At 39.6% G+C, this 65,488-nt stretch overlaps 3 protein-coding genes across 3 annotated transcripts; all 3 read left to right on the forward strand.

The window, feature by feature from the left end:
* The first annotated feature begins 880 nt into the window (after positions 1-880).
* LOC131443338 (hydroperoxide isomerase ALOXE3-like) lies at positions 881-8,181 on the forward strand. The gene is made up of 14 exons (XM_058612871.1): positions 881-1,042; positions 2,305-2,512; positions 2,617-2,698; positions 2,783-2,905; positions 3,004-3,107; positions 3,968-4,140; positions 4,293-4,436; positions 4,525-4,728; positions 5,063-5,149; positions 5,294-5,460; positions 6,069-6,190; positions 6,310-6,410; positions 7,526-7,696; positions 7,795-8,181. Exons 1-14 carry the CDS (start codon positions 896-898, stop codon positions 7,972-7,974), a joined length of 2,013 nt encoding a protein of 670 aa, XP_058468854.1. The 5' UTR covers positions 881-895; the 3' UTR covers positions 7,975-8,181.
* An 8,294-nt stretch (positions 8,182-16,475) lies between these two features.
* Positions 16,476-23,483, forward strand: LOC131443337 (hydroperoxide isomerase ALOXE3-like). Its single transcript, XM_058612870.1, has 14 exons — positions 16,476-17,196; positions 18,755-18,962; positions 19,060-19,141; positions 19,226-19,348; positions 19,451-19,554; positions 20,412-20,584; positions 20,736-20,879; positions 20,968-21,171; positions 21,614-21,700; positions 21,807-21,973; positions 22,066-22,187; positions 22,312-22,412; positions 22,821-22,991; positions 23,097-23,483. The coding sequence occupies exons 1-14, from the start codon at positions 17,050-17,052 to the stop codon at positions 23,274-23,276; spliced, it is 2,013 nt and encodes a 670-aa protein (XP_058468853.1). The 5' UTR covers positions 16,476-17,049; the 3' UTR covers positions 23,277-23,483.
* Positions 23,484-26,607: 3,124 nt separating this feature from the next.
* On the forward strand, positions 26,608-32,072 carry epm2a (EPM2A glucan phosphatase, laforin). Its single transcript, XM_058612876.1, has 4 exons — positions 26,608-27,018; positions 27,601-27,775; positions 30,651-30,895; positions 31,484-32,072. The coding sequence occupies exons 1-4, from the start codon at positions 26,772-26,774 to the stop codon at positions 31,765-31,767; spliced, it is 951 nt and encodes a 316-aa protein (XP_058468859.1). The 5' UTR covers positions 26,608-26,771; the 3' UTR covers positions 31,768-32,072.
* The last annotated feature ends 33,416 nt before the right edge of the window (positions 32,073-65,488 follow it).

A 65,488-nucleotide genomic window follows, 5' to 3' on the forward strand; every position in this document is an offset into this window, starting at 1 on the left:
ACCCGCTTTCTGGAATACCCCTCTGTTCAACTGCTTGAGTACACAACTATTTAATCTTGAGGTCACACAGCCGCCCGAAGCATTAGCTTTTACAACAAGGTTTGTGCTATATACTGGAATAGGCCATACCTGTATAGACCTGTTCTGTAAACTGAATACATTCCATTGTATTTTGCAATCCACTTGGCAAGCTATTTTTGAAAGTTTAGGCTCATTTTCTCAAAGACTTCCCTTCAAACACAGTCCTTGTTTTTGCAACCAGCACAGTTGCCCCGTAGTAGCTATTCAATATATTTTTACTTTATGTTTGAGCTCAAAGAACAAATTACATTACATGTCATTTAGCAGACGCTTTTATCCAAAGAGACTTACAAGGGAATTGAATACAACCTGCCAGGGGTGGAGTTGAACTTGCGACCATGAAGTCTTTGGCACACAGGGTACCAGTCTTAAGCACTGAGCCACTTTGCAAAGAATATGAGTCTTTTTAAACAATAAAATACAATATTTTTGAACAATTAAATCCATTTTTTTTGCTTTGAAAAGCAAAAAAGTGTTGTTTGAAAATATTGACACAAATCTAATTCCATATGAAACAGGTTAGCAAGGTAAAGGAAAATTTACTGTTGTCTAAAAAACAAACAACAAAAAAACTATGCAGCATTTGTTGTAATTCGTAGAATAAATAAGATGTCAATTTCCCCACTGCGGGACAAATTGAATTGACTTTGAATTGACTTAGGACTTATCTTATCTTATTACATAAAATGAGAATAGGAGCAGATGGAATTAGGGGGAGGGCTTAAATGACTGGAGTCAAGTGACTAGGAAGGTTTTAAAAAGCAGAGTAGTTGAGACTTCAGAGCACAAAGAAGAAAATCCTGGACCTGTAGCCATGGCTGAGTACAAGATAGAAGTGTCAACAGGTGACATGCAAGATGCAGGAACATGGGATCATGTATTTCTGACCTTATTTGGAAATGAAGGACAGAGCGAGCGAACTGATTTGGACAACTTTGGCTGGGACTTCACGACTGGGACTGTAAGTTGACTTCACTTGTACATTGCACGTAGAGTGCAAATGCAGTTTAGGTTGTGCATACGTATGTTATGTACAGTGGTGTGAAAAAGTGTTTGCCCCCTTCCTGGTTTCTTATTTTTTAGCATGTCTGTCACACTTAAATGTTTCAGATCATCAAACAAATTTAAATATTAGTCAAAGACAACACAAGTAAACACATTGCGGTTTTTAAATGAAGGTTTTTATTATTAAGGGAGGGAAAAAAATCTAAACCTACATGGCCCTGTGTGAAAAACCATATCTGACTGTTCTGAAATGTGGTGTTCCTTTTACGCCAGATGTAGTGGGACACACCTTCCAAAAAGTTCAACTTTTGTCTCGTCAGTCCACAGAGTTTTATCCCAAAAGTCTTGGGGATCATCAAGATGTTTTTTGGCAAAATTGAGGCGAGCCTTAATGTTCTTGTTGCTCAACAGTGGTTTTCGTCTTGGAGTCTCTTTCTTATGGTGGAGTCATGAACACTGACCTTAACTGAGGCAAGTGAGGCCTGTAGTTCTTTAGATGTTGTTCTGGGTTCTTTTGTGACCTCTTAGATGAGTTGTCACTGTGCTATTGGGGTAATTGTTGTCGGCTGGCCACTCATGGGAAGGTTCTCCACTGTTCCATGTTTTCTCCATTTATGAATAATGGCCCTCACTGTGGTTCACTGGAGTCAGAAAGCTTTAGAAAGGTCTTTGTAACCTTTTTTCAGACCGATAAATGTCAATGACATTTGTTCCTGAATTTCTTTATATGGCATGATGTCTTCCTTTTTTTGGACTTCACTTTGTCTGACAGGTTCTATTTAAGTCGTCTCTTGATACAATAGGTCTGGCAGTAATCAGGCCTGGGTGTGGCAAGTGAAATTTTCCAAAAGATTTGACTAACCACAGTTACCTCATGATTGTGGGGCAATTACTTTTTCACATGGGGCCATGTAGGTTTGGATAGTTTTTTTCCCCATAATAAATAAAATCATCACTTAAAAACTGCATTTTGTGCTTACTTGGGTTATCTTTGTCGTATATTTAAATTTGTTTGATAATCTGAAACATTTAAGTGTGACAAACATGCAAAAAAAATAAGAAATCAGGAAGGGGGCAAACATTTTTTCACACCACTGTACGTTATGGTCAGATTTCAAACATTGATTTAAATTTAAAGTATTCGTACATTTAAATACAAAACCCTTTTCAAAGCACAGCATGCCGCACTTCCTTCAGTGTTAATATTTTCCCTTGCAGACAGGGACTTACACCATAAAAACCAGTTCATCTCTGGGGAGACTTCTGCTGGTCAAGGTGGAAAAGGATCCTTGCTTTTTGTTCTCAGAAGATGATGAGTGGTACTGCTCCACAATAGTGGCGACAACTCCAGAGGGAGAGGTCATTCTTTTCCCCTGTCACAGGTGGATCTCCAGGGGAGAAGATGTGGAGCTGAGGGGAGGGAGAGGTCTGAAAACTCCAAAACTTATTTATCATAGAACATTCAAAGTACCATTTTAAAATGTTTTTTTATTTGAAACTAAAAGTCTGACTCCTGTTTTTACCTTTTAGCAATGAAGGTGTTTGAGGATGACCATCCCCTGTGGATTGAACATCGAAAAAAAGAGCTGACATTTAAAAAGAGCTTGTACCAGTAAGTGTACAGGACAGTATGGGACTCTATCCGTATGTATTTCACAGTCGTTTGCTCATTGTTTTGTTTTTTTTGTTTCTTAAGATGGATGATTGTGAATGAAGGACTACCCCACAAAATCATTTTTGATGATGAATACAAGCTCCCAGCTGAAATCCGCTTTTCTAAATCCAGAACAGCTGAACGATCTGATACGAAGTTCAGAATGTGAGTCTTCTATAAGTATTGAAACTTGACACAAGCTGTGTCCATTAAAGTCACAAACCATTTGCTTTTCTTCTTTCCATTACCCTGTCCTAATTCAGGGGGATTGAATTAAAGCTTAAAGGGATGATTGGCTCAAAGGAAAAATGGGCAAGCATTGACGACATGAAAAATGTCTTCTGGGCCAAAAAGACGACAATATCAGGTATTGTTTCACGTTTGATTTCCGCTGCTTTGCTCTACACAGCAATGCTACTGCTATAGCCTCAAGCTAACAATGAGCATTGTATTTCTGTTTCTTGCATTTGTATATTTTATAATGCCTATTTTACATCCCTCTGAAGTACTTGTCTGCTCCCGATCTTGCTGCTGTAACAAGTGAATTTCCCCAGTGTGGGATCAATAAAGTCAAATCTAATCATTTTATGGGCTCTTATCAATTTACTGGACCAGTAGGTATTTCTGGTTAAACTGGCTGATCATTATAGTTGTAGCTGTTAGAATGATCATGCAGTTTGCACTTTTGGGAACCAGGAAAAAAACAACCTCATTATTATGTGCAGTACATATCTCAATGACTTAGCTGAGCTCCAAACTAACCAGTCATCACTCACACAGTAAGCGTTATTTGCAAAATATGACCAATTTATAACTTTAAATAAACAAAAACAATGCATTCAAGATGTGACACAGCCCACAGACTATAGTAATTGCAATCTTTGCCTAACTGGGGAAGTTAATGCATCACATTATGACAATGTATTTTCACATCTACACAAGAAGCGGAAGCAGGAGGACTAAGCAGTACGATGTTATCCGTCATATATTTTGATTATAAGAGTTTTTTTATTAATTATGGTAAATCTACATGCTCTGTCCTGAACACACACATATATATATACATATAAATATCGTATGACAATATTTTCAGTTCAGCAAGCGCTGCACAAAAGTATGATTTCTAGACTGCATTTCAGCACAATTTTTTATGAGCATGTTAACTTGACCTTGGTGGGTAAAAGGATTTTGAACATCACATTCAGGCATTTGCTTTCTTCCCTCTAGAGTACCTTGAAGAGCACTGGAAGGAGGATGACTTTTACGGATACCAGTTTCTAAACGGAAACAACCCCAACATGATTAAGCGCTGCTCGGAGCTTCCTGAAAACTTTCCAGTCACACAGGAGATGGTGAAGCCTTTTCTGGAAAAGGGAACCTCTCTGCAGGAGGAAATGAAGGTATTACAGAAGAATGGCTTTAAACCAGGGATATCTTTTGTTTTGGGAGATAATTTGTTGATTTACCATGTTTGTAATTTTATTATGGTTTATCTGCACCATTTATTACAAATCTGTGCTTTATCACGATGCCTTGATTCTGTACCTCATAGAAAGGCAACATATTCATCTTTGATGAGAAGAAGATGGACGGAATTCGCCCAAGAGATAATGATGGAGAACCTCTGCCTGTGACTGCTGGTCTCTGTTTGTTCTACATGAATCCAGAAAACAAACTGAAACCAATAGCAATTCAGGTATTTCACTGACACAATGAATCTGTCACCATATTTATTATTAGGATATGTAGGTGTGAGTGAAATCAACATTTTTCTTTATGTTCAGCTGCATCAAAAACCATCCGAGCAGAATCCCATCTTTCTGCCGAGTGACACAGAGACAGACTGGCTACTTGCTAAGATCTTTATCAGGAATGCAGATGTAATGGATCATGAGTCGACTCATCACCTCATGTGTACTCACTTTATGGCTGAGGTTTATGCTATTGCCACTCTTCGCTGCTTCCCTGTGATTCATCCACTCTACAAGGTATGACGACACAGCAGAGTTTTTGTCAGTGACTTCTCTCAAAGCCTTTTAAGCCTAAACATATGAATATAGTTGATTTTTAATTTATGTTTTGTTCAAGATCTTGTTGAACCTGTTACTTCCTAATCGGGCCATGATCTGTAAAGTTTTTATTTGCACATCCATATTATGTGTTGACATAAAGGACTTTTTTTCTATTTTCGGCGTCCCATTTTATTAATTAAGAACTTTTCAAATAATGATGTCTTCCTGTTAGGGATCAGCACGCGTACTGCCTGTTAAAATAAACAATGATATTTAGACATTTAACATTCTCCCCCTCTTGTCTGTTCAGCTGCTGATTCCACACTTCCGGGTCACTCTCTACTTAAACACAATAGGCCGAAAAGAGCTTTTTGGACCTGATGGGGCTCTAACTATGGTTGGGATTTTTTAACATACAGAATTATTTCTTTTCCATTTACATAAAACTAAATACAGGTTGTTTTTACTTTTTTTACAATGCAATTTTTACTCTTAGAGAAACCCATCTCATGATAAATATTTCTATGTTTCTGATTATTAGAGCTCACTTGGTTATGAGGGGATGATAGAGCTTATGAGAAGGACTCACTCTGAAACAACCTACAGCTCCCTCTGCCTGCCAGAAAACATCGCTGAACGGGGACTGGAGTCTGTCCCTGACTTCTACTACAGAGATGATGGACTGTCAGTGTGGAACATTATCAACAGGTTCACAAAATTATTTGAGCTGTTGATTTTAAAGCAGGATGCAGATCCTCGTACTGTATGTAGATATAGAATAGAATAGAATAGAAGCCTTTATTGTCATTGTTTACTAAGTAGGACTGACAAAGTCTCTATATCAGGTGAGCAGAGGCTCTGAGAGCACCAGCCATTGTGTACACACTTACAAAGTCCTCTATCTCTATCCTTTCTGGAGTCCCTGTTGTTGCCCTGTCAGTGTAGTGTGTTGAGGATCGCCGTGTGTGGTCACACAATAACTCCACATCGTCCATTTTGTGTGCAATGGACGTGGCATTGGGGAGGAAATGCAAGGGGACTTTGAGTTGCTGCCCAATGGCAAATTTGGCAGGACCGATGCACTTGGCATCACAATCAAGTGCTGAAAGCTACTGCAGAAGACAGAAGACAGTTGGGGCATCAGTAGCTGCAGACAAGCACACCACTCCATCCAGACAATCACCATTGAGAAGATGGGAGAAAAGCTGCCAACAGTTGCTGGAGCCAGGACTGTGGCAGAAAAACTAATGATGAGTTGAGGAGCACTAAACATGCATTAAACAATAAATTACCAAAACTGTTTGTGTGTTTATCAGATTTGTGAAGGCAGTGGTGGAGTTCTATTATCCCACAAACAGTGATGTCTGTAAAGACGCTGAGCTGCAGGAATGGATCAGTGAGATATTCACTCATGGCTTCTTGGGAAACAAAGCATCAGGTATTTAACCCACATTCTGACACAATGTGTTAACACAACCTGGATATAAAGCAACGCATATTATACACTGTAAAATATCTCAAAGCAAATATAACTGATCATTGTGGTGCTGCCAACAGGAATACCAGAATGCTTTCATTGTACAGAGGAAGTGATCAGATTCATCACCATGGTGATCTTCATATCTACAGCTCAACATGCTGCAGTCAATAATGGACAGGTGAGGCAAGAGTAAATAGGAGATCAAAGTTGCTTTCATTCTTCAAAGATAGAGGACATTTGACAGATCTGCAAATTTCTTCATCCCTTATTTTTTTTTCTTTTAATAATCGTCCTTAGCAAGGCCCGATCTCATATTGTAATTGGACAAGATTTTGGCCTACATAAACCTAATAAATGCATTAAAGCCCACTTCAGCTTTTTCTGCTGTGATTTTTCGTAAAGTGAGACAAGCAAATGTACAGAAACTGTGAAAACGAATTTCCCCAAGAGGGCAACTAACTAACTAACTAACTAACTAACTAACTAACCAAGTAATACCTAGAGTCAGTCAGAACTGAGGAAGCTTCCTGGATGAGAGGTGAAAGGTCTTGAACTGTTCTCAAGCAAGTGTAGCTGCCTACTGTATCTCTACTACCAGGGATGGTTTTAGGAAATTTGATGCCCTGGGCAAAGAACAACTTGGAGACAATTACTGACATCCGCAAATTCTCCAATTTGCAAGATTTTACGCAAAAGACTTAACACTCCTATAATCGTGGGTTAATCTCCAACTATTACCAGGGACATATCTAAAATGTCAATATTTAACAGAGGAGTCTGGTGTATTTAGCGACAGCACCGTTGATCGCGAGCGGCATCACAAACCCTGCCACTGTATTTCAGTCTAGTGACTGTGTCAGACAGAGTCTGTGCTCCGGTCATGGAGGAAGTACTGAACAAATACTTTTAATGAACTGATTCTGATTCTGACAATGATTCAGTGGCACTGAAAACAACTGCTTTGCATGTCACTGGTCACTCGTTTGTGTGTGTCGTGTGTAAAACAAAGTCATGGCAGTTTCATGCAGCCACACAGTGATGACTCGGCCCACATTACGTAGGTATTATGTAGTGTAAAACCAACCTAAACCATGGCGTGCCAAGGCGAGACGAGCTGGTACCATAGGTGGAAAAGGGGCTTTTGTGTGTTTGTGTGAAAGTCTCTGTGTGTGTGACAACGAGGCCTATGTGTACTACTGAAGATTCCTTTATGTTGAATATAAATTCAGTTAATTTCATTTATTTATTTTTTTTTAATGTAGCTACCACACTAAAACTTGTTTCATCATCTAGTTCGACTACTTCTCCTGGTTGCCAAATGGTCCAATGCTGCTGCACAAACCTCCTCCAACCACTAAGGGGCAGTCAAGCATGACGACGATTTTGGAGACCCTCCCAAATATTGGAGATACTGCCAAACTACTGGCGTTGTTGTGGTTACTTTCAAAAAGATACACTGACTTTGTAGGTTTGTGCTCATACATACATTAAAGAATACAGTATGATGATGATTAAGACCTTTTGTACCAGGAAACCCTGTGTCAATGTACTTTTTTGTACAGGTTCCCTTGGGTGCTTACCCTGAACAACGATTCGATGAACCTGCCCTGAAGGAGATGATAAAGGAGTTTCAAGCAGAGTTGTCTTACCTCAGTGAAGAAATAACGGCAAGAAACTCACAGCTGGAAGTGCCCTACACATACCTGAACCCAGCTGAGATAGAAAACAGTATCACTACTTAAGACAGATGAAGAGAGCGATCCTGGATTGTAAATTGAATAAATTCTGGGAGATACTGTATGGGTTTATGAGTGGGAGCATGCTGCATGACAAGATAAGCAGAGTGAGAGTTTCTGCTCTCATATCAGGTTTTTAAGATTCATGCTGTGTGATGTGTCCATCAGATGACGTGAATAATCAAAAACAGTAAATAAACTGAATTTAAACAAGTTCTTATTTGTTCCTTTCTTGTGACATACTAAGCTGATGAGGCACACCCGTTTCCAGTTCCTCATCTGCATCCTTAACACTCCACTACGCTGCCAGATAGTTCTTCAAGGATGCTAATTCTATAGTTAGGCAGCTCCCTCCACCTGACTTTTACTTTTCCCTTTTGTAAGACAAGGATGTTCAGTAATCTACTTTTGTTATCCAGTCTCTGGTTTCACCACAAAAAAACAAAATCAAGTAATTGTGTTTTTATATATTAACATGGGTGCCAAAAATCAAAAACAGACAGAACATTTCATTACAAGATTAGCCAGGTCATTTTGCAGGAGGGAGTTATACGGGACATAGCAGACATCTCTTATTCGTTTGTATGGTTGCCATGAAATTAGGAGAAATAGATAAAAGCAAGACAACTAGACGAGCACAACAGGTCGTCATCAAAAAATGCCAAAACTACTGGAACTGGAAACTTTTGTTCTGAGCACAGGTTACAGGTTACTAGATAAAGAGGCACAGAAAGAGGCACTGAAAACAAAAACCTGGACCTGCCATTTTATCAATTATCCACTGACAGGTTGAGTACAAGATAGAAGTGACAACAGGTGACATGCAACATGGGCTCATGCATTTCTCACCCTATTTGGAAATGAAGGTCAGAGTGATCGAGCTGACTTGGACAAATTTGGCAGGGACTTTACGACTGGGAGTGTAAGTTGAATCCAGTTATTCATTGCTCTTACATTGCAAATTTTGGTTAAGGTTGCCTGTGTATGTTTATATTTGACAGATCTGACAGAAACTGTTCAGAATCTAAAATCCACGACTTGCAGTCTTAATGTGCTGCCTCCAAGCTTGTAGAAAGATGTTTTTAATTGTGTTGCTCCAGATGTATTAAATATAGTAAATACTTCTCTTCTATCAGGACAATTTCCCAAGGCCCTGAAGACTGCAGTGATCAAACATCTTTTGAAAAAGCCTAATCTAGATGCCTCATTAATAAGTAACTACAGACCCATTTCAAACCTTGCGTTTTTGTCGACGATCATTGAGAGTTTATCAACAAATTCACTCTTTCATGACCCAAAACAATCTCTTCAGTGCTTTGCAGTCAGGTTTTCGACCACACCACAGCACTGAAACTGCACTTATTAAAGTGTTAAAGGATATACGTCTTAATACCAATGCATCAAAAACTTCAGTGTTGGTACTACTGGATCTCAGTGCTGCATTCAACACAGTTGATCACATGTTGCTCGAAAGACTGGAGAAGTGGGTTGGAATTTCTGGTACGGTGCTAAATTGGCTCAAATCTTAGAAGATCATGACTTCTTTGTCTACCTGGGTAATTGTGAATCTGCGTGAACAAAGATGACATGTGGGGTCCCTCAAGGCTCCATTCTTGGGCCAACATCTATATGCTCCTACTGGCCCAAGGATCATGTACATCATAGTATCATAACATCTCTTAACACTCGTACACTGATGACACCCAACTCTATATTACAGTGTCACCACATGACTGCGGTCCATTACAGTCGCTGAGTGAGTGTATCCATCAAGTCAATCAGTGGATGGGGCAGAATTGTCTCCAGCTCAATGCAGAAAAGAAAAAAGTCATTGTTATTGGTCCCAAAAGCGCAAGGTTTGAGGTCAGTAGCCAACTTGACTCAATGACACTAAAAACCACAGACCAAGCCAGAAATCTTGGTGTAGTTATGGACTCAGACCTGAATTTTAACAGCCACATAAAGACCATCACTAAACCAGCCTATTATAATCTCAAAAACATTGCACAAATTAAAGGATTTATGTCTAAACAAGACATGGAAAAACGTGTTGATGCATTTATTCTTAGTAGGTTAGATTATTGTAATGGTGTCTTTACAGGTCTCAGAAAATGGACCACATCACACCTGTCCTTAAATCACTGCACATTTACTACCTTCATTTACTATTTGTTAGACAATGAAATATTCTTTTGTTATCCAGCCCGTGCTTTGGCTTCTTCACCAAAGAAAACCTGACAAATAATTGTGTTATAAACACAGCCGTCGACAAGGAGATTCTACAGCACCTCATTCTTCCCTCTGCTGACAAAGATTTGCAGTCCTGCTAATGATAGTGATACATTTTACTATAGCATAGCCCACTACTAACTGCTTTGCTGAACCACAGAGGCACATTTATCCAGTTTGTTAGGTCACAGTTTTCCTCCAGGGCTGCCACGTTGGACTACTTGTGAAATGTAACTGCATGTTTAACCATTTGTCTGTAGTTTAAGGAAACCTGTTTGACAGGCAGCAATTTCAATGGATGAAAAGAGGCAACTTTGAAATGTGTTAATAGATGCAGTCTGAACATTTCTTTGTGTTTAAAAGATTCACATTCTCCTCTGTACGAGAAAAACAGGTCGCTGAAATGAGTTTAAATATACTCTTACTTATATGCTTTTACTGTTGTTAATAATAGCATAACCTATTCCAGCAGATACACCTTATGTTTATTCACAACCACTTTTACTGTTGCAATAAATGCATACACGGCATACAGTAACTTCATTTACAATTGTTTTTAATGCTGGAACACTAACCATTCATGCTTTTTCTGCTGTCTCTATAGATGTTACAATATGATAGTAATTTTCGAGTTCTTGTTTTAGGCCGGCTCTGCAGCTATGTGTTTGTTCAAATGAGCAGTGCAAATAGTTGTGTAGCTAATACACCACACTCACTACGCACTGATCTGTTCATTTAATTTGTAGTTGCCGCTGTAATAACAACGATTGTCACTTTTTTGTAATGGTTAATTTCTTATTTTACAGTACGTAGATAACGTATGGATGGATGTTACAGTAGCGTGGGTAGTGTTGCGCCTTCTCTTTCTCGGTCTGTTTGTGAGGCAGACGTTCTCCACAACAGACATGTTAGTGTGAATTTGAATTCAGTGTTCAGATTAACTATTTAATTCAGATTAAGATTTAATCTTGAAGTCTTGGGCGAAGAGCCTCACAGACTGTGACATTGTGACGTCGACAGCTGGGGGCGTGGACATTCGTGTGCCATTCGTGGACGTGTCGTTTGCAAAGAACTGAATCCTTTGAACGAGTCATTGGCAACGAACCAGAGAGTCAACTCCAATCAATTCCAATTCCGGAGTGAGTCAGGAGTTCAAAGAAGTAAAATGGCAGATGACAAGCCAGATCTGGAAAGCCTACAGCGGAGACGGTCAAATGCGCAGCGGAGCCTAACAACGCGTATTAACCGCCTTAATGTCAATGCTGGTCGTCTAGGTGCAGAAAAATCGTCGCAAGAGTTGGCAGGGTTGGAAAACGACTACGATGTTTTCATCGATGCCAGCAATGAATATATAGATGAACTGGGACAGATAGGCCCAACAGACGATAACAGTGAACTGAGCAATGCCCTAGCAACGAGGGACGCCATTGTGCAAAGGTACCGTGAGACTATGGAAATACTGTGGTTCAAGGATGCTAAGTCGGAGATAGAAGCCCTCGTGACACAGTTCAATTCGGCCTTCGATCAGGTTGAGGCGCTCCGGAGGGAAAATATACTGCCGTGGAGTCAGAAAGAGGCCACAGGAAGACAACTGGATCGAAAGCTTAATAGACTGAGAGAGCCTGTATATGCTTGGAGAGGCTATATTCCATACGGAATGGAGAAATGGACACTCCTTTTGGCATTAGAAGATGAAAAGGAGGCACTGATGGATAAGTGGGCGTGCCGCCGGGATAACGAACGGGGAAATGGGCATATCCGACCAGTAACCCGTGTTCGGACCATCCCACCTGTTCACACCTACTCGGCTATTGTTTCCCTGCCTGTTGACAGGCAGAGTACTGGATGTGTTACCAAGCCTCCTCCGCAGCCTCAACAACCTAACCGTAGACCCACTGTCAGCTTTACTCAGCCTCCAACCCTCACCAGTACACTATGGCCACCGAGGTTTCACACTGCTCCCACCAACACCAGCATGGGACAAAGGGGAACTTTGCCCACCAGCAACTTTGGTACAGTCACAGGGGGAGAAGGCAGCTCTCAGTGGGCCCGACCCAAAGCAAAGATCACACCGATAATCTTGCCTAAGATCTCCGGGGACGAGAAGGCTGATTGGGAGAGTATCCAGGCGCAAGCGGGTCCCACAGAGTCCTTTGAAGTGGAGCAGAAGAAACTGAAGGGTCAAGTGACAGAGTTACAGAAGGTAACGGAAGTCAATGTCAAGAAGGTAGAGGAGCAGAGTAAACTGAGGGCCGAGATGTCTGAGCTCAGTAGGGAGCTGAGCTCTGAAAAGACCCAAACTGCAGAGCTGCAGGAGACCTTGGTGCAAAGTCAGGAGAAGCTCACTAAGCTTCAGTCTGACTTCTACCAGAAAGAGTCTGAAGAAGAAGAGTCTACTCTGCATCAAGACCTAAAGGCACCAGAAGAGACCCAAACTGCAGAGCTGCAGGAGACCTTGGTGCAAAGTCAGGAGAATCTCACTGAGCTTCAGTCTGACTTCTACCAGAAAGGGTGAAGAAGAAGAAGAGTCTACTCTGCATCAAGACCTCAAGGCACCAGAAGAAAGACTGAGCTTAGCACAGGAGGACTTGGCTACCAACACCAGCCAACTCCTGCTAACCACACCACTGCTAACTCCAAACCAGACAGGTTTGGAGGCTCAGACAAAGGAACTGAAGAGAAGCCACAGCTCATTGAAGCCAGAGCTCACTAAAAAAGAGCAGAAGCACCTGGTGATACTGTCTTTAGAAAGCAGACTTTCTGAGAAAATGCTAACCCAGTGGCTTGCACATGTGAGCAGCCCCAAAAACTATGCCTTCCCCAGTAACCATTTTGAGAAGCTCTTATTGTTCCTGAAAGGCCAAAAGTCATTACCCACAAGAGTAGAGCTTTGGAAGTTCAGCGAGCCAATCCCCATTTACATTTCTGAGAGACCCAGCTACCATGAGAAGCCGGTCGACTGGAGGAGGATCCTAGAGGGAGTGAAGAAGATCCTGAAAGCAAGGGGCTTCTACCTCAAGCCCTGGGTCCGGTCTGGTCAAAGTGGGAGGAAGGACGAGGCAAAGCCTGACCAAATGACTCTCCTTACTGAAGGAGAAATGGATGTAAAAGCATCAAACCCATTAACTCGTTGCGTCCTACTGAGCCAGATCACTGGATTGTACGACCCAATCGATCTAACAACACCTGTGAAGCAAAAAGGTGTAATTCCTGTGAGGAAGGCCTCCCAGGAGGCTGGCAAGTTCACTAAGGACACTTGGGATGAGTCCCTCTCTGACGAACTCCGAGGGAAACCAATCGAGCTGTTCAAGGAGTACACTCGCTTGGGGAGCATCAAGTTGCACAGAAGCCTCACACCCTCCGGCTGGAGGGGCGAGCCCTGGGGAATCACATTCTCTGACGGAAGCTGTGAATCTTACGGCGCCGTACTGTACCTGCGATGGGAAACGTCAGATGGTGTAGTTACCCGGTTGGTGGAAGCCAAGTTAACCCCCTTAAACCAGAAAGGCGACGCAATCAAAGCCGAAATCTGTGGGGCTTTCTTCGCCGCACGCCTGAAGGAATACATGCTGAAGCATGGAAGATTGACTGTGGAAAAGTGGTATCACTTCATAGACAGTCAGATGGTGCTGGGAGCCATCCAGTGGGACAGTTACGGATTTCAAACATTCTTTGCAAATAGAGTCGGAGAAATCCAGAAGGCTGGGCCCGTAACTGATTGGTGGTGGATCCCAGGTGAAGTCAACGTCGCTGATCTCGTCACGAGAGGGTGTTCACCTGAGCGACTAGACGAAAACTCCGTGTGGCAGAAGGGTGCCGAGTTCCTGTCTAGTCCTAGTCCAGTTAAGGATAGGCCTATGAAATCTGCAGCAAAAGTGGTGGCTGAAGCTCGATGAACGGACTCCAAAGAAAAGCCTTTACAGCAGTTCTCACCAGGACTCAAGCTAAGGGGTCATTGAAACCCGCTAACAAAGACCCAATAGCCACAGAGGTTCTAGAGCCCGCAGTACTTGAGGCCAAATCTGTTGACACGAAGGCGAAAGAGACACTGTGGGGAGCCGCGCTCATAGATCAAGTGGGTCCGGAAAAGTACAGCTCTCTAGCTGCGCTCTGTGGAGTAGTCGGCTATACCAGAAGGGCGGTGAAGACGTGGTTGGCTTGTATAGGGAGAGCCCCTATCCCAGCAAAGTGTGGGGTGGTACTGTCAGTAAAGGAACTCGAGGCTGCATTCCACGACCTGTGCCTGGCCGCCCAAAAAGAGGTTGCATTCCCTGTAACGACACTAGACAGACTCGTCGTCAACAAGGACGAAGCTTCGGGGCTCCTGCGGTGCTACGGCAGAGTCCAAGCCATCACCTGGGGAAACCCCGGAGTACCCCTGGTCTCATATAATGCCTGGATCAGCACCCTCCTCGCATGGGAAGCCCACGGAGCCAACCATGAAGGCATCGCTGGCACACTCCTCAGAGTGAGGTCCAAAGCATGGGTAGTACAGGGGCCAAGAATTGCAAGAAGCATCATCGACTCCTGCGTGCACTGTCTAAAGACCAAGGCAAGGTTATGCAGGCAACAGATGAGTGAGCTTCCTAGTGAACAATCTGAACCAGCCGCACCGTTTGAGCTAACAGCACTGGATCTCTTTGGCCCCTACGTTGTCAGAGACACTGTAAAGCGAAGAACAAAGGTGAACGTCTGGAGTGTAGTATTCAGTTGTATGGCTTCCAGGGCACTGCATGCTGACATCGTGGAAGACCTGTCAACGGATGGCTTCCTAAAGGCGTACCAGCGCTTCACAGCTCTCAAGGGCCACCCAAGAAAACTTTGGTCGGATCAAGGAACCAACTTCGTGGGCGCCAAGCCAGTTTTAAAGGAGCTCTACGAATTCCTGAACAACATTGACAAGGATCAAGTCCAGAAGAAAGCAACCACCGCTGGGACCGACTGGTCGTGGGTGTTTCACCCAGCAGACTCTCCCCATCGAAACGGAGCAGCTGAAACAGCAGTCCGTACACTCAAGAGAGCGTTGAGCAACATCGGGGTGGAAAGTCACCTGACAGCACTGGAGTTCCAGACTCTCCTCTACCTGGCAGCTAATCTGTCAAACGAAAGACCAATCGGCGCAAGAGTCCAGGTACAAGACGAGACTGTAGGAGTCATCACTCCCAACTCACTTCTGCTTGGCCGTGCTGGGCCTAGCGGGGACTCTCGAGGGTTCGAATACCTGACTTACCCCGTGGCGCGCCTGAGAGCGGTCCAGATCGAGGTCGACAAGTTCTGGAAGCGGTGGAGCCAGCTGGCGGGCCCGGGCCTCTTCGTTTCGACAGAAGTGGCACGCACCCGCAAGGAACGTCACAGTGGGAGACTTAGTGTGGTTGGCTGACCAGAATGCACCGAGAGGCCAGTTTAGGCTTGGTCGAGTTGTGGAGGCCCATCCTGATGTGAAAGGCATAGTACGAGATGTGAAAGTGAGGACGTGCCAAAGTTGCCCGGTTTTCAGTGGACAAAGTGGGAAAGGCAAAGAGAAGGAGAACTGTCCCTCCACCATCCTTCACAGAGATGTCAGAAGGTTGGTGGTTCTGTTACCAGTGGAGGAACAGAAATAGATTCCCCACCACATGATGGTGTGTTTCGGAAAAAGGATCAAGACCCCCCCCTCCACCATCCTCCACAAGAGGGTGGTGGTGTGTTTCGGAAAAAAAAAGGGATCAAGACCCCCCCTCCACCATCCTCCACGAGAGGCTGGTGGTGTGTTTCGGAAAAAAGGATCAAGACCCTCCCTCCACGAGAGACTGGTGGTGTGTTTCGGTAAAGGGTGCCACTGTGTCATCAAGGACAATGTGAAACCTTTATTTGTCATTTGTATCTGTTATTCATATCGTGTGTAATACGTTCGTACCCAGCGAAGTAGCTTTATGTACCCATTTAAAAGGTAAAATTGTGTGTAATACGTTCGTATTCAGCGATGTAGCTTTATGTACCCATTTGAAAGGTAAAGTCGTGTGTAATACGTTCGTACCCAGCGATGTAGCCATTTCGAAAGGCAAAATTTGTGGTTGTTGTGGCCTACTTGGATTTAGGCATCAGTAGGCCAAGTGGGAGGTGTAGAACTTTCTAGCAGGCAAAGCTATTTGTCTTTCATTCTAGTTATCTGTTCATTGTTGTAACTGGTATCAAAGCACTGTTGCCTTTAAAGTGCCTTTAAGGTGCATCGTCAAAGCCATGTTTTGTTATATATCGCCTTCGTATGCGCCTTTGTAAATCTATCTATCATCAGAACCTGTACGACTTGTCGGTTTTACAACCTAACAAGATGCTGTCTAACTAACTTCAAACTAACTTCAAACTAACAAACTGTCTAACTGCTAACTGACTGCTGCTTAACTGTGTATGTGGAATAAACCTTCAGAAAGACAGTCGAGTTGTGCCCGCCGTACTTGTTCTGGTTACCCTTTCCAGAAGGGAGTATTGAGCTGGAAAGACCAGCCAGCAGAAATCTGGACAAACAGGGTTTGTACTATTTACTGGAATAGGCCATACCTGGATAGACCTGTTCTGTAAACTGTGCACAGCACATTCCATTGTATTTTGCAATCCACAGCCTGAGGCCAAGGACAAGCTACAATGCAAATTTCATCTTATTTTCATTGTAGTCCTTTGGCAAGCTATGTATGTAAATTTCCCCACTGAGGGACAAAAAAAGGACTATCTTATCTTATTACATAAAATGAGAATTGGAGCAGATGGAATTAGGGGAAGGGTTTAAATGACTGGAGTCAAGTGACAAGGAAAGCTTTAAAAAGCAGAGTAGTCAAGACTTCAGAGCACAACGAAGAAAATCCTGGACCTGTAGCCATGGCTGAGTACAAGATAGAAGTGTCAACAGGTGACATGCAAAATGCAGGAACATGGGATCATGTATTTCTGACCTTATTCGGAAAGGAAGGACAGAGCGAGCGAGCTGATTTGGACAACTTTGGCCAGGACTTCACGACTGGGGCTGTAAGTTGACTTCACTTGCACATTGCATGTAGAGTGCAAATGCAGTTTAGGTTGTGCATACATATGTTATGTACAGTGGTGTGGAAAAGTGTTTGCCCCCTTCTTGATATCTTATTTTTTAAATATTAGTCAAAGACAACACAAGTAAACACATTGCGGTTTTTATTATTAAGGGAGGGAAAAAAATCCAAACCTACATGGCCCTGTGTGAAAAAGTGTTTGCCCCCTACACCAAATAACTGGTTGGGCCGCCCTTTGCAGCAACAACTGCAATCAAACGTTTGCAATAACTTACAATGAATCTTTTATAGCGCTGTGGAGGAATTTTGGCCCATTCATCTTTGCAGAATTGTTGTAATTCAGCCACATTGAAGTTCGCTTCAGCCTGAAGTCACAAACGGTCTCACATTCTCCTTCAGGATTTTTTGGTAGACAGCAGAATTCATGGTTCCATTTATCACAGCAAGTCTTCCAGGTCCTGAAGCAGCAAAACAGCCCCACACTACCACCACCATATTTGACTGTTGGTATGATGTTCTTTTTCTGAAATGTGGTGTTACTTTTACGCCAGATGTAGTGGGAGACACACCTTCCAAAAAGTTCAACTTTTGTCTCGTCAGTCCACAGAGTATTTTCCCGAAAGTTTTGGGGATCAACAAAGATGTTTTTTGGCAAAATTGAGGCGAGCCTTAATCTTCTTGTTGCTCAACAGTGGTTTTCGTCTTGGAACTCTGCCATGCAGGCCATTTTTGCCCAGTCTCTTTCTTATGGTGGAGTCATGAACACTGACCTTAACTGAGGCAAGTGAGGCCTGCAGTTCTTTAGATGTTGTTCTGGGTTCTTTTGTGACCTCTTAGATGAGTCGTCACTGTGCTATTGGGGTAATTGTTGTCGGCTGGCCACTCATGGGAAGGTTCTCCACTGTTCCATGTTTTCTCCATTTGTGATAACTGGCCCTCACTGTGGTTCACTGGAGTCCCAAAGCTTTAGAAAGGTCTTTGTAACCTTTTTTCAGACCGATAAATGTCAATGACTTTGTTTCTCATTTGTTTCTGAATTTCTTTATATCGCGGCATGATGTCTTCCTTTTTTTGGACTTCACTTTGTCTGACAGGTTCTATTTAAGTCGTCTCTTGATTCAATAGACTGAATGGCAGTAATCAGGCCTGGGTGTGGCAAGTGAAATTTTCAAAAAAATGTGACTTACCACAGTTACCTCATGATTTTACAAGTGGGGCAATTACTTTTTCACATGGGGCCATGTAGGTTTGGATAGTTTTTTTCCCCACAATAAATAAAATCCTCACTTAAAAACTGCATTTTGTGCTTACTTGGGTTATCTTTGTCGTATATTTAAATTTGTTTGATAATCTGAAACATTTAAGTGTGACAAAAAAAAGAAATCAGGAAGGGGGCAAACACTACTTCACACCACTGTACGTTATGGTCAGATTTCAAACATTGATTTAAATTTAAAGTATTCATACATTTAAATACAAAACTCTTTTCAAAGCACAGCATGCCGCACTTCCTTCAGTGTTAATATTTTCCCTTGCAGACAGGGACTTACACCATAAAAACCAGTTCATCTCTGGGGAAACTTCTGCTGGTCAAGGTGGAAAAGGATCCTTGCTCTTTGTTCTCAGCAGATGATGAGTGGTACTGCTCCACAATAGTGGCGACAACTCCAGAGGGAGAGGTCATTCTTTTCCCCTGTCACAGGTGGATCTCCAGGGGAGAAGATGTGGAGCTGAGGGGCGGGAGAGGTCTGAAAACTCCAAAACTTATTTATCATAGAACATTCAAAGTACCATTTTAAAATATTTTGAAACCAAAAGTCTGACTACTGTTTTCACCTCTTAGCCATGAAGGTGTATGAGGATGACCATCCCCTGTGGATTGAACATCGAAAAAAAGAGCTGACATTTAAAAAGAGCTTGTACCAGTAAGTGTACAGGACAGTATGGGACTCTATCCGTATGTATTTCACAGTCATTTGCTCATTGTTTTGTTTTGTTTGTTTTTTTAGATGGATGATTGCCATTGAAGGACTACCCCACAAAATAATTTTTGATGATGAATACAAGCTCCCAGCTGAAATCCGCTTTTCTAAATCCAGAACAGCTGAACTATCTGATACGGCGTTTAGAATGTGAGTCTTCTGTATATAAGTATTGAAACTTGACACAAGCTGTGTCCATAAACGTCACAAACCATTTGCTTTTCTTCTTTCTATTACCCTGTCCTAATTCAGGGGGATAGAATTAAAGCTTAAAGGGATGATTGGCTCAAAGGAAAAATGGGCAAGCATTGACGACATGAAAAATGTCTTCTGGGCCAAAAAGACGACAATATCAGGTATTGTTTCACGTTTGATTTCCGCTGCTTTGCTCTACACAGCAATGCTACTGCTATAGCCTCAATCTAACAATGAGTATTGTATTTCTGTTTCTTGCATTTGTATATTTTATAATGCCTATTTTACATCCCTCTGAAGTACTTGTCTGCTCCCGATCCTGCTGCTGTAACAAGTGAATTTCCCCAGTGTGGGATCAATAAAGTCAAATCTAATCATTTTATGGGCTCTTATCAATTTACAGGACCAGCAGGTATTTCTGGTTAAACTGGCTGATCATTATAATTGTAGCTGTTAGAATGATCATGCAGTTTGCACTTTTGGGACCCAGGAGAAAAACAACCTCATTACTATGTGCAGTACATATCTCAATGACATAGCTGAGCTCCAAACTAACCAGTCATCACTCACACAGTAAGCGTTATTGGCAAAATCTGACCAATTTACGACTTTAAATAAACAAAAACAATGCATTCAAGATGTGACACAGTCCACAGACTACAGTAATTGTAATCTTTGCCTAACTGTGGAAGTTAATGCATCACATTATGACAATGTATTTTCACATCTACACAAGAAGCAGAAGGACTAAGCAGTACGATGTTATCCGTCATATATTTTGATTATAAGAGTTTTTTATTAATTATGGTAAATCTACATGCTCTGTCCTGAACACACACACACACATATATATACATATAAATACCGTATGACAATATTTGCGGTTCTGCGAGCCCTGCACAAAAGTATGATTTCTAGACTGCATTTCAGCACAATTTTTTATGAGCATGTTAACTTGTCCTTGGTGGGTAAAAAGATTTTGAACATCACATTCTGGCATTTGCTTTCTTCCCTCTAGAGTACCTTGGAGAGCACTGGAAGGAGGATGACTTTTACGGATACCAGTTTCTAAACGGAAACAACCCCAACATGATTAAGCGCTGCTCGGAGCTTCCTGAAAACTTTCCAGTCACACAGGAGATGGTGAAGCCTTTTCTGGAAAAGGGAACCTCTCTGCAGGAGGAAATGAAGGTATTGAGAGAAGAATGGCTTTAAACTAGGGATATCTTTTTTTTTGGGAGATAATTTGTTGATTTACTACGTTTGTAGTTTTGTTATGGTTTATCTGCTTCATTTATTACAAATTTATGCTATCACGATGCCTTGATTCTGTACCTCATAGAAAGGCAACATATTCATCTTTGATGAGAAGAAGATGGACGGAATTCACCCAAGAGATAATGATGGAGAACCTCTGCCTGTGACTGCTGGTCTCTGTTTGTTCTACATGAATCCAGAAAACAAACTGAAACCAATAGCAATTCAGGTATTTCACTGACACAATGAATCTGTCACCATATTTATTTTTATGATATGTAGGTGTGAGTGAAATCAACATTTTTCTTTATGTTCAGCTTCATCAACAACCATCTGAGCAGAATCCCATCTTTCTGCCGAGTGACACAGAGACAGACTGGCTACTTGCTAAGATCTTTATCAGGAATGCAGATGTAATGGATCATGAGTCGACTCACCACCTCCTGTGTACTCACTTTATGGCTGAGGTTTTTGCTATTGCCACTCTTCGCTGTTTCCCTGTGATTCATCCTCTCTACAAGGTATGACGACACAGCAGGGTTGTTTTTGTTCAATTTCAACCCTCTATCACATCATTTAATCCGTACTCTCACATCATTTAATCCTTTAATTTAAAACAAATGATAATCTTTGGTGCAGATGTTGTCCAAGATTTGGTTAAACTTGTTTCCTTTTTGTCATTCTCTGTATTGTGTGTTTGTGTGTTTTCATTTGCCTGTCCTTCAAGTGCCTCAATATAAAATATTGTGCTCAATTAAATGTACATATTTATGTCTTAACAAGGATATTTTTAAATTTCAACTTCAACAGAGGCAGTGTACACTGTCAGTTCGCCACTGCACCACTTTTCATAGAACTAATAAACATGTTGATCATGCCCTCCTTCACCTTTAGTGACAAATACAACCAAAGTTTGCTCATCTTATTAAGAGATTTAAAAATTTTTCCCCTCTGTCTGTTCAGCTGCTGTTTCCACACTTCCGCTACACTCTCGTCTTAAACACAAGAGGTCGAAAACTTCTTCTTGGACCTGAAGGGTATCTAACCATGGTAGGGATGTTTGACGTACAATTTACAAGTATATGTTACCACTTTTACAATTTAGTTTTTACTCTCAGAGAAACTTCTAAATATTTCTGTGTCACTGATTATTTAGAGTGCACTTGGGTATGAGGGGATGACAGAGCTCATGAGAAGAACTCATGCTGAAACAACCTACAGTTCCCTCTGCCTGCCAGAGAACATCACTGCACGAGGACTGGAGTCTGTCCCCAACTTCTTCTACAGAGATGATGGACTCAAAGTGTGGAACATCATCAACACGTAAGTACATTTATTTAAACTGCACATTAAAAATGGGCTTTAAAAACAGTGTGCATGTGTTACTCAACCCAATTTTATCCAACGTTTATCAGATTTGTGAGAGCAGTGGTGGAGTTCTATTATCCCACACACAGTGACGTCTGTAAAGACACTGAGCTGCAGGAATGGATCAGTGAGATATTCACTCATGGCTTCTTGGGAAACAAAGCGTCAGGTATTTAACCCACATTCTGACACAATGTGTTAACACAATCTGAATATATGTAGAAAATTGTACAGAACAGTACAGTACAGAATATTTCAAAGCAAATAACTGATAATTGTGGTGCTGCCGACAGGAATACCAGCATGCTTTCATTGTACAGAGGATGTGATCAGATTCATCACCATGGTGATCTTCACATCGACGGCTCAACATGCTGCAGTCAATAATGGACAGGTGAGGCAGGAGTTAACAGGTGATCAGGTTTGCCTTCACTCTTCAAAGGTAGTGGACATTTGACGGATCTGCAATCTTCTTCATCCATTGTCATGTGTCTTTTTAACAATTGTCCTTAGAAGGCCATGGTTACCCCCCTATATTAATATATAGAATATTAGATTTACATCTCTAGACCGGTAAACACTCTCGGCTTAAAACATTGGGTTTCCCCACCAACCAGTCAAAACAGGAAAAAGCCTCCACAACACAAGCAAGTCCAGTCACCGACACTCTTGAAAGTCCCTTCATGCTGAATATAGATTCTGGTTATCAAATTTGTTTTTCATCAAGGTTGCCACAAAATAACCATATAAATAAAACCTTTATATTATAATATATACCACTGATGCTTGTTTCACTGTCTAGTTCGACTACTTCTCCTGGATGCCCAATGGCGCAATCCTGCTGCACAAACCTCCTCCTACCACTAAGGGGCAGTCAAGCATGAAGACGATTTTGGAGACCCTCCCAAATATTGGAGATACTGCCAAAAACATGGCAATGTTGTGGTTACTTTCAAAAAGATACGCGGATTTTGTAAGTTTGTGCCAAAAAAAAAATGCAGTATGATGATTAAGACCTTTTGTAACAGGAAACCCTGTGACAATGTACTTTTCTGTCTTTGTTTTGTCACTTTGGCAGATTCCCTTGGGTGCTTACCCCGAACAACGATTTGATGAGCCTGCCCTGAAGCAGATGATGAAGGAGTTTCAAGCAGAGTTGTCTTACCTCAGTGAAGAAATTACGGCAAGAAACTCACAGCTGGAAGTGCCCTACACATACCTGAACCCAGCTGAGATAGAAAACAGTATCGCGACTTAAGACAGATGAAGAGAGCAATCCTGGATTGTTAATTGAATAAATTCTGGGAGATACTGTATGGGTTTATGAGTGGGAACATGCTGCATGAAAAGATAAGCAAAGTGAGAGTTTCTGCTCTCATATCAGGTTTTTAAGATTCATGCTGTGTGATGTGTCGATCAGATGACGTGAATAATCAAAAACAGTAAATAAACTGAATTTAAACAAGTTCTTATTTGTTCCTTTCTTGTGACATACTAAGCTGATGAGGCACAACCGTTTCCAGTTCCTCATCTGCATCCATAACACTCCACTACTCTGCCAGATAGTTCTGTTGGTCATGTCAGGTAGTGCTACGTGACTTCAAGGATGCTAATTCTATAGTTAGGCAGCTCCCTCCACCTGACTTTTACTTTTCCCTTTTGTAAGACAAGGATGTTCAGTAATCTACTTTTGTTATCCAGTCTCTGGTTTCACCACAAAAAAACAAAATCAAGTAATTGTGTTTTTATATATTAACATGGGTGCCAAAAATCAAAATCAGACAGAACATTTCATTACAAGATTAGCCAGGTCATTTTGCAGGAGGGAGTTATACGGGACATAGCAGACATCTCTTATTCGTTTGTATGGTTGCCATGAAATTAGGAGAAATAGATAAAAGCAAGACAACTAGACGAGCACAACAGGTCGTCATCAAAAAATGCCAAAACTACTGGAACTGGAAACTTTTGTTCTGAGCACAGGTTACAGGTTACTAGATAAAGAGGCACAGAAAGAGGCACTGAAAACAAAAACCTGGACCTGCCATTTTATCAATTATCCACTGACAGGTTGAGTACAAGATAGAAGTGACAACAGGTGACATGCAACATGGGCTCATGCATTTCTCACCCTATTTGGAAATGAAGGTCAGAGTGATCGAGCTGACTTGGACAAATTTGGCAGGGACTTTACGACTGGGAGTGTAAGTTGAATCCAGTTATTCATTGCTCTTACATTGCAAATTTTGGTTAAGGTTGCCTGTGTATGTTTATATTTTACAACATAAAAACAAGAAAGTCTCTGGGGAAATTGCTGCTGGTCAAGGTGGAAAAGGATCCGTGCTGTATTTTCCCTGAAAATTAGTGGTACTGCTCTACAATAGTGGACATGACTCCACAGGTGGATCTCCAGGGGAGAAGATGTAGAGCTGAGGGGAGGGAGACTCCAAAAACCGGTAATCATAGAAAAGCCACATTATTATTTTAGATAGACTTTTGACATTATTTTTAATAAATTATTTCTTCCCCACAGTTATTTATTTGCAACTTAAAATGTGACAATTCTTTCTCCTCTTAGCCATGAAGGTGTTTGAGGATGACCATCCCTTGTTGATTGAACATCGGAAAAAAAGAGGTGACATTTACAAAGAGCTTGTACCAGTAAGTGTACAGGACAGTATGTGACTCTATTTTGTATGCATTTCACAGACCACACATCTGACATAAACTGTTCAGAATCTAAAATCCACGACCTGCTGTCTTAATGTGCTGCCTCCAAGCTTGTAGAAAGATGTTTTTAATCGTGTTGCTCCAGATGTATTAAATATAGTAAATACTTTCCCAATTTCCCAAGGCCCTGAAGACTGCAGTGATCAAACCTCTTTTGAAAAAGCCTAATCTAGATGCCTCATTAATAAGTAACTACAGACCCATTTCAAACCTTGCGTTTTTGTCGACGATCATTGAGAGAGCAGTTTATCAACAAATTCACTCTCTCATGACCCAAAACAATCTCTTCAATGCTTTCCAGTCAGGTTTTCGACCACACCACAGCACTGAAACACTTTTTACGGTGTTAAATGACATACGTCTTAATACCAATGCATCAGAAACTTCAATGATGGTACTACTGGATCTCAGTGCTGCATTCAACACAGTTGATCACATGTTGCTCGAAAGACTGGAGAAGTGGGTTGGAATTTCTGGTACGGTGCTAAATTGGCTCAAATCTTAGAAGATCATGACTTCTTTGTCTCCCTCTGTGATTGTTCTCCACAACAGACATGTTAGTGTGAATTTGAATTCAGTGTGAGTGTAGCCAATCTTTAGTTACTGAAAACTTCAGAAAGAGGCTGCACTTTAGACTGTCTGAGAATTGTGCCTGTTCATTACATTACATTACATGTCATTTAGCAGACGCTTTTATCCAAAGCGACTTACAATAAGTGCATTTAAACATTTGGGTACAAATAAGATCTAGAAGTAAGTAAGAGCTTCAAGTAAGCCAAACTATGAAGCGCTAGTCATAAGTGTGATATATAAGTTATATTATTTTTTTTTTTGTCGTCGTCGTCGTCTTAGTCGAGGCAGAGTCGGAAGAAATGTGTTTTTAGTCGGCGGCGGAAGATGTGGAGGCTTTCCGCTGTCCGGATGTTGATGGGGAGCTCGTTCCACCATTTGGGAGCTAGGACAGTGAACAGTCTTGAGTTCTACAAGACAAGTGCTAGCTTGTCTTGTATGCAAATACATACTTATCTATTGTGAAACAATTTGTTTTCCAGGTCAACGACACTATTCTTTTAGCAGCCAAAATGTCTAAACTTGTAATCTTTTGATCTTTCCTGTGCAGCCCTATAACCTAACAGACTAAACAGAATAAGGAGGGACGTGTATGCTTTAAAATACATACTGATCTGCTCAGAGATACAAATTGTAAATATGACATGAATTGGGAACACGTTTTAACCGCACAATGTATCTATATTTGACCATTGCTGTGCAGCCCTGTGAGTGAAATGGAGATTTGTTTTTTTTAATACAATGAGACTCACTTTCTTTTGCTGGTTACTTACGCTCAACAAGTGACATGGTCCAAGTAACACTCAGTTAAAAGACAAATAATAAAAAAATAAGGCAATCAGAGATGGCAGACTTCACCCATTTCATGCAACAAGCCTCTGTCGGTCATATTGACAAGTGCAAGTGTGGAAGCACAACCAAACAGACACACAGAGCCACCAAAAACAATACCTCAATCCCATTAAAAAAAATTGTGAACCACGAGACAGCTCGCTGGTTCAATCCCAAAACGGGCCAAGGGTTGAGGTGCCCCTGAGCAAGGCACCCAATCCCTCCCATTGCTCCCTAGGTGGCTTGTTTAAATGCAGAGAACAAGTTCACAAATCACTAATTTGTGTGTGCAAAAATTACTATATTAAATATAATCTAGACTGCTACAACCGATTATTATGTGGCCCGTGTACCTAATAAAGTGGCCGGGGATTATGTGTGCACACACAAGCCTAAAACGTGTATGAGAAAGTGGGCTATTTGCCCACTTACTGTGACACAGTTGTAACATATTCCCATCTTTGCTACTAGGCTGAAGCGTACCCGGTTATTTTAAGACGCTTTGCTCTGTCTGCCGGCTGCACAGAATTAAAACCCGCGCTATAAAAAGACTATCACACGAATAAACCTCGCGTGGACTACTGAACAAAACAAGACGTCAAAGTCGAGGCCGTGTGCGACAATGTTGTTCAGATTCGGAGTCATTCTCACGCCGGAGTCCGCGGACGTGGAGCTGCTGATTTTGGGCTCGCGAGAGGAAATGGGCCACTGGGACCTGAGCAGAGCGGTGCTCATGAAAACCTCACAGAAGCTTCTGTCGTGCCACGAACCGAGTCTGTGGACCTGCGACGTGCAGCTGGCAGAGCCATGCCGAGACCCACTGTGGTTTAAGTTCATCAAGAGAGTCCGAGGTTCTTACGTGTGGGAAGGTATAAAACTAGAAAAAAATAAATACACATGCATAGAAACACAGACCACAGCACTGCCAGTAGAGCTGCTGTAAACGCTGTTTTGTTGAAGGTTATTTGTGTTTGTGTGTACAAAAGCACCTCCGCCATGTTTGCTTCATGCAGTGTAATGTGTACTCACCGCCACAAGATGGCGGTAACGTGACGCTTGTCATTTAAAAAAATAAATTGTGCTCATATTAGTTCTAATAGTCGTGTTACAGTGACAAACCAGTTGCTTTGTTAATAAAAATAAATCAAACAAAAACATTTTAAATATTTTCAAATATCAATCGTGCAATAATAAATGAACTAATCATGATTATTATCTGCTCATATTTTTGTTATTGGAAGGTATTCATTTTTGTATGCATCAGTAAAAAAAAGAAATACTAATTTAAGACACACCATGTTGTTTAACACATGTTGTCCCTCAAAGGCAAATATAGACGACATTTGTCCACATTTATTTCAGAGAGACACATTTTCTACTTTAAAATCATTTCTTAATGAGTGCTGGGCACTTGGTCACTTACCTGCAGATGGATCGTCTTCTGTCACCAGGTAGCGGTCCAAGCCATGACCGGTGCTGTGTGTATGATAAGAGGAACATGGTAGACGGAGTGCACTGCCACCCAATCGGTCACTGGATAGAGGAAACGGGACACACGGATGAGATGAAACACACCACCAGCTTTTACTTCAATGTGGCTGGTCAGAAGGCCATGCACTTTTCCAGGTAATGCTATAAAACCCTGTGTTTTTTTACATTCATAAAGCAAAGTAAAACATGTCCCAGTGAATTTTGAAACCACAGCATTAGAAAGTTGGCACACTGATGTCAGATTGTCATTATACAGCGAGTCAATACTCTGACAACAATGCAAACTGCTGGAGTGTATGCCAGTATTAGAGTTTTGTACTTATTGTTGTTGCTGAATCTGTCGGTGCATAATCTCCTTCTTTAATCTGAACATTTATGAACAATAAAGTGACGTTAGTTGACTGTGCCCAGCCAAGAAATAGACCAGCATATGGCATTATGTAAAATGAAAATATTGTATTTACAATTTGGATGTTATGGATTTAACAAACATGAGGTTTAGAGGTGCTGGTGGTTCATTTTTTTTTACAATGAAAAACACTTTAAACCTACATTAATGTAACACATACAAACATAGATCCAGGGGAATGTGATGCTTATTGAAAATTACCTGCCTTTGAGATGTGAAATCTCAAAGATAATAATACCAAAATTAACAAAATCCCCTGGGCACAGTGAATTTGCATGCGGAAATGTTTTGCTCAAATCAGCTCTTTCCTCAGCTTCCCTAAAGTTTTCACAGATAATTGATCTTCAATAAAGCCTGCATTGCAATAATCTGTGTTCTAAGTACAAGCTTAAGTTAAACTTTGTACTGATATTAAATCTGACAAACACCTTAAGCTGTGCTTCATTGTCCTGCAAAATGAACAGGGCAGACGAAGCTGTCTCTTCATTTCTTTTTTTTTTACCTTGCTTTCTATCATCTAGTAATCAATGCTTGTCACTATAATGTTATCGTCTTTTGAGCAGTCAGTCAGTCGGCCTCTTTGATCCACACAGAAATATCTTGATAACAGTGACATTGATTTGCACTGGTTTGTGAATTCAGACAAACATTTCTGCATGATCCCCATACCACCACAAGAATGACATGCATGATTTTTCGTGTAATGCATCGACAAATTTACAGTGGATTCATATCAGATGACTTGAGATCTGGCATGCTGCCCTTTTGGTCTGTCATCCAGTAGGTTAAACAGTAACTCACCACTTTCTGATACTGTAAATGTCAGGTTTAGCTTTACAAATGCACTAAAGTGTGTTGGATACACATTTTTATGTCAAGTAAATCTGCATTTGGGACTTTGATTTCATGCTGGATGTTTTGTGTACTGTTACCATCAGTCATAATACATGGCTTCCTTCTGCAATGTGCCATACGTCCCAGACACAGCAAAACTAAGCACAGACCTCTGGCATAGTGAGCTGATAAGGGGCATTGGTATACACATGGCTGATGCCATCAGGTTTTAATTTGCATCTATAGACCTAACGAGACTTGAGACAAGGACCCGTATTGTACACATCCATCTGGTTCATGGCTTTTTAAATAGTATCCTTTAGACCTTGCATCCAAGTATGATCAAACTCACCTCTGCAGTAAATCATGATATGATTCAGAGAGAATTCAACTATTTTTTTAACCTGGTACCTCTGTCTCTTAAGCTCATATTCATATTCAAGGGGAGTTTTTTTAATCAAACAAGTGGGATATCTCAATTAACTGACACAAAGCAGACATTGACTTCAAACATTTAACTACTGTATAATCTTGCATGTATGAAAAGACCAAGAAAAAACACAAATTTTTCACATTTTCATTTGAATGTAACTGATTCAAAGTGTGGTTAGCGCTCTTGCCTTTGCAGCAAGAAGACCCAGGTTCGAGCTCCGGTTAGAACAAGGGCATTTCTGCATAGAGTTGTTCATGTTCCCCCTGTGTCTGTGTCTGTGTGTGTGTGTGTGTGTGTGTGTGTGTGTGTGTGTGTGTGTGTGTGTGTGTGTGTACCTTTGGTGTGATTTGTCCCTGCAATGGACTGGCGAACTTTAGAGTAGATGATAAAGCGGTAGATAATGGATGGATAGATGATTGAAATTGTGAAACCGATACCTTACAAGAGAAAAAAAAATTTCTGTACAGATAAATTGTCATATAGGTGCCATGATTTTTAAGTATGAAAAACAAATACAGCTAAAACATTTTGCAAGTATTTTTATGTACTTTGTTTCATTGATTCATTGGTCACTGTTGACTTTATGCATGCCGATAAGCCCTAACAGATTCTGCCTCATGGGATGGTGTTCAGGAAGAAAATTAGAGGGACAAGAGATAATATTTTGATTGTTGAAGACACCAGCTTTCTTACCAGTTTAGGACAGTAATTAAAGGGTGATTTAACCCCCTCTTCTGAGGCTTAATCCACCCAAGCCTCATTTTGAAAAATGCCAAGAAGTGGGCTAGGAGATGAGTGGGGGAAAGGAGGAGGGAGGGAGAGTGGGGAGCAGTGCAGGGTGTGTGGTCTGGTAGTGAATGTGACAGAGTAGTAGCTGTGTGGAAACTATTCGCTGCTAATGAGGTGTTGTATGAGTCGAGCCTCTCATTCACTCACACTGCACTCCGAGCCGAGTGGTGGAGACAGAAAAGTGATGTAGCCACAGATCTGGCATTTATACAACTGGAGAGAAGTCTAGTTCAATGAGCCTCGCACTGATTGGATAAGAGGGTGACAAAAAAAGCATACCAGTGACACAAGAGTAGACTAAAAAAGCAAATGGCAAAAATGAATTTGTTTTCACCTGAAAAGCTCAATTAGCTCAATTTCTTAAAACTTTGCTTTTGAATTGCAAATCCATTATAATCCTGAGCAGTCTGATTATATTCACTTTCATAATATCTAGTCACTATTGATCAAAACATCACAGCAGATTTCAACATGTGTACTGTTGCTGTGAAAAGGACACAAACACGCAAATGAATGATTCCTTTATCCTCGTTCATGGCTTGCAGGGTGCTTCCATGCATTTGGCTTGGCAGCTGTCCTCGACAGGTGGAACATGTGACGATCAAGATGAAGCATGAACTGGGCATCACTGCAGTGATGAACTTCCAAACAGAGTCAGACTTGGTGAACAACTCCTATGGCTGCAGACGCAACCCTGGGGAAGCCATGACCCCAGAGACCATGATGCATTTGTACAAAGACTGTGGCATTGTGTATGTGTGGCTGCCGACACCTGACATGAGCACCGAGGGTAAGTCGATTTTTGTGTGCTAAATTCCAAGAAAAAAATTTACTTCTCAAGGGCAAGTCTTTTCATCGGCTTTATTGACACAAGAGCAGTGTAGCTACGTCCATGTAACCAGGTGAATCGCTTCTGATTTGTCCGGTTTACGCGTCTCAGATGTGATGATTTCCGGGCTGTAAGGACACAGAAATCCAATCGGCAATTCTGACTTTCAAATACACAAATGAAAATGGTTATATCAGAATCATGCAGCTCTTTGAATTAAACATTGGTGTCGTCGACCTGCACCATAGAAGCGCGGTAAAATCAAGCAGAGCACTGTCCTAAACCCAAATCTCACCCAAATTTCAGCTACGATAGTGTGTCTGAATGTACCCTAAGGGGATCGATAAAGGGCACATCTTATCCTAAACATCTCCCACTTCAATACAAAGTTGTTTCATAATATGACGAATGAGGTATGCCATTTGAGAGGGAAGTCATGTTCAGATGCAAGACAGTGACGATGTCAACCGTCAAATCTGATCTGATCTACAAAGACTTCAATATGTATGGGTTAATCTGAATGTCTGTTGTGTGACTCTTCTTCTCAAGGTCGCATTAGGATGCTTCCCCAGGCTGTATTCCTGCTTCACGGTCTCTTGGCGAATGGCCACTCAGTCTATGTTCACTGTAATGCTGGAGTGGGCAGGTCGACAGCTGCTGTGTGTGGCCTGCTCATGTACGTCCTCGGCTGGAGTCTGAGGAAGGTGCAGTACTTCGTCACCGTCAGGAGGCCAGTTGTGTACATAGATGAGGAGGCTTTAGTCCGGGCCCAGGCAGACTTTGTCCAAAAGTTTGGACAACTGAGACCATCCTTCTCTTACCTAGAGACATGAGTTTTCGTTGTGAAGAAAAACTCTTGCTGGACTTGGAAGTGAATATATAAGTATGTAAATGACTGACATCAGCAACTTGGCTTTTGAAATCTAATTGATCCCCACTAATGCATGGAGATTTCTACTGTTGAGCAATTAATAGTACTGTGATATTTGGCTTTAATCTACAGGAATTACTTCCCTGTCTAATGATGCACTGAGGACAATATTAGCATTTCTCAGTAAATGTCCACAGGGGAATTGGGATTGCAATGGCATTTTCTTTCAGCCGTTTTTGTAATAATCAATGAACGGTGTTGACATTTTGAGAACTGAGCACTGAGAGAAACATAAAGCAAAACAAACTAAATATCAATATACTAAAAAGTGACAGAGACGTTGTGCACAGTGCAGGGTATGATATTTCATTTATAGGCAAGGTAGGAAGCATGCTAAAAATGTAGGGAAATACAAACTATTTGTTTATTTACACTTTTATTTCCCTGTTATTCTCCATTTGCACAACTGTCTATCAAAAGAATCCCTTTTTTTTTCCTTTTAGAAGGAAATATTGTTTTTTGAAGCAAAGTCTTGAAAATGGCACTCCTTACCAAAGCAACAAATTAATTTGTGAAATGACAATGCCTCTCTATATCTGTCAAGCAGGTATTCTGTTCCGAGACATCGAATAACGCAGCTCCGCCTCTGCCTTCCTCTGAAAGCTTGATCGCATTTCAGTTTTATTTATTTATCCAGCAGATGTTATTCAGACCCATCTCCTAAATAACCAACACAACATCCCTTCTGGACCATTTTAATGCATACACAATAAGACATTATTGGAGTACCTTTCTTCTGCCTAGACACATAATAAGGATATATTGCTTTTTCTTTTACAAGATAGTGTTTTGATTGGAGAAATTTAGTGGATTTGGGAGTAGAGAAGAGTCTTCGCAAACACGTCTTACAGCTTCTCATTTCTTTTCAGTAAGTCCCTGCAGAAGACAGCACCTTAAAAGGGTGTCAGTGGAGACGGGTGGGTGGATGGAGCCCTGCATATGTGCTAGCGGAAGCAAAACTGTGGGTTTCTAAACATTCTAAAAATAAATACATAAAACCTGAATATTTTTTTTACCGAGTAGAATGTGGAGCTGGTTTGAAAAATAAGTACTAATACCTTATATACCTTACTATATTTGTGCAGCTACTTAAGTTGTCACTTAAATGGATGCCAATGTTATTGGTAAATGTGTCACATACTCTCAGAAGTCTGGGTTAGAAACTGTAACAGAGACAATTTAATATGTAGCAGGTGTTCCACAAATATAAACCTTCGTTTAATCCAGAATGTTTCCTGAGAATACTCCATGCACTTGTTTCCCTTGTGTTTTGGTTTGCTGTAAGTCCCTGACAAGAGTTTGTTTCCCATTTCCCTCACTTTACAGACTTTTGTTTTGCTGATTTAAGCTCCACATGCTATTCACCATTGTATAGTGTGTCCCTTTTGTCTTTTTAATCTGAACAAAGTGAAAACAATTCAATTAAATGTTTAAAATGAAACCATCAGGTGCCTCATTTAGATGTAGAACAGATCAACAGCATGAGGGGTGTTAATAATGAACTGTTAGTCAATGAATTGCCCTTAAGAATTAAAAAAGGAATGTATATCATTTAATTGACAATGTATGTTTCCTTTCATCTAGCGGCCTCAGAGTCACTTAACAGCAGGACAACACGAGCAGCTATTTCAAGCAACAGCCTTGTTTTAATAGACTCGCATAATGTAACTTATGTGCTGCAAAAGTACAAATGTTCAAGTAACGTGTGTTTCCATTATTTATTATTCACAACCCATCGTTAAGGAAAATGCGCAAATTCTGCAACCCTAACTGTAGAGCTGCAACTAACGATTATTTTCATAATCAATTAATCTGTCCATTACTTTCTCGATTAATCGTTTGGTCAATAAAATATCAGAAAACCTTAAAAAATGTTTATCGGTCCTGTCAAACCTGGAAATGATGTTCTCAGATGTCTTGTTTTGTCCTAACTGAAATTATTCACTTTTAATGATATTTTTGTTATCCAGAGCAAAGAAATTAAGAAAATATTCACATTTAAGAAGCTTAAACAGTAAATCTTGTTTTAATCATGAAAAAAAGCTTCAAATCGATTCATTGATTATCAAAATAGTTGTCGATTAATTTAGTAATCGATTAATCGTTTCAGCTGTAACTGAATGACCACTATACAATGAGATGGTTAACTATGGTATGTGCACCAGATTACACAAACTTCACAGCACCAATGTACCTTATGAACAAGTAATGCTCTAAACCCCCAAAGGAAGACTAATATCAATCAAATATAATTGTGTGTTTAGCTGAATCCTTTGTCAGAATCAAAAGTCTTAACATAACAGGTCCACAAAACGATTTAAATAGAAATATATTAAGGTTAAAACCCAAACATAACAAGTCAGTAACAAGTAGTATAATGTGAGTGTTATGATCTTCTCTGTGTGACATATGTAAGAAATGTATTATATTAAGACGTAAAATTACCATGATGTTAACACACCCAATAACACACCTCCGAGCACTTCCACACACAAGATACCAACAGAGTGAGCAAATACAGAATGCAGTCAAACCTGGAAAGCATTGGTACCCTGCTCAAAAATGTGTTTAATATGGACGGCTGAAAAAGGAGAGAAAGCTGATACACCATTACAGACAGTCTGGTGTGGATACTTTTCTCCCAGATAAGGAAGCAACACGGAAAACTTAAGCCAAGATTAGACAACACTCCCTCTCTCTCTCTCAGAATTTGCAGCTTGATATTTCAGGTAATAGCACTGTTACGGTCCATTATCATCCCCTCTCATCATGTAATAATTCTCTGCTGCTGCTCTAAGGCAGACACATTCACTTTCAAACTCTGCCTGTTGCCGACAAGAGAAAATTAACCAATTAGGTTCAGTTTTTATAAAAATAAAACTGATTTTGCACTGCAAATGCTTTCAATTGGGGTTGCAGTAACCATTTTAAATACTGGTAAACCCAAACTGGAAATCTTTGAAACCAATACCGAACCCACATGCACTACAGACACAGGAGAGACACTGTTAGGTAATGAGAAAGAAACAAGCAACTGTTAGGTAACAAAGTGGTTTTCAGTTACAAGACTCATTAAATGTTCCCATTTTAGTATGCATTTCTGTGAGATGGATGAGCAGAGCTGTTTGGAGTCCATAAAGCACAATGTTTACTTTCAGTGTTAGATCTCACTGTCTAACTTTTGGAGAGTGAAAAGTGTTTTGTCCAATAAGCCCTTTGTCTGTAAAAACATGCAATACTTCTAGCATGGACTATGCCCTTTGAAAGACTCTGCGTTTATCTTCCATACTTTTTTTTTTTTTTTTAAATTCATTCTACATTCTATTTCTATTCTGCAACAAGCCTTCCTTAATGCTTAAGCTTTTAGCTGTGCAGACAATGACACAGGTCGAACAAAGAAAGAGCCACAGATGATTCATATGCATCACGTCAGTCTGGGCACCCTTGACCGATTTGCTAAACAGATTCTAAGTCCATTCAAGTCATCTGCAATATCTGGGCTCTTCATATGCACTTAAGAAAAAACCCCACCAATGAAGTCACTGCTCTTGACTTTGCTTCCAGGCAAAACACCAGTCACCCTGACAGGTACTGACACTAATTACTGACTGCAGGTTCCACTTGACATATTCTACTATGCATTTTCAACACATTTTCCAAATAAGTAAGGCAGCAGTGCAACATTGTTGAATAATAAATAAATCTGAGATTGCAATATACCGATTAGCGCAGCCATGTACTCTTTCAGACTAAGAACCACTAAGGGTTGATAGACATGAACTCTGAACAGAATCTGACAGCAGTTAAGTCTGGAGAATGGTCAGCATTCTCCCAGAAGCCACGTTTCTTGAAAAATGCTGACAATTCTCCACATTTACCCCCACTGTAGCAGCAAATGAAATGAGGAAAGGAAACCCAAAAAATGCCCTTTAGATAAAATACCATACAAACAAAAAACAATCTCTATTAACACACAGTGAGGTTCCTTGAAATGTCAGGCAATGTCATTTTTATTAAGTTAATGGACAAGTCTCTCAAAAGTCTTGGTGTTTTCCATCTTAATCTTGCAAGCATTCTGCTGTGGTGATATATGGATTAAAAAGGGGTAATTTAAAGTACAGTGCCAAGAAGAGGGAACCATCAATGCATTCACCACAGCCAATTGGGGGGGGGGATTACCCAAGCAGCAAACATCTGCTAAGCTGCTCTGTTGGCCAACTGAACTTTAATGCATTATTTGCAGCCTAAGTTATTCCACAAGGAATGAGTGGCGGTGCCCGACAGATATTCAATAATATGCAGTCTTCATGTTTGAGGGACCACAATATGACGGTGCTGACACTGTATATATAAACTTCACATTTCTCATGCAAACTGAAATTTATTGCTGCAACACATTAAATATGTACCTAATTAATTCCCCCATTAGTAGGTAGTTTTGTGTTCTTCACAATGGTTGCACTTTCCGTTTTTTAATCGAGACGCTTCCTGAGATTTGGGAGAGAGATAATATGTCAGTCTTGCACATTTGTTTTTTTTTTTACAGATTTAATGAACCTCCATTTTTAAAAGGTGCAAGTAAAAAAGGTCCAAATCTGAACTTCAGGACATTTTAATTGGGGGAGTGAATGAAAAATTTGAATGAAAAATTTTAAATTTGTGCCAATAGTCTTTGGCACCAGACAAGTCCAGACAACAATGGTGATGGTGGTTGGTGACCTGATAAAACAAAGAATGATGGATCAGAAGAGACTGCAAAGACTTGGTGGTGGTGGTGGTGGGGAGATGGAGGGTGAGAAAAACAGCAGCCCAAAAAAAGGCAGAAAAAGACAATATCAGGGTTCTCTCCAGCTCAGTTGAGCGTAGAGGGGGCACCTACGCTGTGATTTTGATCACCCACACTGTGATTTTGGTCCCTACGCTGTGATTCAACTGGTTGGCTTTTTGCTGTTTTTTTCCTTTTGTAATCAAATTCAAAAATAACTTTTTGGCTTTAAAGTAAGGCTGTAACAAATATAAAGCACAAAATGTGGCCCTCAAAATGCAGGAAATTGTGTTTCAGAAGGTTATAAATTTCTAAATTTCTGGGGGGGTACAATACAGTTCTCGAACCTGCAGCGTTCTGTGCCACACTAAGTCCTCCCCTATGCTGTGAAAAAATCCTGGTGGGAACCCTGAATATGTTTATAAAATAGATAATTTGCTAAGGAGGTAAGCATGTTCCAATGCAATGAGAGCAGCTGATACAAATACAAAAGATACAAATTGAGAGTGCATCTGCTAGTGAGGAGATGAAAACAGTAGCTTTATTTTTGCATAAGTGATCCAGTGAGTAATATTATATGGGAAACTGACTGCCTTTTAATGGTTCTTTTAAATTTTAAGTGAGCGTGGCACCACCTAAATAATATCCACTGTAGATGTTAAAAAAAATCTATTTGATAATGACTATTATTTGCTGGCGTAGTTTTTTTAATTGGCTATGTAGTAATGCAGTCAGTGTTATTTGCAACTTGTTAACAAAAACACTGACTGATATTTTCTATACAGATTACACAACTTTACTGGAACAACTGAGAAACTCAGCACTTAACTTAGCCATTGTCATGAGATCCATGGTCAATAAACTACATACTGCTTTTGTGATGCATTTTAATGTGTTTCTGCAAACTATATCAAATATGTCTCTTAAAGTTAATTGATGTCAAACATGTTCTCAAATGATGAAATTAATGTTTGTTTAAAATCTCCTCAGTATTTGAAATGTTGCTCAATATGAGAATATGAGCTATGAGCCAAAGTGTGGGAATTTTGGCAAGACATCTTTGTTAAGCAAAGACTGCATGCACTTATTACACCCACATCTAAAGTTAAGGATAAGTTAATGAGTCCACTATACTGCTGAATAGTGCTGCTGGACTGAAAGGCGATTTTTAATTTTAAGGCACGAGTCTATGCAACATAAATAATTGTTGTTATAATTATTGCCTCAATCACAACACTCATCTAAGCATATTATAGGTCATTACAGAGACAGCAAGAGTATGGAGGGTAAGCGAAAATGAGAAATGGATGAAGCAAGTCATTTGCTTTGACAAGTCCCCACGACAGCCTGTCAGTGTGCCACTGCACTGACTGGCTTCCTGTTAAATCCATATATGGCTGTCAATAGCTCAGTTGTTCCCTCCACCTTCTACATGGTCGCTGCCATTGAACAGTGTCAGTGGAGCAGATTTTGATATGAACCAGGGAGACGGATGGCAGCTTGTGTTGCTGGGAAATGCTTGACAGCTTAAGAATTGTGTGATGTGCACACGATCAAAATAGCCACCTCCCTGTGCACACTCTGTCATGAAATGTTACTACAATGCATCAAATTCTGCAGGTCTATACAGATAGAATATAATTTATCATGCTCAGCACAGACTGACGGCACCTCACAGGCAGCGGTTCAGCGACCTTGGATAATAGAGATACGTCTCCAATCAATAAATTCTGATTCCTGGAGCTCAAGTCTGTCTATGTACACAATCCTGACTGGACTCTGGACTCACTGGTTTTTTAATTCATCTTCTTCTGTATGTCATCTCTGACATGAGCAGTAAGGCAAATATCCTGAGTCATATAAAAGATGGAGGAAATGCTATACACCTTCACACTTTTGGTTACATGCTGAAAACTTTAAGCACCAATTAGCAGTTATAATTTCACTGATTATTTACAGTACATTTTTAAAACCTCATTAGATACCCTCAAAAATAAGTCTTTTACTGAATTTCATTTAAAATGCCCAAAAGTTTAATGGCTCGTTTTTCTTTTCACAACAAAAAAGTGGGGCACTATTAAAGGGCTATAACTGTGGTCATGTATAATTTGGTTCATAAACTAGAAACTTCAATTTCATTAAAGCAATTTGATCTCAAATTGAGTGGGATTTGATTTGTTGAACTAATTTTGATTTGTTTGTTTAACTAATACCACACCTGCATTATTGTAATCAAACTAAAAGGGTCTTGATTAAAATATAAATCAACATATGGAGCCCTGAGACTATTTTTGTCAAAATGATTTATGATGCGAGCTCTTTGACTGTGAGGAAAAAAGATGCTGTGCTCCCCCCCCCCCCCCCCCGCCCCCCATGCTGCACAGCAGATTTACAGCACAATAAATTGGAGCATCAGATTGTCTAAAAATGAGTCATTAAATCTCCCCTGGCTGTAAAAATTCAAAACAGTTTCTCTCTGATGCCGACAGTGGATAGGACGGATTGACAGTTTGACCGAAATAAATCATTTTCAGATGTCTGTGCCTTTCAAATCTTATTTAATGTTTTTCCCTTTCAAATCAGTTTTTAGAAATTGTCTCCTGATCCACCTAATACATCAACACATCACCAGCCTTCGCAGTAAACAACAGCAGTGACATGTCAAAAGAAATGAGATCTCTCATTTCTCACATCTTTGCGTGTATCTGAACAATCTGGTTTTTTTTATTCATATTTGTCATCCTGCTCCAACTTAACCCAACTGGACAGGTATATATTACTCGTCTGAATACACTTTCAGCCTGTAATTAAGCTAGCTTTTGCTTTAAGAGACAGTTCAGCAATAGCAACTGTGTAGCCATGAAAGTGTGATTGCCTCCTGCCATAGTCTGTGATGCCAGATGCCAAAACTGACAGCTCGGTTAACATGGAAATCATAAAACCAATGAGCACTTTTAATGACCGAGTGAAAGACAGGTTTTTAAAGGAAAACACAAAGATATGTGATGTACATCAGTGGTTTGGTTTCTCTTTTATAAGTATGTCCAACAATGAAACGCATTGTTGGATTGCGTAAAGATAAATCATGCTTTGACATTAGGAATCTCAATCAGAATATCTTCTGTTGTGTCAACTATTGAACAACAGAGCAATAACAATACATATAACATTTGGTACAAGAATAAAACCTTTAAATTTCGTCACAGCTCTATTTATTTTATCTTAATCTTCCTTCCCATCTGCTGACATTTTCTCTGTTAGACTATAAAACAAAGAGGTATCCCAAATGACAGCTCTGAGGAAACTATGCCCTTTTACAATTACCAGCCTTTGACGGCGCTGCTGTTCCTCTGAGGGAAGCAGATCCAACATGGCTGCCCTTAATCCCATCAGATGTAGTGATGTGCTTGAGTTGTCGCAGATCACAGAGAGCCAGCAGGCGGCCAGGGGCAGGAGGGTGACCTGAAGTGTGTTGACAGAGGACAGAGCGTGACAATAACCCGCTTCGCCACCCTCACACTATTTGACATGGACACACTGCCAGAACATATAACATTTAGCAGAGAACAACCCAGCTCTGTCTGTGTCTCCCACACACACACACACACACACACACAAACAGCCATTGTGTGGATATTCGGTCTGTAGAACACGTTGAAAAAAAACTATCTTCTTAATCGCTTTAATTATTTTAGGGTCTGTGAACTGACCAGATCATCCAAATCAGTTTTTACATGGGGCATTAGTTAATAATATTTTATACTAATTATATTACACATAGTTTTCACTATATGCTGAAAACTGATGATGCTCATCTTATCACTCACATTGCATTAGAGGGGTAACCATATAATGACTCACAATGAGAATCAAATTTAGATTAGCCATCAGCTAATTGACATCATGGGACCTAATGTGATTTTCTCTCTTTCAAACCATGGTGCCAGATAAATGATTGGACCCGGGTTATTTCTTTGTCTGTCCTTCTTAATGGTCTAAAATGGCTCTACAGAACAGAGCTTGTTCTTACCTAAACCCAAGTCTTTGCTTCTTCCTTGTTTAGCAAAGCTGGGCGTTGGAAAGTCAAAGAGCTGTGGTGCTGTCGATATCATTAAAAGTTAATTTGGAGTCTTTATCGAGTGTGTAGATGATGAATCATTAATAACAGAGTCCTGCATGTGGAGGGAGGAGCAGACATATGGTTGCCAGCCCCCTGGTCCACTGGACTCATAAATCACTAGTGACAACACGTAATGAATGCAAACCCATCAGAGGAGACTGGTTTGCTCATCTCTATATCATCTCTGTGAGATGACGGTGGAATTTATATTAGTGTTCAACATGATCTACATGCATGTAACATTTTCTTGTTAATTTGTTATATTTTAATCGAAAAAAGGTTGATATCTATACAATAAAAAAAACCTTTATTACAAAATAAATGAAGACATGATCTGGTGCATTTAGTTTACTCATGTCTTACTCTCCATCTTGTCTTTATTACTTTTACTGATCAGCACATCTGGGTCCCAGAGCCAGACAGATGGGAAGAAGATGAGTCCCATCTTTAGTGTGAGTACTGAGTAAGGTGCTCAGAACTTTACTCAGGGATACATTGGTCATATGACTGAAAGCCTCATATAATGTCAAAACAGCAGAGTGTTAAGTGAGTGTTGGTGAAGTTCATACAGTTGGTAATAAGACATAAAGAGTTTACCTATACGTTAGGCTAAGACTGGTCTATAGTGACAAATGAGCAAATGAAGCTATTTTCTCTGTTGGATTTCCACCCAGTCTTTATCTTCAGAAATACACTTCCATTATTTTCATTGTCAGTCTTGCAATTGTATCTCTTTCCCTTTTTGCGTCTCTCCCTCTCTCTCTCACACACACACACACACGCACTTACAATCCTTTCCTAAATTATCCTGCAACTCTGGGGGACTGTGAAACTGCCAGGCTGATGATGGGGCAGAGAGGGATTATGGGTAATTTCATGTCACATTTCCAGTAGACTGATTTGTCTTTGGATAGATAATGGCCTAAAGCACAGTGAGCACACAATGACAGAAAAGGCAAAGTCACTGTCAAACCTCTCTCTAAATACTCAGAAATTAGTCTGTGTATTTTCTACTTGTATACATTTGCATAGGAATATGAAAATTGTATCCCAGAATATTGAAATTCCACATCACTAATGATACACTGTCCATAACCAAAGAGGTAGCACAAGTTACTCACACACCTCTTTATTAAACAGGCACAAGGAAAAGTAACTATCATGACATCTGTAATGGAGTGAAACTAATGCTCTCAGCATTGTTCCATTTTCTTTTTTTTTTTTTTAAGTAAAATTCCCAAACAGATTCTGGCACAGACTTCAACTGCTGAGCCACCACCCATCGGCCAGGGTGAAAGACAATTTGAAAGGGGGAGAAGAGGGAGAAGGATTTCAGTGAGTAAGAGCCAGAATCATTGAAAGTCAGAGGTGACAGTTGACCTGCTGCAACATCAAAACACGTGGGAGCCCAAGTATTTTGTTCCAAATGTTCAACCTATTTATTTATTTTTTTCTTTTTAAAGTCACTACACAAAAACTAAAAATGTTGATAAATGTGTACAAAGCCAAACTAAACCTGTAAGTAGAGTACAGAGCACTGACACCAGCTGGTTGGAAGTCAACTCTATAGGTTTAACCAAAGCAGGGAGTTGCAGAGATTCACAAACTCAGTGTTCTAGTTTAACAAGTATGTGCTGGCAGTATCAGCAGTGGCATTATTGTGCAAAGACACGGCAAGACGAAAAAGTTGGAGCTAATTAAAAATAACGAGCTTCATGAGTTGTCCCTCTACCAGCAATATTTGTCACCGATATCGACCTTAATCCAGTTTAACACAATTTTATTGTTATTTATTTCTGTTTGCCACCGAGATCCACCAACCTCCAGATAATCAAATCACATTTACCTTCGGTGCCCCTGACCGAAGTCTGAGGGCAAACAATTAGCATGTCATGATAAAAATTAAAGTGTCCTCCATGTTCATTGTGGGGCCTATCTGACCAATTCCAATTCTATGTTCATAAAAGGTGGGACCCTAGAGTTCTGAGTTATAGGAGAAGGTAAAAGCTATAAACAAGTACTAGATTATTTTAATATTTTTGTGACCAAATGCTATTTATATTCACATTGACAGTTTTTAATAAAAGTACAGCTGCATATAAATGTAATCAGCAGAAAATATTATTACATTACCAGTGTCTCGAATCAAATTTTGCCTTCAGTCTCTGAACAAAACTAAGTTACTTTTACGTTCCACCACCACCTCATTATTTTTCTGTTTTTGCTTTTCAGGTTTCCGATCTGATCTGGGTCCTCTGCTGCCTCATAACGAACCTCAGTCACTAGTTTACTACCTTAACCCACATAATCCTGTGACTTCACTAAAGAACGACTCTCATACAACTTTACTTCTTCACGTTATAAGTCCCATCCTTCTCGTTTCACTCGTTTGGTATACTTTCACTGTTTTCCTCACACCCCACTCCCATCAGTTCTTTTCAACCATTTTAGAAGACAAGCAATTTATTTTATAATATTTATTATTTATAATATTATAGAAATGACATAGAATATACATATTTTAAAAGCTGCAATTTATAAACTAACAATTATTTATAATGTTTATCAGTGAAAATGAGTAAGTCACAGTAAGAATAACACCAGAGGTGGTGTATGCTGTTAATTTGATTTGGCAACTTCACAGGTAGAAAATGGGAAAATGTTTCAGTCTGTGCTTCAGTGGACATAGTAAGTGGTGCATTCTCACATGCGGACCACAAACATCCTACAAGCACACACACACTTTGGCAAGAGTGTAGTCATGGCACATCTTCAGCCAAGAAAATCTGTTTTTTTTTCCCCTTGTTCACTGGTGTGGAGGACAAGGAAGTGATTGAAGTGGGCCGAAATCAAAGGTAAAAAGTATTAGTATAAAAAGGAAAAACCTTTAAAATACAATAATGGTAAATGTAGAAGGTTAGTAGTCTAACTAGATGTTTGTGTACATTTTGTTTCCTGGAAAAATTTATATAACATAATTTTGAAAAAAATGGGTAAAACAATAAAACTGTATTAATTTAAGGCTTGGCTGTCTTTTGTCAAGAGTTCCCATACACCAGGGTTTTATGGGATCCCATTTCAAACTTTTGAGGCATAAAACAAAGTTTCCTCCCAAGGCTCTTGTCTGTTACATTTTTTCACCACTATACACTTTTTCATTTGTCCATAAACAAATAAAGCATGTCCTGACTTTGTTTTTTCAGACTGGAGTATATCATTAAACCAACAGGTTTAAATTGTAACAGGCAGTGCTGATGAAATCCGAGTTGTTGATGCTGAGCATCTATCACTGCTAGGACCCCGGGCTGTCGTGGTGGTTAGATCGACTATTGAGATCCATTGCAGACTATAGCTCATGCACTGAGATTTCAGGTTACTTTGCTGTTACTCTTGCCAACAGCCACATCCTCGTGGCACTAGGAAGAGTGGCTACATCAGCACTCGCACTGCTCTGACATATCCCATCTTTCAACTCATGTCACGGGAGAGTGTGCATCTGGCATCCTCTCTATGCCAAGTCAGTGCAAGTTTAGTCAAGTCCAATATGCTGCTGCTGTTTATTAAAACAACGCAATGTGTTTACATGATAGGAAAAACTAATTTTTGTGTAAGTCCATCAAAATCCAGACTTTTAAAATACATGTAAACATGTTGGTCTCACTGATATGGTACTAAATCAGATTCCTCTAAGTCGGACTAACATACCTAAATAATGTTATTATGATTTGAATAGGTATACGTTCATTTGGACCCAAGCTAGCTACTCTGTGAATGCTCACAGTTTCCACCCCGTGGCTTTCACCCGCAAATAATAGAAGCTGTTACACATAAGAAAACATCAAGGAAAACTGGCTAAACCTAGAGTGGTGCATTTTTGGACTGGCATGGAGACCAAACTGCTATGACTATAGCTCAATATGGACACCTACTGAGTGAGATGTATTTGCAGGACAATATCACAATCACATCACTATAAGATGCCTAATTTGTTATCATACTGGCTAAGTAAACAACAAAATCCAGACCAGCACTTCAACAGCCTTGTGCCTCACTTAATAAACTGTCCTCTGGCAGCAGTGGAAATATCCTGAAGGTACCGTGGCAAGTTTAAAGAATTTCCCTCAGTAAGTTTTTGTATTCTCAAAGAGAATTTTGGGGAAGAGTAATTATTCATCAGGGCTGAACATCCTGTTGTGCTGCAAGTAAAATTAAAACAAGCTTTAGTGTCAGATATGTTGTAATGGATTATGATAGGAGTCTGAATTTAAATGAATGAGTAAGGCTGTCTGACATTTGTTAAACCCTGGATGGTGAAATCAAGAATTAAGAGAATCAAACGTTGATCATGTCAACAACACCTCTACTGGCACAATGGAGGACAAAGGGGAAAAAAGTCAGAGTAGATTTCCTTAACACAATAAACCTCAAAGTGTCATTAGTGAAATAGGAAATAACTGTCAATGAACCATGATGACTATCAATTTTGTGTTTGAAATAAGACCCACCCAGGAGTCAACCAGAAAAGAAAAGAAAAGAAAAGTTCTGTAATTTGGGCTTGAACAATGTTAGGCTCTGAGTGCCAGGAGGCACAGAAACAAAAGGAGAAACAAGGGGGAAATGAAGTGATGGAACAAAGAGAGGACTGATTTTGTACAAGTGATTGGGCTTGGCCCATGGGGTTGTAGACCAATTATATATAAGTGAAGACACCAATGGCTGACGGATGATGTATCAAAAAGTAAGGTTTCTAAATGGAAAGTAGAATGAAAGAGGTAAATAATTTTGATGCAATGACAAAAACTCATGATCCTCTTCAGAGGAATGACAAACTACTAAATGCAGTGGCAGCAAAAGCAAAGACAGAAATTCTCATTTAAATATATGAATTTTCCATTCTATAGGAAGACAGACTAACTTCATTTCTCTCATCTCCACAGGATTAACCATACATAGCACACATCAGCAAAATCCCACTTTGCCAGCATTTGTGTATTTTGTGGCTATAAAACCACTTGTACATTGTATAGACAAATATGATGACATACAGTCCACATTGTGGAGCACATAATGAGACAGCTTAGCAAACTGTCGCTACAGTTGCTGCTGTAAAGTAAACTTGTAGAGAAGATGAGACAGTTTCCTTTTTGCCACACTGCAGACATCAGCACAAACTGTCCTGTTACTACAGCTAACACTCCAAACCAAAAACATTTCTTTGTGAGCATGGCCACGGACAAGTAATTTAACATTACTGAATACACAAATGTATCAGCTTGATAACGAATCGGGTGGGATTAGCCATCACGGATAAAAGCAAAACATATTAGTGACCTACTGCTTCTGAAAACGGCAAAACTCATATCACACACATCAAGCAGGAAACGGAGCAGCATTCTTTTTCATCATCATGCTTTTCAACTTTCTGACATCTCTGCACAATAGACACATGGACCGTAGGGACTACAAAGTCAAATCCTGGTGGGCCAGCCGCCAACACAGTGGGTCACCACAGTGGTGAGCCATATTAACAGTGTGTGCCTGTCATTTGGGATGCAAGCGTTGTCCCTGTGGATAAGCCAAGTGTGGAGCAGGGAAAATGTAAAAACAATATTCAGCACACACACCACTCAGAGGAAGCCCATTTCAATGATTCTCTTATTGACAACAGTCCCAGTAAGTAAGCTCCATCCCTTGCTGGTATTTTATTAACCCTTCCATCTGTGTTATTCTGTTTTCAACTCTCTGAAGGTGGACTGGCCAAGTTTTATTATGTCTGTTGGTTGTTTTCATGAACAGAACACAATGGGTGAGAGAGGAAGCTATCGAGTGAGCTGAGAAGGGCACCCCATTCCTGAAACTAGAAAATTGGATGCACACAGAACTAATGAATTCCCTATTGAATGTGGGACTGTTTATGTGTACTGTATGTGTGTGGGTCTGTCTGTGAACAGAAGGAATATTTTTTTGGGGTCTGTGAGAGAAATGAGCCAACAGGCACCAGAGCTGACACAACATGTAGAAGAAACCACAATGGCAACATTCATATTGGCGATACATCACAGTCAGGCTGCAGCTGCTGACCCACGTGTATTATAATGTCAATGACTTTTCCACTGGAACAAAAACAATGTGACATGCCAAGGTATTAAGATATCTAGGCACTGCCTCACAGATAATGACCCTGTTCAGATTGCTCAAATCAGAGCTGATTACTTAAGACAAAAAGTTATAGGTATGTATGAACAGGGCTCCTGATGCACAGCAAGTATTTCAGTTGGAACGATTGTATATATTACTAAAACAAAGCAGATGTGTTTTGAAAATGAAGGTAAGAAGAAACTCACTGACCTGAGGTTTACTCGACTGATATATAAGGAGAGGGCGACAGTACAGTATAAAGTTGTTCAATCCATCCGTGCAGCCTGAACTCAATTTTCACAACTCCTACCAATTATATTGTAACTATTCCTGTTACAGTAGTGAAATAAGGGCAGTCTTCAGAGCCTGAATATGTTTATTTGTGTGTGTCTGAATGTGCTTCCAACTGTTATTACCTGTTGGACAGCCAACTAAACTAAAAACAGGAAATTAAGCATCTTGCAGGAGAAAGCAATGTTAACTCTAGTTTTGCTCTAATTTCTACCATTTCTTTGCTTCTTGTATGTTGACCAACTAGTCCTGGCCCAGATAGCATGTCTCACATTTCAACAGTGAAGTACATTGTTTGTAGTTTTCCCGGAAGAAGACCCACTGCTCAGAGGACACGTCATAACCTCTTGCTTTGTAGGCACAACTATGCATCACAGAAAGAGCTCAGATCCCTTAATTTTACCCCCAATGATTTTTTTTTATAGATCTTAACAATATTATTCATGCTATTTTTATAGCATTTTAAGTACACAATTGGCTTTGGGTGGACATTTGTTAATGGAAACTGCACATTAAAAGGGGAAAAATCACAGACAGTATATCACAGATTTCAATAAATATGTTTGAATCATCTTAGTGTAGACTATTTCTACTACTTTCTAATAGGATTCATGGTTCTGTCTCTTAAAAGGGCAAAATGTTTTTCCAAAGAGTGAAACTTAATAAATGCAGGCAAGTTTATTTGTTTCAGTCTTTTCTGGTTTCAAATCTTGGTATTCACAACAAATTCTTCAACAGTGCATCCCATCAATCTTAGCTCTGCAGCATTGTATATTACTGATGTCAGATGGCATCTGCTGTTTATTCCCAAGCTCCATAAGTGTTCAACCATGTCCTGTGGAGACCAGCATGGAAGAGGAAAAAGCAGATATGGGAAATCTCATTTTTTATTTCTGGGAAGGAAACTGCCCCAATTTTATATGTGCTCCGGGAATTGAACTTGGATGCATGGATGAATATTACACAGTCCCACTGGCAGCATATACACCACTGTCTCCATCTCTCCCTTTATAAAGCGGACACCTGCCTGTGCACAGTGCACTGAATACACCAGGCACCAAGGCACCTAGAATCAGGCAGCTGTGGAGCTTGTGTCATGATTGTTACTGTAAAATAAGGAGATTAATATGAACTGCATTACAGGACTTTGATGAGAAAATTGTGCAGTACAATAAAGAACTGTGCTGAAGTTACTTTAGGCATCATCAACTAAATGGAAGTCTCTGCTTGGGGGGCAGAACCACTGAGGTGGAGCTTGCGGTCACCACCTCTCATGGTCTTTCTCAGTGGTGGAAACCCAGAAAATGGTTTGCAAAAACTCATAATACCAAAAAACAATAATAGGCCATGAAGATGTAATTACCGCCTTGCAAATAGTATATTTGAGATTTAGCAAATTTTGGCCAAGAACAATGATTTAGAGCAGGGGTCTCAAAGTGGTGGCCCGGGGGCCACATGTTTCAAGTGGCCCTCGAAACAATATCAAGTTGTAACAAGTCATTTCTATATGTTTTTATTTTTAAATTAATAGATTAATTTTGGATCATAAATATTTTTTTTTTTATTGTTGCATATTAAAACAAGCACTTATATTTTAAAATGATCCAATCCAACTTTATTTGTAAGGAACTTTAAAACAAACACAGTGGACCAAAGTGCTGTACAGAATAATGGATAAAAGACAGAAGTAGTAAAAGACAGAAAAGCTCACACGAGGCAATAGAGTACATATATAAAAAAAGGAATTAATACAGCATATTGATGATATGAGCGTATAACGTCCACCGCAACTGTTGCTTTTCCCATAAAAGTTGGGCTTTTTTTTTTTACTTGACTGGCCCCCGACTGACCAGACGAGACAGTCAGTGGCCCACAGGTCATTTGAGTTTGAGAGCCCTGAAGGAAATACCTTGATGATAATCTGTACATCATCATCTGATTAACTTCTCACACCACAGCTGGCTACATCAAATCAGGTGCTTCTTACAACTTCTTTTAGTCAGAATCAAGAATTTACAATGAAAAATTAACTCAGTGAGTAGTTTCAAGGACCATAAACTTGCCAAGATATCTTGGGAAAAGAACTGGTCCCCATAGACAAAGCAAGATTAAAGGTCAAGGACAAAACATGAACCAATTTCCAGTAGGCTGAAGTCAGCCATTTGGGAGGACAAAGGAAGACAGAAAAGGTTAATTAGATTATCTGTGACATAAATGATACTGACCAGGAAGACACCGACTGTTCTGTCTAACCTCTACATACAGCATGCAGCTCTGCAAACGGATATGGGCTCCAACTAATGAATCAGAGGAGCCATTATTGCTATACAACCAAAGAAAGAATGAATTTGCAGAATAGACTATTACATTACCTTCTGGTGAAGCAGAGAGGCTCAGACAAGACCAGCATTTTTTACTAAATGTTGAAAACAAACAGTGATCTCTTGTATTATAAGCATCCAATATTTGTACATTTAGAACATCTACTGCCTATTTGGCATCTATGAAATTTAAAAGTGAGACTTAAATGCCAATGTTTTTGACTTAAAGGCTAGAAAAGGAAGAGAAAGGACATTTAGGGTACAGTGAGTGCACATCTGTGGACACAGTAATATTAAAAGGAGAATGAAGGAAGCTGTTAATCATCCTATAGGTGTCTGAGACTGTGTGCGCTGACCTGCCTTTCCACCCATAAAGCAATGAAAGCAGAAGTCAGTGTGTCAGCGTCCTGATCGCACCCTTCAGTTCCAGGACAGTGGCTTTGCTCTCACCCTCCGGTCCTGAGCAGGATCTCTTTATTCCGCTTGGAGTCTGGTCTCTTTTCTAGCCAGCTGCTGCCCTACTTGGGTTCTCATTTTGCTCCTTTCATTGCCCCTTCTGCTCAAGGCTGTGCCACTTTCATCACAGGGCTACTGCAACCCACCTTGAATAATTGTGCAGGTTAAAGCTCTGTGTGGAGAGACATAGTTTGAAAGTGGTTTGACATGCAAAGTCAACTTTGGCTTTCAGCATCAGGTTAAATTAGTTCATTTGGAAAAGCTGGATGCGTCAGATGCGGGTCTTGGTGTGGATATAAATGACATACATTGATTTTTCTTTCTTGCACTGCATTTCTCACTCAGCCAGTGAATAAGCCATCTATTTAGTATTCAGTTTGGGTAACTCATGCAGTAATTGAACCTGTATTACCATGTTAAACCAGCATGGGCCATTTAACATGATTCACACAGGTTTGCAACTCATAAGGAGACATAGGAGAAATGTTGATGAGCATTGAATTTGTCATAAACAATTAAAAGGAACAGTAAGTGTGTGAGTGAAACATGAGTCTTGTTATGTGTTCTGCATTAGACAGCAAATTCAGTATGAAACTCTTTAACATGTAAAGGCAGCTTTCTTCCTATTATCATTAGCTAGGTGAAAATATGTAGCTGGTAATGGATGTGTGCCTGTGCTCTACTGACCTACTGTCCATTTGTCAGGAATTAACAAGTGACTGTGTTCATTATGATTTGATTAGCTCCAGAGGAGGTTAACCAAGGTTATCCCCGTCACACATCCATGAGGGGTGGGTGTGCGCTCCTGTGTATCCTTTCTTTTCCCTTTCATTCACAGCTAATATCTTTAACATTATTACGGACATTTGGTGAAATAAAACAAATAGACCGTGATGGGCAAAGTAGTGCACCAGAGACTGAGGTAAGAAAGACAACTCGGATAATCAGGGACAAACAGAAGTGCAGGCATGAGACAGTCTTCCTTTGCAGTCCCCATAGTCCAACTGTCCAACCCTAATGCTGTGAGAGTCATAACGTTATCTTCTATAAAATCAGCACATCCACCCACTGTCCAATTCTACCTGCCTTCTTCCCATCTCATGCTGCCTGCCTCAGCAGAGGCAAGGCTTTTCTTCTCGTACATACCCAACACTGACTAATTTTAATGTGGGCCTGTTTCAAATGTCACCACAGAGGGCAGAGTGTCTCACAGTTTTTCAGTTGTGGGTGAGTGTGTGTCTATTTCGTTGTGGAAGTGCAGACGGAAAAGGTTCAGTGAAGCTATCCTGGTAATAAATGACCTTTACAATAAATGCATTCCCCCTTTTTCCACACAACAGAATAAACAATTCATCCAATTGGTCACAATAAAGCAGATTTCAACTTTAAGCCTACTATTTCCTTTTGGGTAAATATTGAACAGCCATGACTGATCACACACACACACACTATACTGCTATTTACATCACTATTGGACACAAATTATGAAAAGCTCTCGCCATGGTATCAGTTGTGTTTGGTATACTATTAGTAAGGCTCCACTCTTATCTGCTGATTTGAAGCAAATAGTAAAGGCAAATTGTGACCGTCATTAAGTAAATGTAATCAAGAGTTACATATTCCTGAGAAATATCTGGGCACGGCTTGACAGTATACTAACAAACACACTCACATGCAGCTTGTCTGAAGGTTTTCATTCATTCAGGTCATCATCTGTAGTTAGATTTAGGTAAGAAACTTAACTCAAGTTAACACACAGCTGAACATCCATCTTCTACTGCTTTATCCTCCACATAGGGTCGTGGTGGGAGCTGAGGCCAATCTCAGCTGACATAGGGTGATAGGCAGGGTCACACACTGGACAGTTCACCAGTCCATCGCAGGGCCACATATAGCAAACAACCATTCACTCTCACATTCACACCTATGGTCAATTTAGAGCTACCAATTTACCTCATTCCCATAATGCATATTTTTGGACTGTGGGAGGAAACCAGAGAACACAGAGAAAATCCACACGCACACAGGGAGAACATGCAAACTCCATGCAGAAAGGCCCCTCTTGCTGCAAAGGCAAGAGAACTAACCACTACACCAACTGTGTGAACCCAACAGCTAAAAATATTCAGCTCAATAAAGCACACAGTAAAACTCTATTCCTACCTCGGACATTAAACTCATTATATATTGGCCTGGTACTGTAGCTCAAAATGCAGACTCGCATAAAACTGTCACTCACATACTTTATATCAGTTACTCTAGCCTATGGGTACTTTGCCAAAAATGACTAAGAGAAACCCGATAACAAAAGGAGGATATTTTTTCATAGTTATTTCACTTCACAGGTAGCAGCTTAGTTCATCACAGACTCAGCCACTGTGGTGAACTGACCGCACCTGCAGTTTGCTGCCACTCAGAGTTTCTCTCGCATCATTTCCCAGAGGCCTGTTTCAGCACACTATGGATCAGTGAGTGTGAAAGCATCCCTAAAATGATTCACACAGTTGGTGGAAAAGACTTTATTTAGAGACGACAGGAGAAAAAGGCTTCTATGTGGATAAGAGTAACTTGTTACAGCTGAGTTTGGCATTGTAGTTTCGCTCTCAGCCAGTGCAGAGCTTTTCACAAGGATAGGGAGTAGAAAGTCAAATGGAGAAAACAAAGAAAAACAAAAAAGCCAGCAAATTTAAGAGAAGCCTGTAAAACTATTTCAAATTTTCTATTTTAGTAAGTGAATTTGATTTTAGCATTTGTTATTTTATCCACCGTCAAGTTTTAGTTTTTAATTTTCTGACATACATGTATCCATTTTGCCTCATCTGAGTGGGAGTGAAGTATTGTTTTTGGTGGCTCTGTCTGTGTTTCCGCACTGGCTTGCAATATGAGCAACATAGGCCCAAGATGACCAATTTTGACCCTGATGTGGAGTCTGTTACACATGCATAAATGGGTCGAAGTCTGCCATCTCTGATTGCCTTGTTTCTTTTGTCATTTATATTTTAGTCTCTAGTGTTTCCTCATCACTGACTACTGTCCATAATAGTTTCCTCACTTCACATTTCCATTTATTCTGCTACATTTGTGATAAATTTTAATTTTATGTGTTGTAGCAATGTGGGGTGACTGGGTGGCTGTGGGCTTTGTTTCTTGCCTTGTTTTTGCCCTGAGAGGTACTTTGAGATGCATTGCCTTGTATCAAAAGGTGCTAAAAAATAAAGTCTGACAGATTGAATTTAAATACAATTAAGTAAATGACAAGACTTGGTTAAGAAGCAGGGTACTTTATTTCAGTGGGAAACTTTTTTTTTTCTGAATAAATGTGAAGGCTTTTTCCACTATTTTTGCTTCATCACAGCACAGACCAACTGAAAAGGGTGAGTAGTCATGGTTGGTTGGAAATGTTTGGCACATTCTTAGACAATGTCATTAAATTGTCCAAAAGGTGCGGTAGGAACTTATTCCTGGGTGTTAGGTGCTGGCTGGCTGTTGCAACCAGTCTGTTAGAGATTTCTGAATTGCCATTACTGGTCACTATAATGTCTGATGCGAGTGCACTTAAGTCATTGTAATTATTAGCTGCTCCCTCTCTTCACAGGGCTGGAAGTTGTTGGAAAGAAATGAGACCTATCACATTACAGCATATTCATTTATCTGTCATAGCCTGGGAGTGGTTAGATAATTCAGACACACAATAAATGCAATTAAGATGTGTTTGCACATCTGTGTGTGTGTACATTTCTATAATTAAATTACATCATAATTTCCCCATCATGGAAGCAGCTACTACAGTTACTTATTTATGACTTGAAATGGATGCCATCTATCAACCTCTAAAGTGGGCTGGGGATACTGACAGGGATAAATAAAACACACGTCTAAGCTTGCTGAAACAGTCACTACCATTTTAGACCAACCTTGCTATGCTTAGACAAATATCTGATGTGTTGTTTATTCACTCAAACAGTTTTGATGTGCCTTTTATAAATTGGTATATAACTGGCAGCAGCATTTCCAACCACCAAACAAACGTTGCAGCAATTTTTGCCTCAATGTTGAAAGATGACTTTGAAAATAGATTAAATGAACCATTTAAAAGAGGTTAAAAATGTCACAAAAACATTGCTCAAGCTTTCTTCCCATTAATAGTCTGTGTGAGCCTTCTAGTCCTGAATTAACATACTTGATAAAAACACAAAGGAAGTCTTTAAGGATGTTTAACCACTCTGTACCTCACAAAGTACATTGTAATCAAGGCTGCACTTTAACATTAAAGGTGGGGAAGAAATCTACTTCTCTCTCATATCAGTTGATTTAAATTATTCTAAAGTTATTATTTTGGATTATTGATCTATAATGCCAAACATATGATGCCTTCCTCAGTGATCTATGCCTTTAATCATGAAGGTCAGACAGAATTAATTACATAGGTGTGACAAGAAGCCCGAGGAGAGTAACTGCAGCTATTTATTTATCTTTCCATGTAAGCTCCTCTATTTTTAAACCTGACAAGATGCACATGTCTACACTTTCACACTGTTTTCAGCAACAGGGGCAAATTATCTGTTTACTTCAGTGCTGTGGGCTTCTGACATTTTGCTGAATTCTAAGGGCCTCAAAGCTCTGAGGTTTGGAAATCTCTGAGCTAAATATCTCAATTGCTTTATCTTAAGAACGTAATTCCCTGTGTTGATAGCTTATATTGCAGGTAGTTTAAGTAAATGCTCATTCCCGTCTTCACAGGGTAATTTCTTTCTCTTTCGCAACGGCTTGAAAACAAGTGTAAATGTTTTATTTATATCAGCACATTTTATTTATTAGAAAGGCAAAACGGAGGCAAAGTCAAGTCCTTCACTTTGCGAAGAGTGTTCTTAGGGGTGATGAAGTTCCTTAGAAATGTAACAATGGTATATGCTCCTTAAGCTGTATGCAGAAAACTTGACATTCTGTTTGCAATTCTTTGCTTAAGTGTGATTTCAGAAATTAACAGCAACAAAATGTATATACAGTAGAATATAGATATACAAGTCTCTCTGTCGCTGAGCAATGTTACTGGGGCAGTATTATACAGATCTATTCTATTCATGGTCTGTAACAACGGCAGCTCAACGGTACTTGTCTGAGGATGTAGATAAGGAATGCCACCTCGCTACGTTCGCCAGAGCAACAGCACATATGCATACTCAGACATCCCATTCAAAAACAGAATTGAGACAGTGTCCACATCAACCAACCATGACGAGCTTGACAGGTAATTTGGGGAAAGCAAAGGAAAGGCCATTCAATTTGTCTCTGTCTTGAGACTGTGTGTGTATAAAGATGGGAAAGTGATTTGGTCATGTTGGTGTGTAGACGACCCAAATGCCTCACTTTAACTCACATCAACCTGTAATTAAAGACTAATGCAGGGAAGAAACACATGCACATCTTACAATGCTAGTATTAGTTGATAAATAAAGGCAAAGCATGCTATAATTAATCAACAAATGGATTATCAATCGATTACTAAATTAATTGTCAACTATTTTGATAATTGATGAATCACTGTCAAATAGTGTTTTTTTCATAATTAAAAACAGGCTCTCTGACTTTTAAGCTTCTTAGAATCTTCTAGTGTCTTTGCTCCGTACGACAAAGGAATGATCATTTTGGTTTGTGGACAAAATAAGACCTTAAAGAAATCGCCATCATGCTAAGGTGTGGAAAATACCAATCAACATTTATCAATATGTACTGGCATTTTATGGACCAAACAACTTATCTATTAACCAAGAAAATATTCAATAGATTAATCAATTATGGAAATTGCTCCTTTCAGCCCTAAAGAAATAACCTATATTGATAATTTTGGTAAGACTTGTACCTAATACTCATAATAAACATCTATGCAATGTGTTTTGTATTTTGTGTGTATGCACTGTATGCATGTAATGAAAAATACTATGTTTTTACCAAAAGTGTTTATGTATCTAATGATATTCTTAGGTTAATGCATCCTCAAAAGTCCACAAAAGCTTATAACTACTCTTGGGAAAGAAAACTGGCAAACCAAAAGCAATAGAACACTACCAGTTAAATGTGAAGTAAGAAAAAAAAAAACATTATCTTTACACACACCAAATTAATTATTAAAAACTACACCAATGATAACACATGATACACAACACTAATATTTTTCTAACTGGTTTGCACCTAATTATACACCCCCACGTCTGAAAATTAATAAAAACAATCAATTTTCTCATCCAAAAACAAAAAAGAAAGGATTGGTTCTCTTCCTATGAAGACAAAGGATGCCGTTGTTAATTTAGCCGATATGATTAGACCATCTCAGTGTGAAATCATTATGAAGAATTGACCTCAGTATGCAGTACATTGTCTCCAAACAAACCATAAAAAAAATTTACATGGTTATTTTCCCCATGACCCTCGCATACACAAACCCACAACTGCACACATGTGGCCGTTTACTCACAACCACAATCAAAGTAAAACTCAACTAATTTGTTTGTAGACATCCTTCTGTTTGAGAGAAATTAGGTGTGTATGAGGAAAACAATACATCTGCCGTGAAATGTGCAGCAAGTAGTATGAGCCCATCACATTAGCAGGGAACAGTTTGACAATAACAGCATAATAAATCAGCCTCCCAACAAAACACTTCACTCTGGGCTTAGTCCTGCAATACTCAAGACTCTGCCTGGTAAACAAAAAATGCACATTATCACTAGGATGTGCAGGTTTTCACAATTCAGATTACACCGATGCTCCACACAGTGCATAATGCAAACATGTCAATAGCTGAAATAGCACTGAGTGTATCTCACTTAGAAGCAGATAAGGGGGAAAAAAAGCAATTTTGACATTTTATAGTGGTTGGAAATAACAATATAACAATAATTATGTACTGCATCAATATGAGTCAGCATTTGTGTTTTGCTTTTTTCTGGATGTCATCACACAGCACACACACAGCCACACTTGCACACAAGCAGTATGTTCTTTGCAGTACAACTTTTCTTACTCCAAGTCAGAGAGATCTCATTTAATTTTTTTCCAACTACAGACCAGAAAATCAACTTCAAATAAAATCAATGGAATACTGGAACACATCTGAAAGGGTTCTAAAAAGCATCATCTTAAAACATTATCTGTACAACAAAAAACCATCCTCCCCATCCTGGTATGTGAGGTATTACTATGACAACATGGTCTGACAGACCCTGTCATTGGTCAGATTAGCCCGGATTAGTGTAAACTGCCACTGTGATTCTGATTAATTCAACTGGTCTTTAGGATACATTCTCTTGTCTCTGGTAAACAGTGGTTTGTAAGGTGTCCAGCAGAGATAAAGGGAGGGATAAGCCTGAATCAATACTGACCACACACTACGAGTCTGTCACAGGAACTGGGATCTATCTCACACAGGTGTAAACATGTGTTCAAAGCGTGCTTTGTTTAGAAATAAAAGAAGAATTAGCTTTAAGGGCAGAGAGATAAATATGGGTATTATTTTGTCACAAATGTAATGTCATCCAGCCTCTCTGGCATCCAGACAAATAATAATATTCCTCTCATTTACAATTCTTGACCAATTAATCATTCAAACAAGACTTCAAACAAGTGCTTTTGCACATGTCTTTACAGTGCAGAGTCTATTCCTTCTTCACGTACAAGAAATTAAAACCTGATTTACATCCAGAGTTTATATACTGTTGCTTATACTGGATAAGGTAGGGCTGTCAGCATTAATGCCAATCAAAATTAAAAAAGCTTAATTGTTTATTCAGGAGGTGAAATTAATGAATGAAGTGGCTGAAAGATGGTGAGAAATAATTCTAGGGCTTCTCTGGGTCACAGAATCATTCTGCCGTTATCGGTTTAGGAAGGTTTGCATATGTTAAAGCTGCAGCCTGGTTCGTTCATCTGCACTAACACTAATACACAGCCTGAATGAAACAGAAGGCAACTAAACTGGAACTCCAGTTTAGTGTGAGTTTGTTACAGTACCTCAGGCTTATTGTACTTCTTTTGATTGAACCAAGTAAATCTCAAAATTCAAGTTCATGAAGTAACATTCAAATGACTACCAATCAAAATACACTGGTAAGAATTGACATACATTTTAAATACGGACTTAAAAACTGTAGTGAATAACAAAATAACATAATTTTAAAACATGTGATAAAAAAAATGGAATTAATCTTAATTAATAGAACTTCTGAGATGAACTGTGATTAAGAAAAATTAATTATTCGAAAGTCTTAGTAAAAACTTCATTCTCATGAATGAATAAACTACTGAATAAACGTGGTGGTTGTATATTTTTAACCTGCAGCAACATCTACTTTGTATGTACAAATAAATAAATACACCAGTGTCATTGCTTCAGCATTTTGTTTGTGCATAGAAAAGCAAAATGAATGCACCAAGGACAGAGAAGGGAAAAGGAGAAAAATTAAGAAAAATTGGTGCAATGACAGGAAAGTTGGGGAATCGGAGCAAGAGAGTGGGAGAAATGTGGGAGAGGGACTAAGCATTTCTGCAAAAGAGATGTGAGCATGAGAGTGATGGGGCAAAGCTAGAGGGTAAAAAGAAAAAGAAAGAGATTCATTAATGCAGGGGAAGGCTACGGCCCATTAGGTGATTCCCAATAAGACACTCTGGGCCAAGTAATTCACCTGCAATCATTTACCCTACAGTAGGTTTGATCACAGGCACAAAGGCTGCAAGATAATCATTAAAACGGTTTATCTGCTTAATACATGCAGAGATACGTGTGCACATGGATTACGCAGCACAGGCATTTTCCTTCCCTCTCCATCTCTGACCCAATCTCACTCTCACAGTGTGTCAAGGTCATCAAAGATGTAGTCTTCTTGCTGTGGTGTTGCTGTCGTCATTCCTCCGTGCACTGTGATGATTAACAATTAACCTTTAATCGACAACACTTGTCAGAGCTCACACTTAACTTGTCGATTGGCTTCATGTCGGTACACAGCAAATTTCAGCAGCATTCGCACTTAGCAGCATTAATATCTCAGCACAGTGTACATGAAGTCTGGCCTTCCAGCTATTGGAGAAATGATTAACCTTTAAGCTCATTTAGTCTCTAGTTTGCTTCATTATTTGATGGAATTTTAATTACAAATCTGAAATCATTTTTAACAGCCCTCCCAAGAAATCCACAGCTAAGCTCTCCCTTGAAGACTCATTTTCAAATTTATGAATCTATACTATTTGTCTTTTCATTACAAAAGGACTAAAAAAAACATTCAGTCGAAGTTCAAATGAGTTCACACAATGCTGATAAAGCCTATCAGCTACACACGACTTCAGTTTGAGTGTCTTTCTCTCAGTATAGCTGTGTGCGCGGAATTATGTATTTTACTACACAACTGAGCGGGTGAGGTGGAATAAGCACAAAGCCCGAGTGAAACGAGACGGCGAAGAATAATCCAGCAATTTCAGTAGGACCTCACATGTCTGGGGGAGTAGCACTACGTTAACAGACGTATACAGCACATTATGTACCTAAACACTGGCAGAAAGTAGGATCTGTGTATGCGCTTGTTTTGGTAATAATAATCCTTTGGGACTTGTCATTTTTTATGTCAAGTGACAGAGGTTGTGTAATTAAACTGTATATTTACACAAGGAGCTTATTTTATATTAAATGGTTCTTCACTGACTCATGATCAAGAGCTTGACAAGGAATTATTTAAAGCAGATGTTGAGTGAATAGTTAATGGAAAGATATCTCCCAGAGAAGAAGTCAAAAAAAAAGGACAGACCCTGAGCCAGGCATACTGTTGATGCATTCACACCGGGACACTACTGATCACTGGGCATTAAACAGGTTTATGTTGCATTTAGTCATTTGCTCCACTTTCACACTGGCTTCTCTCTTGTCATCAGAAAACAGTGTGTGCACAGAAGACAAAGCTTGTGGCTCCAGTTCAGGTGATTCCAGAGCAAAGAATGTATTGTCCTCCTGAGGATTTGACAACAAAACAAGGTGTGCTGAGTCATCCCAAGACTCTTCCTGTAAAAGAATGACATGCTTTCTGACTGCAATCTTCCTCAGAGACACAACCCGATTCCAAGCTAATTCTCATCGACTCTATAGCAGTGGAAATGCAGTCTACCAAATTGGTTTCAGCTTTTTTTCTCAGGGTTTTGAGAGGTGGAATCTGGCATCTCTTGTCATATGTGAATAATGAAATAGAGACATGGAGGAGAAAGGAAATGAAATTGGGACTGAGATTACAGACAGATTTTCATTTTATCAGGAGAATGAGAAACAGAAAATAGCCCTCCTCACACCTCAGGGCTTTAACAAATGCTGCACTATATTAACTTTTTCACTGTTGATCCAAACAATCAAAGGGCTTCCGTGGAACAAAGAAATGAAACCCTGATCATAGTCAACCATCAGTTCTTCCTCTCAATTCCTGTCATACATCACCTTTTAAACTATAATCTTGCAAAAAGGGACATATTGGTTTCACAGTGCACTGTCACACCTGATAAATAGGTAGCTGATTGCTGCTGGTTCTCTTTCAAGGGAACAGCATTGAGAAAGACTTCATATAAGCCATCAACCTCATGAAGAAGTAATACTGTGACAGACGAAGAAAAAGACATACAATATTGACACTGTGGGACAGGAGCAAATATCTACTGAATCAAAGATACAAGTTGCCTTTGATTTCATGACAGTAAGAGCAGTCAGTGAGGCTTGATCAGATTAATCTAACCAATCTTTCACCGTCAACTGAAAATATAAAGAAAAATAAAACTGGATCTGAATCTCTCCCATGCCTCGAACTGTAGGTGAAAAGTCTGTGCTTGCCACATTCATAAACCAAAGTTATTATAGTTCATGAAAACAAACAAAAACTGAATTGTGTGTTTACAAAATCAACTAAAATTGTAGCGAAAATGGGCTTAGTTTTCATTTTTGTAGATTTATTTCATTCATAAGCCTTTTGGGTATTCATTTTTTTCCCATTCACAATAAAATGTTTTCAATTTGTTTTAGTTTACAATGTGGGACATAAGGCTGTGCAAGTTAAACATAACTGTAGTTAATTGGGTTGAGTTGGTTCATCTAAGTGAATCAAACCTTTAGTCTAGGGATGTATCTTATTGTTATTATTTTTTTTTTTTCTTTTTTTCTCATGTTTTTTCCTCACAAGCAATGTGATGTAGTGATTAAGTTATGTTGTATATGTGTCTTAAGTCTGTTGGCTATTTGATTTTTACCTGGCACACTAACTGCATCCAACCTCAACTGTATTATGCACCTTTTGCACTTCAGGCTACTTTCTTGGAGACGGTTATATTTGACTCAGGGATGGTTGTTCATCTGTCCCAATACATCTTTAAAATGGCTTTTGAAACAATATTTTTTATGACATTTTTGAATCTTGGCAACCTGGCAAATACTCTATATTGAAAAAAACTAACACTAAAACTAATAAAAATGAAACTAAAATTAGCAAAGCCCCTCTAAAAACTAATAAAAACTAACTCACTTTAAAAACAAAAAGCCTAAACTTAATAAAAACTAAAACTAATGAATCCAAATCTATAACCATGACCTGGTGTGTATACAGATCCTACACTCAAACCATGATGGCAAACCTCTCCCATGTACACATTTTCATCAAATTAGGTACTTAACTTACACAACTAGACAGGATCACTTCTAACTAGCAGCTAATGGAAATGCCAGTTAGGAGAAAATTAATATTATGGAGAGCATTGATAGATGGGTCTTGTGCTCACTAGCAGATAATTGAGACATTACTTATTCAGTTAACAAAGACAGAACTCACATCCCGCATTACAAAGCCAGGCATATGAGTAATGAATATGAATGACAACCAATCCAGTATTCAGTTATTCACAATAAAACTGATTAAGATGAATCAGAAGTGGCTGCTGCTACCAGCTGACAGCATGATACTTACTGCTCTCTTTGGTTTTAGTTACTTTATTATTCTTGCATATAATGTGTCATTTCTACTTCCCTCTCCGTTTCTTTTTTCTGTTCATCTTTGGTTTTGCATAGTTTTCTCTCTAATTCAACTGGTAGTCTTTCTGCCCTGCAACTGTGGAAAAGCTGTATTTCAACAGCCTTTTATTCTATTAAAGGATATCAATGAATTTTTAGGTTTAGTCAGAGAAGATCACTGAGAAATTTTAGGTCCATCATAAAAAGTTGAATTACAACTAAAGACTGAATCTTTACAGACACTGCCACACACACCTTCCATGACAAGTCAAATGAACATATGAAACCACTCACACAAAACTTCTACTCCCCTGATTCACCGACATCTTCACCTTGTTTCTCGGTTGATAGCGTAGTTACCCGTTTGATACAAGACAAACAACTCCCCATCCCCCTCAACTCCTCTTCCTCCTATGTCAGCTGAATTTGACAGGCTCTTTAAAGGCCCAAGTGAGTTGTGTTTTGATTATCAGCTTCCCATTTGACATGGAGAACATGCATAATGTAAAAAAGAACTTCACCTCATGCAGCCTTTTCTCTGTGGAATAACTATGTTAATGCTTTTGTTCATGTGTGACCCACTGGCATAAGCCATAACATACACAGTATGTGAAGTCCAGAGACTTCTTCGCTTACCAGTTACTTTGTTAATAACAAATCCACACTATCAGTTAATAATTAACAACCCTTACTAGTTATTATAAATTACTAATAATACCTGACATGGAGGATAAAGCAGTAGAAAATGTTAGCATTAACATGCAGCACACCCTAGGAATGAGTCCGTGACTTTGCTTACATCCTACTGTAAAATGTCAAAATGTCTGTGAAATGTCAGTTAAAATAAGACCCAAAATCTTTAGCTCCAAACAACCATCTCTTGTTGACAGACACAGCCAAGTTGTGGATAGTCGTGGCTCAATCAGCTCAGATAAAAGGCAATCACCAAGATGAAAGAACGATGTGGAAATACAAATCATCGCCCCACACCAAGCTTCATCTCTTCGCTTTACCATTTGCATTTCTCATCTTCCCCCCCCCACCCATTTTTTTCTGCTCAACACTTTTGATAGCGCTGTACTGTGGGCAACATTTATGGATGGTTCATTAATAAAACTTGACAAGATGGGCTTACTACAAAGTCACTTCACACACACATCCTCAGGCTATTTTGGAGCATGTAACTGAACCTGTCTGGCATGGAGATGTATAAATATCGCTTAGAGCCAGGGTTTCAATCACTTTTGTTTGGGACGGTTTTTGAAAGTGACAACGAGCCAAACACCTGTGAGCATATTGGCATGCCAAAGGTTCAGGCAAATTTAAGCATGAGAAAATCATCTGCATTCCAAACAACTGCCATTATGCAAATGTGAATAAAAATCACAGTTCCTACAGTACTGGAAACTTTTTTTATTATTATTATTTCACAGTGCCCTCTCCACTCCAGGTGACATTATTAATCTCAAATCCAAACACTTTTTTTTATCTTGGATTATGCATTTAGTCTACTTCTCTCATCAGTATGCAGATATTGTTGCATAAGGCTCTGAGCACCATGGCCAATATTGATCTATATATTGATCTTTAAATAATTCAGTAAATCATATTCACAATCTGCAGGATTACAGCAAATGGTTATGGGTAATCGAGCATGGCCTGAAACCACACAGGTGTGATGAGCATTTACTTGCCTCCACCAGAGGGTTTGTTATTTAAAGTGAACATTTTAAGTAGAAATACCACCTATGATTCGTTTTCCCACATCCTGTATGTGGAAATGTGCAAATCAAAATGTAGTTAGGGAAGGTTGACTAATATTTGTTTTTCCACAACAAAAGGTATGTTCTATAAACATAACACAAACATGGCCATCACATTTCATAAAAACCTTGACTTCTGTGTTTACAAATGGCCTGATTGGTTCACACTGGCATCTTGGCAGCACGGCTCTAAAATCTGTGAGCAGGAATACCAATGACCTGCCTGAGGCTAATGGTCCATGCTATAATGAAACTGGGAAGATACTGAATGATTGCCTGCACACCTCCCACTGCTCCCACTCAGACACACCAATTTCAGTTTGTCTCCGTTCATTAGACCTCGGCCCTGGCCACGCATCATGAACGAAGCCGTAGACATTTTGAAGTGTGGGACATTCACTTGACTAATTCTGTGCACTGTATCCGTTACAACCACAGAGAGTGATTTCAGTAACCATTTCACATTTCTTTGCTTTTGCTAAAATTGTGCGCAGGAACCAAAACTCAGTAACCCAAAGCGACAGCGCAAACCAAACCTTTGCATACCAACGATTGAAGAGATCTGAAACAGTGACATACACTGTGTTCAAAGCCTTCATTCTGCAGTTAGTGGAATCATCTTTGAAAGGAATTACAGCCATAATAAGGCTTCGTGAGTATTACACAACACGGTTTTTATAGTAGGATTTAGAAAGTTTCTGTCATTTTCTTCTCTGCAGTACTCCTGATGTACTGTCACATTAAATGGAATGGTCAGTGGACAGCAATGTTCAGGTCACTCCAATCATGTTCTTATGGATTCAGGTCAGGCCACTGGCAACATTCAGTCACTTCTATATCGTCTTAGGTTATTTCATTTTTTCTCCTTTCTGTTGGAAGATGAACACTTACTCTGGTTTGACATCCTGAGTGTGTCAGGACGCCAGAAATAAAGTAGTCAATAACAAGAATGAGACAATTGTTAATACCCACATCAATACCACTATACAAAATGGCCTTTCTGCACTTGGAAATGGAAAAGGGAATAGATTTGGTAGTAGTGAATATATCTAGTCAGTTTTGAAACATTGGGTAACTAGACACTTTAAAAATAAAGTCTCTTTTTTAAACCCCACTCCATCTCAACTGGTAGAAGCTTTCAGCTGAGCTGCCCAGCAAGCAGACTCTCCTTAATTGACAATGGCTGCCTCGCAGGAGGCACTGCATCACTCTGGATATTCAGTGCCACACTTCTTGAGATCCAACGGTGACAAACCCCCTCCAAGAGGAGACTAAACTGAACCTGTGCTGTCTGTGATAACAGCTGATGTGGTATAGTGCTATGAATTATTAATAATAAACCCCAGAGTTTCCCTATCCTCTGGTAACTGAATTTCACATGTCATTACTGTCCAACTAAATGACCAGCTCCCTTTAATCATTCAAATTTCAACTTTATTCAACTGGTTGGTTAAGTCTTTTCTGTTTGTTTATTAAGGTTCAATGAGACATTTTGCTACAATAAATGCTGCAATAAGTATCCCTGGTATTCTGTCAAAGAGGAACCAAAGGTTCTTGAACAGAGAGCAGAGAACATTATCTAAAATACAGACAGCATTCCCACTCTCTCAAATATCAAAGCAGATGAAGGTCAATTACTATTACAGACTAAGAATTTTGATGATGTGAACCAGCAGGCTGTGCAAAAGATGATACTAAATTAAAAATCACTGAACCACTCAATTCAGTCCAAGCGGTGTTATGGTAAAAG

This window comes from Solea solea, chromosome 17 (assembly GCF_958295425.1).
Source record: "Solea solea chromosome 17, fSolSol10.1, whole genome shotgun sequence".
In the NCBI taxonomy this organism is placed as follows: domain Eukaryota; kingdom Metazoa; phylum Chordata; class Actinopteri; order Pleuronectiformes; family Soleidae; genus Solea; species Solea solea.

Coding starts and splice junctions, on each gene's coding strand:
- LOC131443338 (XM_058612871.1), top strand. CDS start 896: ATGGCTGAGTACAAGATAGAAGTGTCAACAGGTGACATGCAAGATGCA. Junction 1,043..2,304: donor GGGACTTCACGACTGGGACT/GTAAGTTGACTT, acceptor TTTCCCTTGCAG/ACAGGGACTTACACCATAAA. Junction 4,729..5,062: donor TGATTCATCCACTCTACAAG/GTATGACGACAC, acceptor TTGTCTGTTCAG/CTGCTGATTCCACACTTCCG.
- LOC131443337 (XM_058612870.1), top strand. CDS start 17,050: ATGGCTGAGTACAAGATAGAAGTGTCAACAGGTGACATGCAAAATGCA. Junction 19,142..19,225: donor TTTAAAAAGAGCTTGTACCA/GTAAGTGTACAG, acceptor TTGTTTTTTTAG/ATGGATGATTGCCATTGAAG. Junction 22,413..22,820: donor CTGCAGTCAATAATGGACAG/GTGAGGCAGGAG, acceptor TTCACTGTCTAG/TTCGACTACTTCTCCTGGAT.
- epm2a (XM_058612876.1), top strand. CDS start 26,772: ATGTTGTTCAGATTCGGAGTCATTCTCACGCCGGAGTCCGCGGACGTG. Junction 27,776..30,650: donor AAGGCCATGCACTTTTCCAG/GTAATGCTATAA, acceptor CATGGCTTGCAG/GGTGCTTCCATGCATTTGGC. Junction 30,896..31,483: donor ACCTGACATGAGCACCGAGG/GTAAGTCGATTT, acceptor CTTCTTCTCAAG/GTCGCATTAGGATGCTTCCC.